The 72089-nt window shown below is 45.4% G+C and overlaps 2 protein-coding genes across 2 annotated transcripts; both read left to right on the top strand.

Annotated features, from left to right (window-relative positions):
• Positions 1–37770: 37770 nt before the first annotated feature.
• Positions 37771–40032, top strand: LOC125510463 (28 kDa ribonucleoprotein, chloroplastic-like). Its single transcript, XM_048675646.1, has 4 exons — positions 37771–38293; positions 38958–39059; positions 39308–39589; positions 39719–40032. Exons 1-4 carry the CDS (start codon positions 37847–37849, stop codon positions 39779–39781), a joined length of 894 nt encoding a protein of 297 aa, XP_048531603.1. The 5' UTR covers positions 37771–37846; the 3' UTR covers positions 39782–40032.
• A 5393-nt stretch (positions 40033–45425) lies between these two features.
• LOC125556625 (trans-cinnamate:CoA ligase, peroxisomal-like) lies at positions 45426–47339 on the top strand. The gene has a single exon (XM_048719311.1). The coding sequence runs from the start codon at positions 45500–45502 to the stop codon at positions 47153–47155; it is 1656 nt and encodes a 551-aa protein (XP_048575268.1). The 5' UTR covers positions 45426–45499; the 3' UTR covers positions 47156–47339.
• Positions 47340–72089: the final 24750 nt, after the last annotated feature.

Genomic DNA, 72089 nt, shown 5'->3' with positions numbered 1-72089 from the left:
GATGGAGTAGCTTCATTGGTGAACATCACTATGTTGATAATATCTACTATATGATTCACGCTCGACCTTTCGGTCTCCGTGTTCCGAGGCCATATCTGTATATGCTTGGCTCGTCAAGTATAACCTGAGTATTCCGCGTGTGCAACTGTTTTGCACCCGTTGTATTTGAACGTAGAGCCTATCACACCCGATCATCACGTGGTGTCTCAGCACGAAGAACTTTCGCAATGGTGCATACTCAGGGAGAACACTTCTTGATAATTAGTGAGAGATCATCTTATAATCCTACCGTCAATCAAAGCAAGATAAGATGCATAAAAGATAAACATCACATGCAATCAATATAAGTGATATGATATGGCCATCATCATCTTGTGCTTGTGATCTCCATCTTCGAAGCACCGTCATGATCACCATCGTCACCGGCGCGACACCTTGATCTCCATCGTAGCATCATTGTCGTCTCGCCAATCTTATGCTTCCACGACTATCGCTACCGCTTAGTGATAAAGAAAAGCATTACAGCGCGATTGCATTGCATACAATAAAGCGACAACCATATGGCTCCTGCCAGTTGCCAATAACTCGGTTACAAAACATGATCATCTCATAAAATAAAATTTAGCATCATGTCTTGACCATATCACATCACAACATGCCCTGCAAAAACAAGTTAGACGTCCTCTACTTTGTTGTTGCAAGTTTTACGTGGTGCTACGGGCTTAAGCAAGAACCAATCTTACCTACGCATCAAAACCACAACGACAGTTTGTCAAGTTGGTGTTGTTTTAACCTTCGCAAGGACCGGGCGTAGCCACACTCGGTTCAACTAAAGTTGGAGAAACTGTCACCCGCTAGCCACCTTTGTGCAAAGCACGTCGGGAGAACCGTTCTCGCATAAGCGTATGCGTAATGTCGGTCCGGGCCGCTTCGTCCAACAATACCGCCAAACCAAAGTATGACATGCTGGTAAGCAGTCTGACTTATATCACCCACAACTCACTTGTGTTCTACTCGTGCAAATAACGTCAACACATAAAACCTAGGCTCTGATACCACTGTTGGGTAACGTAGTAATTTCAAAAAAAATCCTACGCACACGCAAGATCATGGTGATGCATAGCAACGAGAGGGGAGAGTGTAATCTACGTACCGTTGTAGATCGACAACGGAAGCGTTAGCACAACGTGGTTGATGTAGTCGTACGTCTTCACGGCCCGACCGATCAAGCACCGAAACTACGGCACCTCCGACTTCTAGCACATGTTCAGCTCGATGACGTTCTCCGGACTCCGATCCAGCAAAGTGTCGGGGAAGAGTTCCGTCAGCACGACGGTGTGGTGATGATCTTGATGTACTACCATCGCAGGGCTTCGCCTAAGCACCGCTGCAATATTATCGAGGACTATGGTGGAAGGGGGCACCGCACACGGCTAAGAATATGATCACGTGGATCAACTTGTGTGTCTAGGGGTGCCCCTTGCCTCCGTATATAAAGGATCAAAGGGGGGGTGCGGCCGGCCAGGAGAGGGTGCGCCAGGAGGAGTCCTACTCCCTCCGGGAGTAGGATTCCCCTCCCCCCTTTCCTAGTTGGAATAGGATTCGGGAAGGGGGAAAGAGGAGAGAGAGAAGGAAGGGGGGGCGGTGCCCCCCTCTCCTTGTCCTATTCGGACTAGGGGGGAGGGGCGCGTGGCCCAGCCCTGGCCACCACTCCTCTCTTCCACTAAGGCCCACTAAGGCCCATATACCTTCCGGGGGGTTCCGGTAACCTCCCGGTACTCCGGTAAAATTCTGATTTCACCCGGAACACTTCCGATATCCAAATATAGGCTTCCAATATATCAATCTTTATGTCTCGACCATTTCGAGACTCCTCGTCATGTCCCCGATCCCATCCGGGACTCCGAACTCCTTCGGTACATCAAAACTCATAAGCTCATAATATAACTGACATCGAAACCTTAAGCGTGCGGACCCTACGGGTTCGAGAACAATGTAGACATGACCGAGACATGTGTCCGGTCAATAACCAATAGCGGAACCTGGATGCTCATACTGGCTCCTACATATTCTACGAAGATCTTTTATCGGTCAGAACGCATAACAACATACGTTGTTCCCTTTGTCATCGGTATGTTACTTGCCCGAGATTCGATCGTCGGTATCTCAATACCTAGTTCAATCTCGTTACCGGCAAGTCTCTTTACTCGTTCCGTAATACATCATCTCACAACTAACTCATTAGTTGCAATGCTTGCATGGCTTATGTGATGTGTATTACCGAGAGGGCCCAGAGATACCTCTCCGACAATCGGAGTGACAAATCCTAATCTCGAAATACGCCAACCCAACATGTACCTTTGGAGACACCTGTAGAGCACCTTTATAATCACCCAGTTACGTTGTGACGTTTGGTAGCACACAAAGTGTTCCTCCGGTAAACGGGAGTTGCATAATCTCATAGTCATAGGAACATGTATAAGTCATGAAGAAAGCAATAGCAACATACTAAACGATCGGGTGCTAAGCTAATGGAATGGGTCATGTCAATCAGATCATTCACCTAATGATGTGATCCCGTTAATCAAATAACAACTCTTTGTCCATGGTTAGGAAACATAACCATCTTTGATTAACGAGCTAGTCTAGTAGAGGCATAGTAGTGACACTCTGTTTGTCTATGTATTCACACATGTATTATGTTTCCGGTTAATACAATTCTAGCATGAATAATAAACATTTATCATAATATAAGGAAATAAATAATAACTTTATTATTGCCTCTAGGGCATATTTCCTTCACTATCTTGCTTAGATGTAGGCACATGTCTAGGGGGAGCTAGCTCAACTCATGAGCTATCTTATCCTAGAAGTGCATAAAACAAACACAATCTTTCACATAAGCCACTTTAGGTGGTACTTGTGCTTCAAAGATGAGTATTGGTCTTGGGTTCATATCTTCGCGGTGCCATACCAAGTAAACTCAAACATGGTGGCCTCGGCCACCGCCCTCGCTTGAGGGTTTTGTCCGTGTTTGTTTCGTGTGTGTGGTGTGGTGTTTCTTTTCTTTTGTTGGTTCTCCTCGCTTCTTTTTGGTACAAGTGCTCCACATATACCCTTTCCATAGTGATAGGACTTTCCTCGCAGCGTATTCAGAAACGTAGACCGAGTGCCTTGTGAAGTAGGGGTAAGAGTATACACTCAGCCCTGTATTTAAAGATCCACTCATGTCATGTTCCTGAATACCCCGTGCGCACGGGCCTGTACCGTGCCCACGGGGGCCCCGTGCCCACGGGCTCTGTACCGTGCGCACGGGACCCCCGTGCGCATGGGGCTCACTTAGCCCGTGCGCACGGGGTCTGCGGTTTCTGGTCCTGTAGAGGTGGGGCGTGGGGGGGGGCTCGGGTTCATTCCCACCCATTCGCCCCCTCCACTCCCCAGGAAGCCTCCAGCGCCGCCGCCATCGCCTCCACTCGCCGGAGCTCCTCCGGGCCTTGTCGGAGTTATTCCTCCATGGATCTGGATCCTGATGGGGTCCTCCTCCGGTTGGTCCTCTCCTCTTGTTCCATCTCCTCGAGTTCCCCTCTTTTGTTCTAGCTTTAGGGTTTCTTTGCTCCCTAGATTCGTTTGGCCTCAACTAGTTTGTAGATAGAAGTCTAGTGCGTAGATCCGTTGGTCCCTCTGCTGCACCCACTCCCGGAGCTCTTTCTGGTAGTGGCTGCCGCTGGGAGACCCCCATGTCCACGAGGTGTTTGACCCCCGTGCGCATGGGGCCCCTTGTGTAACACCCCGGATGTAACTTTCCCAATTTGTACTCCAACTCTTGCCGTTTTCGGCGTTAAGTTATTTTATTTCCTCGGGTTCGGGTTTTGTCTCCGTGTGTTGTTGTCATTGTCATGCATCTCATATCATGTCATCATGTGCATTGCATTTGCATACATGTTCATCTCATGCATTCGAGCATTTTCCCCGTTGTCCGTTTTGCATTCCAGCGCTTCATTCTTCTCCGGTGGTCATTTCTAGCTTTCTTTCGTGTGTGGGGATTAAACATTTCCGGATTGGACTGAGACTTGCCAAACGGCCTTGGTTTACTACCGGTAGACCGCCTGTCAAGTTTCGTATCATTTGGACTTCGTTTGATACTCCAACGGTTAACCGAGGGACCGAAAAGGCCTCGTGTGTGTTGCAGCCCAACACCCCTCCAATTTGGCCCAAAACCCACCTAACTCTGCTCCATCATCTAGAGTGTTCGATCACGATCGCGTGGCCGAAAACCGCACCTCATTTGGACTCTCCTAGCTCCCTCTATGCCTATTTAAAGCCCCCCCCCCCGGATTTTCGGATCTCCTCCTACCTCCGAAACCCTAAATATCATCTCCGCGCGGCCGGACGTGTCCGCTTGCTGCCGGACGAAAAATCCCGCCGCCACCGCCGCCACGTGGCAGCCTTCCATTTGCCCGTGCCCGGTCCCCAGATCCCCACGCCGCCCGGGCCCGGGAAGCCCGCAGCCGGCCCCCGAGCCCATCCATCCGCCGCCCGCGCCTCCCTGCTCCCCGCCGAGCTCCGCCGCCGCCCGGCCGGACCGCGCCGCGCCGCCGCACCATCGCCGCCGCATCGCCGCGCCATCCCCGCCGCCTCGCCCGCCCGGCCGCCCCGCCTCGCCTACCGCCTCCGTCGCCGCGCCCTTCGGGCCCCGCGCTCCGGCCGCCACTCCGGTGAGCCCCGGGCCGGCCTCCTCCTCCATCCGGCGAGCTCCGGCGTACAGGAAACTCCGGCGAGCCCGGATCCATCCTCGGTTCGCGTGCCTCGGGTCAAACCCTAGATCTGGGAGGTTGAATTTTCGTCTAAGTCCCTAAAATTTCCGTTTCAAGTGCCTCTGTTCTTAGTCCCGTAACTTTGCATTCGTAGCTCCGATTCATGCATATAGCATATCAAAATGTTCATCTCAGAGAGTACATCATTTAATTCCATTGCATCATTTTCATTTGAGTTCATCTTGATGCCCGAAATGCTGTTAGAAGAGGGCTACTTGAGATTATTGTCAGATCTGCTACTCCGTTTAGCTTTTTGTCATTTTTGCCATGATTAATGTGTGCATGATATGCCCCTGAGTTCTACATATGTTTTGTTAAGGGTTTTGTCATATTTCCAGAGGTGCAACCCATGTATTTTTGTGATGTGTGTGGTGACTTGTGCAAGCTTGCAAAGTGGTGCACTTGCTAATTCTGTTTTCAGGGACTTAGTAATTTCACTAAGTCCTGGAGCTGTTTATCTCATGATGCCATATGTTCTTGTTGTTTCCTAGTGATCCGTGCCTCTTTTGAGGATGATCAGTAAGGGAGTTTTGTTAATATTGTAGTGCTCTATCCATCCATGTCTTTTTTTGCAATTATGGAGCACCCTAGCTTGAGTCAATCGAGCTCTACTTTTGTTACTTTGTGAATCTAGGCAGATTGTCAACTTGTTTGCAATTTTGCCGGTGATGTTGTAGTTGATCTGTGCATGCTATGCTATTGTTCTTGCCATATCTAGCTTTCATTTTGTGCTTTCTTGATGGGTGTATGCTTGTCTTGCCATGACTTGCTCTGTACTGAGTGCATCGAGCTCGTAAACATGCCTACTTGAGTTATGTTTCAGCATGTGCCAGTTTTCACTAAGTCTGAAAACTGATTATGTTTTTGCTATGTTCACATGCTTGCAATTGTATTTTCTGATCCCTTTTGGCTCAAGGTCACCAAGGGACTTTTGGTTAAGCTCTTTGAGTAGCTCCATGCCATGCTTTACTTTGCCATGATCAGGTCCTGTAGCATGTAGTTTTGTTGCTCCGAAGTGGGCTATCTGATCTGAAATTCCAGACAAGTGTTAATTTCACTAAGTCTGAAATCTGTTTGCCATATGCATTTTTTGCCATGCTTGTTTGGACCTGTTAATGGATGAATTGGCCGTAGCTCAGTGCTAGACTTTTGTTAAGCATCTTGTATGCATCCCTGCCATGTATTTTGTTGTCATGTTTGGGTGCTGTAGCATGTTCATTTCATTGCATTTAGATACCTACTTGCTGTAAATCGCAGACCGGTGTCATTTTTAAATCGCTTGCCATTTCCAAACCGTAACTCCGATTCCGGCGTTCTTTATATCGTTTTCAAGCGATTTCATCTCATATTTCCAGTGGCACACTTGGTTTTCCAAGTTGAGGCCAGGTTCATGCATTTCCTGTCATATCTTGCATTTTGCATCCCGCATCGCATCTCGCATAGCATATCATCATTGCATCATATCGCTTGATCCTTGCACGTGGTTGATTGTGTCCTTGTTACTTGTTTGTCTTGTTTGGGTAGATCCGGGAGACGAGTTCGCTAACGAGGAGCCCGTTGAGTTTGCTTTCGAGGATCCAGTCAACTCTGACAACTGTGCAGGCAAGATGATCATACCCTCGAAATCACTACTATCTTTGCTATGCTAGTTTGCTCGCTCTTTTGCTATGACAATGCTACGATGCCTACCACTTGCTTTCAAGCCTCCCAAATTGCCATGTAAAACCTCTAACCCACCATGTCCTAGCAAACCGTTGATTGGCTATGTTACCGCTTTGCTCAGCCCCTCTTATAGCGTTGCTAGTTGCAGGTGAAGATTGGAGGCCGTTCCTTGTTGGAACATTTATTTACTTGTTGGGATATCATTATATTATCTTGCTATCTTAATGCATCTATATACTTGGTAAAGGGTGGAAGGCTCGGCCTCTCGCCTAGTGTTTTGTTCCACTCTTGCCGCCCTAGTTTCCGTCATATCGGTGTTATGTTCCCGGATTTTGCGTTCCTTACGCGGTTGGGTTATAATGGGAACCCCTTGATAGTTCGCCTTGATTAAAGCTTTTCCAGCAATGCCCAACATTGGTTTTACCATTCGCCACCTAGCCTTTTCTTTCCCTTGGGTTCTACAGACTCAAGGGTCATCTTATTTTAGCCCCCCCCCCCCGGCCAGTGCTCCTCTGAGTGTTGGTCCAAACTAGAGTCCTGTGCAGTGCCCCCTCGGGGAAACTCAAGGTTTGGTTTTAGTTGTATGGAGCGCTCATCTGAGTGTGCCCTGAGAAAGAGATATGTGCAGCTCCTATCGGGATTTGTCGGCACATTCGGGCGGTGTTGCTGGTCTTGTTTTAACCTGTCGAAGTGTCTTGAGTAACCGAGATACTGAGTCTGATCGGAACTTCTTGGGAGGAGGTATATTCCTTCGTTGACCGTGAGAGCTTGTGATGGGCTAAGTTGGGACTCCCCTGCAGGGTTTGAACTTTCGAAAGCCGTGCCCGCGGTTATGGGCAAATGGGAATTTGTTAATGTCCGGTTGTAGATAACTTGAACCTTAAGTTAATTAAAATGAATCAACTGAGTGTGTTACCGTGACGGCCTCTTCTCGGCGGAGTCCGGGAAGTGGACACGGTGTTGGAGTAATGTTTGCGCAGGTTGCTCTCTAGTTTCTCGCACGCGCTTTGCCTCCTCTTCTCGCTCTCTTTTGCGAATAAGTTAGCCACCATATATGCTAGTCGCTTGCTGCAGCTCCACTTATATTTACCTTGCCATACCTTTAAGCTTAAATAGTCTTGATCGCGAGGGTGCGAGATTGCTGAGTCCCTGTGGCTCACAGATTACTATTACACCAGATGCAAGCCTGATGATTCCGCTCCAGGAGACGCACTTGAGCTCAAGTGGGAGTTCGATGAAGACTCTCAACGTTACTATGTTTCCTTTCCCGATGATCAGTAGTGGTTCCCAGTTGGGGGTGAACGGGACCGTGTCGCATGTTGGGTTCTCTTTTATTTTGGCGCCGTAGTCGGGCCATGAGTGTTTGGATGATGTAATGTTATTTATGTACTTGATTGACGTGGCGAGTGTAAGCCAACTATGTTATCTCCCCTTTCATTATTATATTACATGGGGTGTTGTGAAGATTGCCTAACTTGCGACATATGCCTTCAATGTGATTATGTCTCTAAGTCGTGCCTCGACACGTGGGAGCTATAGTCGCGAGGGTGTTACACCGTGCCCACGGTCCTGTACCGTGCGCACGGGACCCCCGTGCCCACGGGGTCTAAACCCCCGTGCGCACGGGCTATCCAGGAACTATTGCCTAGATTTTTGTCTATCTCCTTGCCATTTATCTTACACTTGTACTCATTTGTGCCTCGTGCTTTGTGTTGTTTGGTTTTTGTGTGTGTTTCAGACTCCGCTGACAAGAGGTCTGAGCTTCGTCGCAAGCGTGCAAAAGGAGGATCAAAGGACTTCACCATTGCTCGTCGTCAGCCGTCTGAAGGCATGGGTCAGGGGTCTGGGACAGGTTAGGGCCGTGCTGCCTCAAAGCGGTCCATTGTTGAGGCTTCCGATGAATCTAAGGAAGAATATGACTCACAAGATGATGAGATAGAAGAAGAAGAGGATCATGGTGAGGAAGATGAAGAAGATGATCGTGATGAGGAAGATGAAGAAGAGGAAGAGGAGTCTAGTCCGGAGGAAGCCACTCCGGTAGGCGTCACCTTCGGAATATGCCTCTTGTCAAGTGGACCAAGCTAGAGATCTGGGCTGAGAGACAGAACCATCCGTATGTTAAGGCCACGGGTATGGGAATGGATCCCCGTTTCAAGAATTGGTTTCAGCAAAGAATCTATCATGAGCTTCTTATGACCAAGTCAAAGAAGTTTGCTCCTCACAAGCAAGTCAACACTGAGAGTTTGCGCGACAATGATCATCTGTATCCCGGTGTGTACTCCGCTCTTGAACGACTGGGTCTGATTCTGTTTGTCACCTTTAACCACCCCTACAATGAAGATCTAGTGATGCAGTTCTTTGCCACTCTGTACTTCTCCAATGATTCTGCTCGCACCCTCATATGGATGTCCGGAACGTATCAGTGCTCAGCTCCTATGGCAAAGTTCTCCGAGATCATTCCCTACCCTTTCATGGATGAAGAGACTGTTTCGGATGAGTTTGGCATTGTTCGGGAAAGTGGGCAGCGCACTAAGGATGAGATTGCCTTTGCTTACAGACAAGAGAAGTCGTTTGTCACTAGGTCAATCAAAGACCTCTTGCCCCTCTATGACACCATGCGCCATATCCTGCGGTATACCCTCACTCCAAAGGCCGGGGATTCCCATAACATTCGGAGCTCCATGCTTGATATCTTTGTATATCTTCATCAGAAGAAGAAAGTGGATGTTCTGGATTTCATGTACTACAGGCTGCGTCAGTGTGTTCAAGAGAACAAGTCTTTGATCTATGCTCCTTTCATACAGGCGTTGATTGAGACCGTCTGTCCAGCAAAGTACATTGCTAGCTTCAAGACTGTTGTTCCCAAGCGCAACTCCAACTGGACCCCAGCTGCTCCTGCTCCCTATGTGCCCATCAAGAAGGGGCGCAACCCTAGGCCTGAGGATCGTGCTACCTACACTCCAGGCATGTCGTCTACTGCACGGATCCCTCGTGGTAAGGCCAAGTCTATTGGCTCTGAGGCCATCTTTGCCAAGGGAGAAAAGAAGTCGCTGTTCAAGACCTTGAGCAACATGTTCAAGATGTGTCAGTCGATTCAGTGTCGTCAGATCAAGGAAATCAACAAGGAGAAGCTTGTTCAGCGTGAGCAGAAGGCAGCAAGGGCTGCTGCTGGTGAGGAGGTCGGTCCAGGTCCTGAGGATGTCGACAGTGAGGCCACTGCTCGGTCTTTCCCAATGGCTGGGTGGCGTTTTGATGATGATGATGATGCCTCGAGTGCTCCTCCTCTTGTCTAGTGGGTCTCATGTCGCCATTTGTCTCCTTTTTGTTGTCTTGATGACAAAGGGGGAGAAGTGATGTGTGTGTTTGTGTGTGTGTTGAGATCTCAAGCCTCGTGTTTCTCGCTGTTGGTTGGTTTTAGTTGACTTGAGATACTCTTATTTCCTTTCCGTCTGTGTGGTTGTGAGCCTCTAGCGTTATTGTGAGACTCTAGCTTTATTATTGAACCTTGCTATTATCCTCTTATGTTTATTGGGTCTCACATTATTTGCTCACCACACTGTGTCATGAGATCTAGGCACCGTTATAGGTTTATTTTGATGAATCTCGTGACTTATCAATAATGATCTTGGTCGAACCTCCTATGGGTGTACTAGATGCATTCTTGTTTTCGGGCACACATATAGGGGGCGCTATCATGATCATTATTTGTTCCATGGCTTTCTATCTATTTATCCTCTTTGCCATGCTCTAACCACGTTGTCATCAATGCACCAAAAAGGGGGAGATTAAAAGTGCTAATGGCACTTAAGCTATATTTTGGTGTGATGACAATGTGGTTAGTTGAACTAATACCGGTTGCTAAAGTTTATCTCAGGTTATTGGTTCTAAGTGCCCGCGATGGAGATGTGCGACTCCCCCCCCCCCATTTCAAAAAGGACAAAGGCGTGGTCTTTCGACGCTTCGAAGGTTTAGTTTTGGTTTGCTTCGAGTCGTAGGAAAGACCGCACTATTAAGAGGGGTCTATGTGGATAAATGATGTGTGGGAATGCCTTTGCCGAGCCTTACTCTCTTACCCTTCCCACTCCAACCACCTCATATGAACCTAGTGTGTATGCTGTGGTACTCAGAAAGTTGCAACAGTAAGTTACTGGGTACCCCGTGCGCACGGGGTCCTTTGACCCCCGTGCGCACGGGGTACTGGGTAACTCTCTGGGTACCCCGTGCGCACGGGGTCTTTTGACCCCCGTGCGCACGGGGTACTGCGTAACTCTCTGGATACCCCGTGCGCACGGGGTCTTTTGACCCCCGTGCGCACGGGGTGGTGCGATTGTCTCTGGATACCCCGTGCGCACGTGGCTGACTTAGCCCGTGCGCACGGGGTCCAACGGGCAGAAATCCCCACCCTCACATGAACACTATAAAAAGGCCCTTCTTCCTCCTCCAACCTTTAACCCTAATGTCTTGTTGAGCTCCACCATTGCTACACCCCATTTTGCTCAATACTCTCAATCCCTCAACCCAAGCTTAAATAGTCTTGATCGCGAGGGTGCGAGATTGCTGAGTCCCTGTGGCTCACAGATTACTATTACACCAGATGCAGGCCTGATGATTCCGCTCCAGGAGACGCACTTGAGCTCAAGTGGGAGTTCGACAAAGACTCTCAACGTTACTATGTTTCCTTTCCCGATGATCAGTAGTGGTGCCCAGTTGGGGGTGAACGGGACCGTGTCGCATGTTGGGTTCTCTTTTATTTTGGCGTCGTAGTCGGGCCATGAGTGTTTGTATGATGTAATGTTATTTATGTACTTGATTGACATGGCGAGTGTAAGCCAACTATGTTATCTCCCCTTTCATTATTATATTACATGGGATGTTGTTAAGATTGCCTAACTTGCGACATATGCCTTCAATGCGATTATGTCTCTAAGTCGCGCCTCGACACGTGGGAGCTATAGTCGCATCGAGGGTGTTACAAGTTGGTAATCAGAACCTTCCCCGACCTTAGGAGCCCCATTGCTTGATCGTTTTTAGCGGCCGAGTTGTGTCTAGAAAAATGTTTTGAGTCATTTAGGAATTATATATCGGATAGTTTAGGAATTCTTTTTACTTCCCAGTCTCCTCATCGCTCTGGTAAGGCATCCTGACGTAGAGTTTTGACTCTTCTCTCCTCAAATTTCACTAAAAAAAATTTAGGGTCACGCGGGTATCTTGGAATCGTTCCGATGGTTTTATGATGAGAACATTGTCTTGGTGCCTCCTGTCAGGGGTTTAGTGGAAGTGTCCCGGGGAGTTGAGCTCTGAGGTGTTGTCATCATAATTTTATCGTTGCAGTTCTGAAATACCTGAGTCTAGTACACCGACATCGAAAATCTCTTTTATGCAGTTCGTTGGTGAGATAACCTCGACGCCACCTAGTACTGGGGCGGGAGTTCGGGAGTATCGCCATAACTTTTATAACGGATGCTTTTCGAAGGTTGAGGTAGATGGTTTCCGAAGGTTTCTTGGTTATGTGTTGAAGGATGGATACAGCTGGATGTAGGATTTGCTAGTTTGGGTGAGATATTATGCTTCCCCTGTATCCCCAACACCTGATTGCATAACCGGAAAGGTTCGGGAGTTTTATAGGTGAGAATTCTAGTAGCTCTAGTTCTTCTTCCACGGATATTGGTTTGAGATTGGGATTTCTTACCGATTATTCATTCTTGATCCGTACATTGTTGATTATTTCTCTACCTTAATTCTACGTGGCTTCTCAATTTATGGATATGTGACCATTTCAAGAGGAATGCATTCGTTCATTTTGTTCGGATGTGAAGACTATATGTTGCAATTTTCATTCCGTTGGATTCAGCTTCAATATTTGTCTATCATTGTGCTAATGGATGTCAACCTCTTCAGGATGGCTCCTCCAACGCGCACGACTCCGAATCCTAATCCGCCGCCACCTCCACCTCCTCCAGAGGCATGGCAAGCTGTGATGGCCGCAACCAATGCAAACACACAGTTGATCATGCAAATTCTTCAAGAGCGCAATCAAGGCAACCAAGGGAATCAAGGCAGCAATCAGAATCACTTTGCTACACTCAACCAGTTCCTTGCTAACGGGCCAAAGACTTTCAGCAATTGTGTTGAGGCAACCGATGCTGAGGATTGGCTAGTGGATATGTGCAAGCATTTTGAGTGCAGTAACGTCAGGCCTGAGGACTTTGTTAAGTTCGCTTCCTTCCAACTCAAAGATCAAGCTGCAGAATGGTTCCAGCAGTACAAGGACTCCAGAGGTGGACGTGTTATCACTTGGGATGATTTCCGTCAAGATTTCCAAGCTCATCATATTCCTCAAAGCGTGGTTGAAAGCAAGCGTGAGGAATTCCGCAATCTGAAGCAAGGCTCTTTGTCTGTCTATGACTACAACAAGTTGTTCCAGAAGCTCGCCCGCTTTGCTAAGCAGGATGTCCCTGATGAGAAGAGCATGATATATCAGTTCAGGGGTGGTCTCAGAGAAGAAATCCAGCTCGCTCTTGTTCTCTTTGAGCCCTTGAGATACGATGAGTTCTACAACATGGCACTGAAGCAAGAGGCTGCTCAGTTGAAGTGTGATGCTTCCAAGAAGCGAGTCAGAGATGTTACTCCTTCTTCCTCTACTCAAGTGGCCAAGCAGCAGAAGTTTTGGCTTCCTCCTCCTCCGTTCCGTCAGCTGTATCAGCAGAAGAGCAAAGGTGGCAGTGGTTATTCCCACCCACCCAACCCTGGCTTTCAGAACAAGACTTCGTCTCAAGCTCCAAGATCGAGTGCTCCGTACCACCGTCCACTTTCAGAGGTCACGTGCAACAAGTGCCAACAGAAGGGTCACTATGCCAACAAGTGTTTCAACCAGAGGCATCTTCCTCCTCCTCCTCCTGTGAGATCGGCAAGTCCAGCTGTGGTCAAGCATAACCCCAAGTCCGCCAAGGTCAACTTGATGAATGCAGCTCAGGCAGAGGACTCGTCAGATGTCATCATGGGTAACCTTCCTGTTAACGATGTTCCTGCAAAAGTTCTTTTTGACACGGGTGCATCGCATTGTTTCATCTCGAGGCCATTTGTTTCTAAGCATGAGTTGCCTTTACAAGATTTGCCTAGACAGTTATCTATTGTTTCTCCGGGTAAATTCATGAATGCAAGCGCTATTGCCCCAGATGTTTCTATCACATTGGGCGATTACAAGTTTCTCTCTTCTTCGGTGGTTCTTGGAAACTCGGATATTGATCTTATTCTCGGGATGGATTGGCTTTCTAAGCACAAGGCTCAGCTTGATTGTGCAGCCAGGCAGATTCAATTGACTCATTCGTCTGAGGATGTAATTGTCTTTGCCGCTCGTGACGATACCATCCATCTGTTTTCTCTCAATGAGAAGGGCGAATTGGATGCCATCTCGCAAATTCCAGCCGTTTGCAAATATCCAGACGTCTTTCCAGAAGAGCTTCCAGGAATGCCTCCGCACCGGCCAGTTGAATTCGTTATTAATCTTGAGCCTGGCACGGAACCTGTGTGCAAACGTCCTTACAAGCTCGGACCTGAAGAGTTGAAGGAGCTGAAAAAGCAACTCGATATTCAAGAGAAAATGGGTCTCATCCGGCCTAGTTCTTCTCCGTGGGGTTGTGGTGTTCTTTTTGTGAAGAAGAAGGATGGAACGGACCGACTTTGTGTTGATTACCATCCAGTGAACAAGAAGACCATCAAGAACAAATACCCGCTTCCCAACATCAATGAGCTGTTCGAACAAATCAAAGGTGCCCAAGTATTCTCCAAGCTTGATCTCCGTATGGGTTATCATCAGATTCGAATCCGTGAGCAAGATATTCCCAAGACGGCTTTCAGGACAAGCTTTGGTTCATATGAATACACTGTCATGTCTTTTGGCCTCGTCAACGCTCCTCCGACGTTCTCTCGCATGATGAACTTCATCTTCAACGCCTACACCAATGACTTCGTTTTGGTCTATCTCGATGACATTCTGGTTTTCTCCAAGAACAAGCAAGATCATGCCAAGCACTTGCGTCTGGTTCTTGATAAGCTCAGGGAACATTAGTTCTACGCCAAGTTCTCCAAGTGTGAATTTTGGCTCGATGAGGTTCTTTATCTTGGTCATATCATCTTTTCCAAGGCCGTGAATCCTAAGAAGGTGTCTGCAATTGTGAATTGGGAACCTCCTCAGAACGTGAAGCAACTCCGCAGCTTCCTCGGTCTCGCAAGCTATTGTTGAAGATTCGTTGAAAACTTTTCTAAGATCGCGAAGCCTCTCTCTAATCTTCTTCAGAAGCACATCAAGTACGTTTGGTCTCCGCAGTGTGACATTGCTTTCATCACTTTGAAAGAGAAATTGATCACTGCTCCAGTTCTGACTCCACCTGATGAATCTAAGCCGTACGAGGTCTTTTGTGATGCCTCTCTCCAGGGTCTTGGCGCATTATTGATGCAAGAGAAGAAAGTTGTTGCTTATACCTCTCGCCAGTTAAAGCCTAATGAGAAGAACTACCCCACTCATGATCTCGAGTTGGCGGCAGTTGTGCATGCTCTTTTGACTTGGAGACATCTTCTATTGGGAAGAAAAGTGGACATTTTCACTGATCACAAGATTCTCAAGTACATCTTCACTCAGCCTAATCTCAACCTCAGGCAAACTCGATGGGTCGAAATGATTCAAGAGTATAATCCGAGTATCGAGTATACTCTAGGCAAGGCTAATGTGATTGCTGACACTTTGAGCAGGAAAGCTTACTGCAACAGTCTGATTCTCAAGCCTTATCAACCCGAGCTTTGTGAAGCTTTCTGCAAACTTAATCTGCAAGTTGTTCCTCAAGGTTTCCTCGCCAACCTTCAAGTCTCTCCTACCTTGGTAGACCAGATTCGCCAAGCTCAGCTTCTTGATGCTATGGTGAAAAAGGTGAAGATTGGGATTGCCAAGAGCCAGTCCAAGTACAAGTGCTACCGCCTTGATGACAAGGACACTCTTTTCTTCGAGGATCGTATTGTTGTACCCAAAGGTGACCTTCGTAAAGTGATCATGAACGAGGCTCACAATTCTCTCCTCTCCATCCACCTTGGGAGCACGAAGATGTATCAGGACCTCAAGCAAGCTTATTGGTGGACTCGAATGAAGCGCGAGATCGCTCAATTCGTGAATGAATGTGATGTCTGCAGAAGAGTGAAGGCAGAACACCAAAGGCCAGCAGGTCTCCTCCAACCTCTTGCCATTTCAGAATGGAAGTTTGACCACATTGAGATGGACTTCGTGACTGGGTTTCCAAAGTCCAAGCGTGGTAATGATGCTATATTCGTTGTCATCGACAAACTCACCAAAGTGGATCACTTTCTGCCTATCAAAGAGTCAATCACTGCAGCTCAATTGGCGGAACTCTATACCTCTCGTATTGTCTCTCTGCACGGTATTCCTCAAGTGATCTCTTCAGACCGTGGCAGCATCTTTACCTCGAAGTTTTGGGATTCTTTTCAGAAGGCCATGGGCACGAACATCCGCTTCAGCATAGCTTTCCATCCTCAAACTAGCGGTCAAGTCGAGCGTGTCAACCAGATTCTTGAAGATATGCTCAGGGCTTGTGTGATCTCCTTCGGCATGAAGTGGGAGGATTGTCTTCCTTATGCTGAATTCTTCTACAACAACAGTTTTCAAGCAAGTTCGGGCAAGGCCCCTTTTGAAATTCTGTATGGTAGGAAGTGCCGTACCCCTCTCAATTGGTCTGAAACCGGTGAACGTCAGCTTTTGGGTAATGACTTAATCACAGAGGCAGAAGAAATGTGCAAAGTCATTCGAGATAACCTCAAAGCAGCCCAATCCCGTCAGAAGAGCTACTATGATAGTAAGCACCGTGATTTGGCTTTCGAGATCGGAGATCATGTTTACCTCCGCGTCTCTCCTATGAAAGGTACTCGTCGCTTCGGTATCAAAGGGAAGCTTGCCCCTAGATATGTGGGACCTTTCAAGATTGTCAGCAAGAGAGGCGACCTCGCCTATCAACTCGAGCTTCCTTCAAACTTTGCAAATGTTCATGACGTGTTCCATGTCTCTCAACTTTGAAAGTGCTTCAAGACTCCTGACCGCACCGTCAACTTCAAGGACATTGAGCTCCAAGAAGATCTCTCTTATCGTGAGCACCCAGTTGCTATTCTTGAAGAGACTGAACGCAAGACTCGCAACAAGTCAATCAAATTTCTCAAAGTCAAGTGGTCACACCATTCCGACCGTGAAGCTACCTGGGAACGCGAGGATCACCTCCGTTCTGAGTACCCGGCGTTCTTTCAGTCCTAGATCTCGGGACGAGATCCTTTCGTAGTGGTGGAGTGTTGTAACACCCCGGATGTAACTTTCCCAATTTGTACTCCAACTCTTGCCGTTTTCGGCGTTAAGTTATTTTATTTCCTTGGGTTCGGGTTTTGTCTCCGTGTGTTGTTGTCGTTGTCATGCATCTCATATCATGTCATCATGTGCATTGCATTTGCATACGTGTTCGTCTCATGCATTCGAGCATTTTCCCCGTTGTCTGTTTTGCATTCCGGCGCTTCGTTCTCCTCCGGTGGTCATTTTTAGCTTTCTTTCGTGTGTGGGATTAAACATTTCCGGATTGGACCGAGACTTGTCAAGCGGCCTTGGTTTACTACTGGTAAACCGCCTGTCAAGTTTCGTATCATTTGGACTTCGTTTGATACTCCAACGGTTAACCAAGGGACCGAAAAGGCCTCGTGTGTGTTGCAGCCCAACACCCCTCCAATTTGGCCCAAAACCCACCTAACTCTGCTCCATCATCTAGAGCGTTCGATCACGATCGCGTGGCCAAAAACCGCACCTCATTTGGACTCTCCTAGCTCCCTCTATGCCTATTTAAAGGCCCCCCCGATTTTCGAATCTCCTCCTACCTCCGAAACCCTAAATATCATCTCCGCGCGGCCAGACGTGTCCGCTTGCTGCCGGACGAAAAATCCCGCCGCCACCGCCGCCACGTGGCAGCCTTCCATTCGCCCGCGCCCGGTCCCCAGATCCCCGCGCCGCCCGGGCCCGGGAAGCCCGCGGCCGGCCCCGAGCCCATCCATCCGCCGCCCGCGCCTCCCTGCTCCCCGCCGAGCTCCGCCGCCGCCCGGGCGGACCGCGCCGCGCCGCCGCACCATCGCCGCCGCATCGCCGCGCCATCCCCGCCGCCTCGCCCGCCCGGCCGCCCCGCCTCGCCCACCGCCTCTGCCGCCGCGCCCCTCGGGCCCCGCGCTCCGGCCGCCACTCCCGCGAGCCCCGGGCCGGCCTCCTCCTCCCTCCGGCGAGCTCTGGCGTACAGGAAACTCCGGCGAGCCCGAATCCATCCTCGGTTCGCGTGCCTCGGGTCAAACCCTAGATCTGGGAGGTTGAATTTTCGTCTAAGTCCCTAAAATTTTCGTTTCAAGTGCCTCTGTTCTTAGTCCCGTAACTTTGCATCCGTAGCTCCGATTCATGCATATAGCATATCAAAATGTTCATCTCAGAGAGTATATCATTTAATTCCATTGCATCATTTTCATTTGAGTTCATCTTGATGCCCGAAATGCTGTTAGAAGAGGGCTACTTGAGATTATTGTCAGATCTGCTACTCCGTTTAGCTTGTTGTCATTTTTGCCATGATTAATGTGTGCATGATATGCCCCTGAGTTCTACATATGTTTTGTTAAGGGTTTTGTCATCTTTCCAGAGGTGCAACCCATGTATTTTTGTGATGTTTGTGGTGACTTGTGCAAGCTTGGAAAGTGGTGCACTTGCTAATTCTGTTTTCAGGGACTTAGTAATTTCACTAAGTCCTGGAGCTGTTTATCTCATGATGCCATATGTTCTTGTTGTTTCCTAGTGATCCGTGCCTCTTTTGAGGATGATCAGTAAGGGAGTTTTGTTAATATTGTAGTGCTCTATCCATCCATGTCTTTGTTTGCAATTATGGAGCACCCTAGCTTGAGTCAATCGAGCTCTACTTTTGTTACTTTGTGAATCTAGGCAGATTGTCAACTTGTTTGCAATTTTGCCGGTGATGTTGTAGTTGATCCATGCATGCTATGCTATTGTTCTTGCCATATCTAGCTTTCATTTTGTGCTTTCTTGATGGGTGTATGCTTGTCTTGCCATGACTTGCTCTGTACTGAGTGCATCGAGCTCGTAAACATGCCTACTTGAGTTATGTTTCAGCATGTGCCAGTTTTTACTAAGTCTGAAAACTGATTATGTTTTTGCTATGTTCACATGCTTGCAATTGTATTTTCTGATCCCTTTTGGCTCAAGGTCACCAAGGGACTTTTGGTTAATCTCTTTGAGTAGCTCCATGACATGCTTTACTTTGCCATGATCAGGTCCTGTAGCATGTAGTTTTGTTGCTCCGAAGTGGGCTATCTGATCTGAAATTCCAGACAAGTGTTAATTTCACTAAGTCTGAAATCTGTTTGCCATATGCATTTTTTGCCATGCTTGTTTGGACCTGTTAATGGATGAATTGGCCGTAGCTCAGTGCTAGACTTTTGTTAAGCATCTTGTATGCATCCCTGCCATTTATTTTGTTGTCATGTTTGGGTGCTGTAGCATGTTCATTTCATTGCATTTAGATGCCTACTTGCTGTAAATCGCAGACCGGTGTCATTTTTAAATCGCTTGCCATTTCCAAACCGTAACTCCGATTCCGGCGTTCTTTATATCGTTTTCAAGAGATTTCATCTCATCTTTCCAGTGGCACACTTGGTTTTCCAAGTTGAGGCCATGTTCATGCATTTCCTGTCATATCTTGCATTTTGCATCCCGCATCGCATCCCGCATAGCATATCATCATTGCATCATATCGCTTGATCCTTGCACGTGGTTGATTGTGTCCTTGTTACTTGTTTGTCTTGTTTGGGTAGAGCCGGGAGATGAGTTCGCTAACGAGGATCCCGTTGAGTTTGCTTTCGAGGATCCAGTCAACTCTGACAACTGTGCAGGCAAGATGATCATACCCTCGAAATCACTACTATCTTTGCTATGCTAGTTTGCTCGCTCTTTTGCTATGCCAATGCTACGATGCCTACCACTTGCTTTCAAGCCTTCCAAATTGCCATGTAAAACCGCTAACCCACCATGTCCTAGCAAACCGTTGATTGGCTATGTTACCGCTTTGCTCAGCCCCTCTTATAGCGTTGCTAGTTGCAGGTGAAGATTGGAGGCCGTTCCTTGTTGGAACATTTATTTACTTGTTGGGATATCTGTTGGGGAACGTAGCAGAAATTCAAAATTTTCCTACGTGTCACCAAGATCTATCTATGGAGAGACCAGCAACGAGGGGAAGGAGAGTGCATCTACATACCCTTGTAGATCGCTAAGCAGAAGCGTTCAAGTGAACGGGGTTGATGGAGTCGTACTCGTCGTGATTCAAATCACCGATGACCAAGTGCCGAACGCACGGCACCTCCGCGTTCAACACACAGTACAACCCGGTGACGTCTCCCACGCCTTGATCCAGCAAGGAGAGAGGGAGAGGTTGAGGAAGACTCCATCCAGCAGCAGCACAACGCGTGGTGGGGATGGAGGAGCGTGGCAATCCTGCAGGGCTTCGCCAAGCACCACAGAAGAGGAGGAGAGAGAGATGCAGGGCTGCACCAACGAGAGATCGAATCACGTGTCTTCTGGGCAGCCAATGCCTCAATATATATAGGGAAGGAGGGGCTGCGCCCCCTCTGGGTTCCCACCCCTAGGGGGGCGGCAGCCCTAGATGGGGAAGCAAGGGGGCGCCAAGAGGGGATGGGAGAGGGAGGCGCACCAATATGGGCTAAGGCCCATATCCCATTAGGGTTTGCCCCCTCTCCATCTCTTAGGCGCATGGGCCTTAGTGGGGCTGGTGCCCTTGGCCCATGTAGGCCAAGGAACACTCCCTACAGCCCATGTGGCCCCCCGGGGCTGGTGGCCCCACTTTGGTGGACCCCCGGGACCCCTCCCGGTGGTCCCGGTACGTTACCGATAAACCCCGAAAACTCTTCCGGTGACCAAAACAGGACTTCCCATATATAAATCTTTACCTCCGGAACCATTCCGGAACTCCTTGTGACGTCTGGGATCTCATCCGGGACTCCGAACAACATTCGGTAACCACGTATATCTATTCCCTATAACCCTAGCGTCATCGAACCTTAAGTGTGTAGACCCTACGGGTTCGGGAGACATGCAGACATGACCGAGATGACTCTCCGGTCAATAACCAACAGCGGGATCTGGATACCCATGTTGGCTCCCACATGTTCCACGATGATCTCATCGGATGAACCACGATGTCAAGGACTTAATCAATCCCGTATACAATTCCCTTTGTCTAGCGGTACGATACTTGCCCGAGATTCGATCGTCGGTATCCCGATACCTTGTTCAATCTCGTTACCGGCAAGTCTCTTTACTCGTTCCGTAACACATCATCCCGTGATCAACTCCTTGGTCACATTGTGCACATTATGATGATGTCCTACCGAGTGGGCCCAGAGATACCTCTCGTTACACGGAGTGACAAATCCCAGTCTCGATTCGTGCCAACCCAACAGACACTTTCAGAGATACCTGTAGTGTACCTTTATAGCCACCCAGTTACGTTGTGACGTTTGGCACACCCAAAGACTCCTACGGTATCGGGTTTGCACAATCTCATGGTCTAAGGAAATTGATACTTGACATTAGAAAAGCTTTAGCATACGAACTACATGATCTTGTGCTAGGCTTAGGATTGGGTCTTGTCCATCACATCATTCTCCTAATGATGTGATCCCGTTATCAACGACATCCAATGTCCATGGTCAGGAAACCGTAACCATCTATTGATCAACGAGCTAGTCAACTAGAGGTTTACTAGGGACATGTGTTGTCTATGTATCCACACATGTATCTGAGTTTCCTATCAATACAATTATAGCATGGATAATAAACGATTATCATGAACAAGGAAATATAATAATAACCAATTTATTATTGCCTCTAGGGCATATTTCCAACAGTCTCCCACTTGCACTAGAGTCAATAATCTAGTTCACATCGCCATGTGATTAACACTCACAGGTCACATCGCCATGGGACTAACATCCAAAGAGTTTACTAGAGTCAATAATCTAGTTCACATCACTATGTGATTAGCACTCGATGAGTTCTGGGTTTGATCATGTTGCTGTGAGAGAGGTTTAGTCAACGGGTCTGACCTTTCAGATCCGTAGTGTGCTTTACAAATCTCTATGTCATCTCCTAGATGCAGCTACCACGTTCTATTTGGAGCTATTCCAAATAACTGTTCTACTATACGAATCCAGTTTACTACTCAGAATAATCTGGATTAGTGTCAAAGTTTGCATCGGCGTAACCCTTTACGACGAACTCTTTTACCACCTCCATAATCGAGAAAATTCCTTAGTCCACTAGTTACTAAGGATAACTTTGACCGCTGTCCTGTGATCCATTCTTGATCACTCTTGTACCCCTTGACTGACTCATGGCAAGGCACATTTCAGGTGCGGTACACAGCATAGCATACTGTAGAGCCTATGTCTTAAGCATAGGGGACGACCTTCGTCCTTTCTCTCTTATTCTGCCGTGGTCGAGCTTTAAGTCTTAACTTCATACCTTACAACTCAGGCAAGAACTCCTTCTTTGACTGATCCATCTTGAACACCTTCAAGATCATGTCAAGGTATGTGCTCATTTGAAAGTACCATTAAGCGTTTTGATCTATCCTTATAGATCTTGATGCTCAATGTTCAAGTAGCTTAATCCAGGCTTTCCATTGAAAAACACTTTCCAAATAACCCTATATGCTTTAGAAATTCTACATCATTTCTGATCAACAACATATATTCATCAGAAATTCTATAGTGCTCACTCACTTCTTTGGAAATACAAGTTTCTCATAAACTTTGTATACACAAAATCTTTGATCATCATCAAAGCATACATTCCAACTCCGAGATGCTTACCCAGTCCTAGAAGGATTGCTGGAGCTTTGCATACTTATTAGCATCTTTCAGGATTGACAAAACCTTCCGGTTGTATCACATACAACCTTTCCTCAAAAACGTCGAGGAAACAATGTTTTGACATCCTATCTGCAAGATTTCATAAATAATGCAGTAATCGCTAATATAATTCCAACAGACTCTTAGCATCGCTACGAGTGAGAAAGTCTCATCGTAGTCAACTCCTTGAACTTGTCGGAAAACATCTTAACGACAAGTCGAGCTTTCTTAATGGTGACATTTACCATCATTGTCCGTCTTCCTTTTAAAATCCATCTGTACTCAACAGCCTTACGACCATCGAGTCTTCTGCCAAAGTCTACACTTTGTTTTCATATATGGATCCTCTCTCGGATTTATGGCCTCGAGCCATTTATCGGAATCCAGGCCCACCATCGCTTCTCCATAGCTCGTAGGTTCATTGTTGTCTAGCAACATGACTTCCAAGACAGGATTACGTACCACTCTGAAGTAGTACGCATCCTTGTCATCACGAGGTTTGGTAGTGACTTGATCTGAAGTTTCATGATCACTATCATAAGCTTCCACTTCAATTGGTGTAGGTGCCACAGGAACAACTCTTTGTGCCCTGCTATACACTAGTTGAAGTGACGGTTCAATAACCTCATCAAGTCTCCACCATCCTCCCACTCAATTCTTTCGAGAGAAACTTTTCCTCGAGAAAGGACCCGATTCTAGAAACAATCCCTTATTGCTTTCGGATCTGAGACAGGAGGTATACCCAACTGTTTTGGGTGTCCTATGAAGATGCATTTATCCGCTTTGGGTTCGAGCTTATCAGCCTGAAACTTTTTCACATAAGCGTCGCAGCCCCAAACTTTTAAGAAATGACAGCTTAGGTTTCTCTAAACCATAGTTCATACGGTGTCATCTCATCGGAATTACGTGGTGCCCTATTTAAAGTGAATGTGGTTGTCTCTAATGCCTAACCCATAAACTATCGTGGTAATTCGATAAGAGACATCATGGTATGCATCATATCCAATAGGGTGCAGTTATGATGTTCGGACACACCATCACACTATGGTGTTCCAGGCTGTATTAGTTGTGAAACAATTTCCACAATGTCTTAATTCTGTGCCAAACTCGTAATTCAGATATTCATCTCTATGATCATATCATAGATATTTTATCCTCTTGTCACGACGATCTTTCAACTTCACCTGAAATTACTTGAACCTTTCAATAATTCAGACTCGTGATTCATCAAGTAAATATACTCATACTCAAATCATCTGTGAAGTAAGAACATAACGATATCCACTACATGCCTCAGCACTCATTGGACTGCACACATCAAAATGTATTACTTCCAACAAGTTGCTTTCTAGTTCCATTTTACTGAAACCGAGGCTTTCAGTCATCTTGCCCATGTGGTATGATTTGCATGTCTCAAGTGATTCAAAATCAAGTGAGTCCAAACGGTCCATTTGCATGGAGTTTCTTCATGCATATACACCAATAGACATGGTTCGCATGTCTCAAACTTTTCAAAAACGAGTGAGCCCAAAGATCCATCAACATGGAGCTTCTTCATGCGTTTTATACCAATATGACTTACGTGGCAGTGCCACAAGTAGGTGGTACTATCATTACTATCTTTTGGCATGAACATGTGTATCACTACGATCGAGATTCAATAAACCATTCATTTTAGGTGTAAGACCATTGAAGGTATTATTCAAATAAACAGAGTAACCATTATTCTCCTTAAATGAATAACCGTATTGCGATAGACATAATCCAATCATGTCTATGCTCAACGCAAACACCAATCTCGATGGTAGAGGGAGCGTACGATATTTGATCATATCAACATTGGAAACACTTCCAACACATATCGTTAGCTCACCTTTAGCTAGTCTCCGTTTATTCCGTAGCTTTTATTTCGAGTTACTAACACTTAGCAACCGAACCGGTATCTAATACCCTGGTGCTACTAGGAGTACTAGTAAAGTACACATCAACACAATGTATATCCAATATACTTCTATCAACCTTGCCAGCCTTCTCATCTACCAAGTATCTAGGGTAATTCTGCTCCAGTGGTTGTTCCCCTTATTACAGAAGCACTTAGTCTCGGGTTTGGGTTCAACCTTGGGTTTCTTCACTAGAGCAGCAGCTGAATTGCCGTTTCATGAAGTATCCCTTTGTTCCCTTGCCCTTCTTGAAACTAGTGGTTTCACCAACCATCAACAATTGATGCTCCTTCTTGATTTCTACTTGTGGTGTCAAACATCGCGAACATCTCAAGGATCATCATATATGTCCCTGATATATTATAGTTCATCACGAAGCTCTAGCAGCTTGGTGGTAATGACTTCGGAGAAACATCACTATCTCATCTGGAAGATTAACTCCCACTTGATTCAAGCGATTGTTGTACTCAGACAATCTGAGCACAAGCTCAACAATTGAGCTTTTCTCCCTTAGTTTGCAGGCTAAGAAAATCGTCGGAGGTCTTATACCTCTTGACGTGGGCACGAGCCTGAAATCCCAATTTCAGTCCTTGGAACATCTCATATGTTCTGCGATGTTTCAAAAACGTCTTTGGTGCCTCAATTCTAAACCATTTAGCATTACGCACTGAACTATCATGTAGTCATCAAAACGTGTATGTCAGATGTTCGCAACATCCACAGACAACGTTCGAGGTTCAGCACACTGAATGGTGCATTAAGGACATAAGCCTTCTATGAAGCAATGAGGACAATCCTCAGTTACAGACCTAGTCCGCATAATTGCTACTATCAACTTTCAACTAAATTTTCTCTAGGAACATATCTAAACAGTAGAACTGAAGCGTGAGCTACGACATAATTTGCGAAATCCTTTTGAATATGTTCAGGATAATTAAGTTCATCTTATGAACTCCCACTCAGATAGACATCCCTCTAGTCATCTAAGTGATTACATGATCCGAGTCAACTAGGCCGTGTCCGATCATCACCTGAGACGGACTAGTCAACATCGGTGAACATCTTCATGTTGATCGTATCTACCATACGACTCATGCTCGACCTTTTGGTCTCTTGTGTTCCGAGGCCATGTCTGTACACATGCTAGGCTCGTCAAGTCAACCTAAGTGTTTCGCGTGTGTAAATCTGTCTTACACCCATTGTATGTGAACGTCTGAATCAAACACCCGATCATCACGTGGTGCTTTGAAACAACGAACTCTCGCAACGGTGCACAGTTAGGGGGAACACTTTCTTGAAATTTAATGAGGGATCATCTTATTTACTACCGTCGTTCTAAGAAAATAAGATGTATAAACATGATAAACATCACATGCAATCAAATAGTAGTGACATGATATGGCCAATATCATATAGCTCCTTTGATCTCCATCTTGGGGCTCCATGATCATCTTGTCACCCATCTTCGGGGCTCCATGATCATCATCGTCACCGGCATGACACCATGATCTCCATCATCATGATCTCCATCATCATGTCTTCATGAAGTTGTCTCGCCAACTATTACTTCTACTACTACATCTAACGGTTAGCAATAAAGTAAAGTAATTACATGACGTTTAAGTTGACACGCAGGTCATAAATAAATAAAGACAACTCCTATGGCTCCTGCCGGTTGTCATACTCATCGACATGCAAGTCCTGATTCCTATCTCATACATCACATATATCATTCATCACATCCTTTGGCCATATCACATCACATAGCATACCCTGCAAAAACAAGTTAGACGTCCTCTAATTGTTGTTTGCATGTTTTACGTGGCTGCTATGGGTTTCTAGCAAGAACGTTTCTTACCTACGCAAAAACCACAACGTGATATGCCAATTTATTTACCCTTCATAAGGACCCTGTTCATCGAATCCGATCCGACTAAAGTGGGAGAGACAGACACCCGCCAGCCACCTTATGCAACTAGTGCATGTTTGTCGGTGGAACCGGTCTCACGTAAGAGTACGTGTAAGGTTGGTCCAGGCCGCTTCATCCCACGATGCCGCCGAATCAAGATAGACTAGTAACGCAAGCATATTGAACAAAATCAACGCCCACAACTACTTTGTGTTCTACTCGTGCATAGAATCTACGCAATAGACCTAGCTCATGATGCCACTGTTGGGGAACGTAGCAGAAATTCAAAATTTTCCTACGTGTCACCAAGATCTATCTATGGAGAGACCCTAGCAACGAGGGGAAGGAGAGTGCATCTACATACCCTTGTAGATCGCTATGCGGAAGCGTTCAAGTGAACGGGGTTGATGGAGTCGTACTCGTCGTGATTCAAATCACCGATGACCAAGTGCCGAACGCACGGCACCTCCGTGTTCAACACACGTACAGCCCGGTGACGTCTCCCACGCCTTGATCCAGCAAGGAGAGAGGGAGAGGTTGAGGAAGACTCCATCCAGCAGCAGCACAACGGCGTGGTGGTGGTGGAGGAGCGTGGCTATCCTGTAGGGCTTTGCCAAGCACCACAGAAGAGGAGGAAGAAGAGATGCAGGGATGCACCATCGAGAGATCGAATCGCTTGTGTTTTGGGGCAGCCCTAGGTCTCATATATATAGGGGAAGGGGAGGAGGCTGCGCCCCCTCTAGGGTTCCCACCCCTAGAGGGGCGGCAGCCCGAAACCCATCTAAGGGTGGCGGCCCCAAGGGGGAGGAGAGGGAGGCGCAGGGTATATGGGCCTTAGGGCCCATCTGCCCTTAGGGTTTGCCCCCTCTCCCTTCTAGGCGCATGGGCCTTAGTGGGGCTGGTGCCCTTGGCCCATGTAGGCCAAGGAACACTCCCTACAGCCCATGTGGCCCCCCCGGGGCAGGTGGCCCCACTTGGTGGACCCCCGGGACCCTCCCGGTGGTCCCGGTACGTTACCGATAAACCCCGAAACTCTTCCGGTGACCAAAACAGGACTTCCCATATATAAATCTTTACCTCCGGACCATTCCGGAACTCCTCGTGACGGTCCGGGATCTCATCCGGGACTCCGAACAACAATTCGTAACCACATACAAACTTCCTTTATAACCCTAGCGTCATCGAACCTTAAGTGTGTAGACCCTACGGGTTCGGGAGACATGCAGACATGACCGAGATGACTCTCCGGTCAATAACCAACAGCGGGATCTGGATACCCATGTTGGCTCCCACATGTTCCACGATGATCTCATCGGATGAACCACGATGTCAAGGACTTAATCAATCCCGTATACAATTCCCTTTGTCTAGCGGTACGATACTTGCCCGAGATTCGATCGTCGGTATCCCGATACCTTGTTCAATCTCGTTACCGGCAAGTCTCTTTACTCGTTCCTGTAACACATCATCCCGTGATCAAACTCCTTGATCACATTGTGCACATTATGATGATGTCCTACCGAGTGGGCCCAGAGATACCTCTCCGTTTACACGGAGTGACAAATCCCAGTCTCGATTCGTGCCAACCCAACAGACACTTTCGGAGATACCTGTAGTGTACCTTTATAGCCACCCAGTTACGTTGTGACGTTTGGCACACCCAAAGCACTCCTACGGTATCCGGGAGTTGCACAATCTCATGGTCTAAGGAAATGATACTTGACCATTAGAAAAGCTTTAGCATACGAACTACATGATCTTGTGCTAGGCTTAGGATTGGGTCTTGTCCATCACATCATTCTCCTAATGATGTGATCCCGCTATCAACGACATCCAATGTCCATGGTCAGGAAACTGTAATCATCTATTGATCAACGAGCTAGTCAACTAGAGGCTTACTAGGGACATGGTGTTGTCTATGTATCCACACATGTATCTGAGTTTCCTATCAATACAATTCTAGCATGGATAATAAACGATTATCATGAACAAGGAAATATAATAATAACCAATTTATTATTGCCTCTAGGGCATATTTCCAACAATATCATTATATTATCTTGCTATCTTAATGCATCTATATACTTGGTAAAGGGTGGAAGGCTCGGCCTCTCGCCTAGTGTTCTGTTCCACTCTTGCCGCCCTAGTTTCCGTCATATCGGTGTTATGTTCCCGGATTTTGCGTTCCTTATGCGGTTGGGTTATAATGGGAACCCCTTGATAGTTCGCCTTGATTAAAGCTTTTCCAGCAATGCCCAACATTGGTTTTACCATTCGCCACCTAGCCTTTTCTTTCCCTTGGGTTCTACAGACTCAAGGGTCATCTTATTTTAGCCCCCCCCCCCCGGCCAGTGCTCCTCTGAGTGTTGGTCCAAACTAGAGTCCTGTGCAGTGCCCCCTCGGGGAAACTCAAGGTTTGGTTTTAGTTGTATGGAGCGCTCATCTGAGTGTGCCCTGAGAAAGAGATATGTGCAGCTCCTATCGGGATTTGTCGGCACATTCGGGCGGTGTTGCTGGTCTTGTTTTAACCTGTCGAAGTGTCTTGAGTAACCGAGATACCGAGTCTGATCGGAACTTCTTGGGAGGAGGTATATTCCTTCGTTGACCGTGAGAGCTTGTGATGGGCTAAGTTGGGACTCCCCTGCAGGGTTTGAACTTTTGAAAGCCGTGCCCGCGGTTATGGGCAAATGGGAATTTGTTAATGTCCGGTTGTAGATAACTTGAACCTTAAGTTAATTAAAATGAATCAACTGAGTGTGTTACCGTGACGGCCTCTTCTCGGCGGAGTCCGGGAAGTGGACACGGTGTTGGAGTAATGTTTGCGCAGGTTGCTCTCTAGTTTCTCGCACGCGCTTTGCCTCCTCTTCTCGCTCTCTTTTGCGAATAAGTTAGCCACCATATATGCTAGTCGCTTGCTGCAGCTCCACTTATATTTACCTTGCCATACCTTTAAGCTTAAATAGTCTTGATCGCGAGGGTGCGAGATTGCTGAGTCCCTGTGGCTCACAGATTACTATTACACCAGATGCAGGCCTGATGATTCCGCTCCAGGAGACGCACTTGAGCTCAAGTGGGAGTTCGACGAAGACTCTCAACGTTACTATGTTTCCTTTCCCGATGATCAGTAGTGGTTCCCAGTTGGGGGTGAACGGGACCGTGTCGCATGTTGGGTTCTCTTTTATTTTGGCGCCGTAGTCGGGCCATGAGTGTTTGGATGATGTAATGTTATTTATGTACTTGATTGACGTGGCGAGTGTAAGCCAACTATGTTATCTCCCCTTTCATTATTATATTACATGGGGTGTTGTGAAGATTGCCTAACTTGCGACATATGCCTTCAATGTGATTATGTCTCTAAGTCGTGCCTCGACACGTGGGAGCTATAGTCGCGAGGGTGTTACACCGTGCCCACGGTCCTGTACCGTGCGCACGGGACCCCCGTGCCCACGGGGTCTAAACCCCCGTGCGCACGGGCTATCCAGGAACTATTGCCTAGATTTTTGTCTATCTCCTTGCCATTTATCTTACACTTGTACTCATTTGTGCCTCGTGCTTTGTGTTGTTTGGTTTTTGTGTGTGTTTCAGACTCCGCTGACAAGAGGTCTGAGCTTCGTCGCAAGCGTGCAAAAGGAGGATCAAAGGACTTCACCATTGCTCGTCGTCAGCCGTCTGAAGGCATGGGTCAGGGGTCTGGGACAGGTTAGGGCCGTGCTGCCTCAAAGCGGTCCATTGTTGAGGCTTCCGATGAATCTAAGGAAGAATATGACTCACAAGATGATGAGATAGAAGAAGAAGAGGATCATGGTGAGGAAGATGAAGAAGATGATCGTGATGAGGAAGATGAAGAAGAGGAAGAGGAGTCTAGTCCGGAGGAAGCCACTCCGGTAGGCGTCACCTTCGGAATATGCCTCTTGTCAAGTGGACCAAGCTAGAGATCTGGGCTGAGAGACAGAACCATCCGTATGTTAAGGCCACGGGTATGGGAATGGATCCCCGTTTCAAGAATTGGTTTCAGCAAAGAATCTATCATGAGCTTCTTATGACCAAGTCAAAGAAGTTTGCTCCTCACAAGCAAGTCAACACTGAGAGTTTGCGCGACAATGATCATCTGTATCCCGGTGTGTACTCCGCTCTTGAACGACTGGGTCTGATTCTGTTTGTCACCTTTAACCACCCCTACAATGAAGATCTAGTGATGCAGTTCTTTGCCACTCTGTACTTCTCCAATGATTCTGCTCGCACCCTCATATGGATGTCCGGAACGTATCAGTGCTCAGCTCCTATGGCAAAGTTCTCCGAGATCATTCCCTACCCTTTCATGGATGAAGAGACTGTTTCGGATGAGTTTGGCATTGTTCGGGAAAGTGGGCAGCGCACTAAGGATGAGATTGCCTTTGCTTACAGACAAGAGAAGTCGTTTGTCACTAGGTCAATCAAAGACCTCTTGCCCCTCTATGACACCATGCGCCATATCCTGCGGTATACCCTCACTCCAAAGGCCGGGGATTCCCATAACATTCGGAGCTCCATGCTTGATATCTTTGTATATCTTCATCAGAAGAAGAAAGTGGATGTTCTGGATTTCATGTACTACAGGCTGCGTCAGTGTGTTCAAGAGAACAAGTCTTTGATCTATGCTCCTTTCATACAGGCGTTGATTGAGACCGTCTGTCCAGCAAAGTACATTGCTAGCTTCAAGACTGTTGTTCCCAAGCGCAACTCCAACTGGACCCCAGCTGCTCCTGCTCCCTATGTGCCCATCAAGAAGGGGCGCAACCCTAGGCCTGAGGATCGTGCTACCTACACTCCAGGCATGTCGTCTACTGCACGGATCCCTCGTGGTAAGGCCAAGTCTATTGGCTCTGAGGCCATCTTTGCCAAGGGAGAAAAGAAGTCGCTGTTCAAGACCTTGAGCAACATGTTCAAGATGTGTCAGTCGATTCAGTGTCGTCAGATCAAGGAAATCAACAAGGAGAAGCTTGTTCAGCGTGAGCAGAAGGCAGCAAGGGCTGCTGCTGGTGAGGAGGTCGGTCCAGGTCCTGAGGATGTCGACAGTGAGGCCACTGCTCGGTCTTTCCCAATGGCTGGGTGGCGTTTTGATGATGATGATGATGCCTCGAGTGCTCCTCCTCTTGTCTAGTGGGTCTCATGTCGCCATTTGTCTCCTTTTTGTTGTCTTGATGACAAAGGGGGAGAAGTGATGTGTGTGTTTGTGTGTGTGTTGAGATCTCAAGCCTCGTGTTTCTCGCTGTTGGTTGGTTTTAGTTGACTTGAGATACTCTTATTTCCTTTCCGTCTGTGTGGTTGTGAGCCTCTAGCGTTATTGTGAGACTCTAGCTTTATTATTGAACCTTGCTATTATCCTCTTATGTTTATTGGGTCTCACATTATTTGCTCACCACACTGTGTCATGAGATCTAGGCACCGTTATAGGTTTATTTTGATGAATCTCGTGACTTATCAATAATGATCTTGGTCGAACCTCCTATGGGTGTACTAGATGCATTCTTGTTTTCGGGCACACATATAGGGGGAGCTATCATGATCATTATTTGTTCCATGGCTTTCTATCTATTTATCCTCTTTGCCATGCTCTAACCACGTTGTCATCAATGCACCAAAAAGGGGGAGATTGGAAGTGCTAATGGCACTTAAGCTATATTTTGGTGTGATGACAATGTGGTTAGTTGAACTAATACCGGTTGCTAAAGTTTATCTCAGGTTATTGGTTCTAAGTGCCCGCGATGGAGATGTGCAACCCCCCCCCCCATTTCAAAAAGGACAAAGGCGTGGTCTTTCGACGCTTCGAAGGTTTAGTTTTGGTTTGCTTCGAGTCATAGGAAAGACCACACTATTAAGAGGGGTCTGTGTGGATAAATGTTGTGTGGGAATGCCTTTGCCGAGCCTTACTCTCTTACCCTTCCCACTCCAACCACCTCATATGAACCTAGTGTGTGTGCTGTGGTACTCAGAAAGTTGCAACAGTAAGTTACTGGGTACCCCGTGCGCACGGGGTCCTTTGACCCCCGTGCGCACGGGGTACTGGGTAACTCTCTGGGTACCCCGTGCGCACGGGGTCTTTTGACCCCCGTGCGCATGGGGTACTGCGTAACTCTCTGGATACCCCGTGCGCACGGGGTCTTTTGACCCCCGTGCCCACGGGGTGGTGCGATTGTCTCTGGATACCCCGTGCGCACGTGGCTGACTTAGCCCGTGCGCACGGGGTCCAACGGGCAGAAATCCCCACCCTCACATGAACACTATAAAAAGGCCCTTCTTCCTCCTCCAACCTTTAACCCTAATGTCTTGTTGAGCTCCACCATTGCTACACCCCATTTTGCTCAATACTCTCAATCCCTCAACCCAAACTTGTTGAAACTTTGGGGATTGGGAGAGCAAGACCCGATCTACAACTTGACCAAACCAAATCGCGTTCCCCGCAACATTTCTTCCCCATTGACTTGTTACTCTTGGAGCTTGGGCTCCTAGGCGGTTAGAGGTTCCTCCGGAAGCTCCCTTGCTTGTGGTGTGCTCCGGAGAAGTTTGTAAAGGTGTGGTGGTCGCCTTCAAGACCAACCCCGAGTGGTTCGAGGCTCATCCGTTGGGGGTGACTCAAAGGAGAATACGGTGAGCCTTTGGTGGCATTCCGCAAGCTTTGGCTCCGGCACCGCTCCAAACGGAGATTAGCTCTTCCCCAAGGAAGAGTGAACTTCGGGTTAAAATCCACGTCCTCATCTCACTTGTGGTTAATCCTTTCCCGCACCTTTCTTTGTTGTTGTATGCTTGTTGGCTTGCTAAGTAGCTTGTTGCCTAGCTTTTCTTCTTGGAGCTTGCTTGTCATATAGGTTGCATTCACCTAGTTGCATATCTAGTAAACTCTTTTATCCGCTAAGCCTTAAAATCTACTAGAAAGATTAAAATTTGTAGTCTCCTATTCACCCCCCCTCTAGTCGACCGTATCGATCCTTTCACCTACTTCAACAACATGGTGATGTTTTCTTTCAGCAGAACCATTCTGTTGATTTGCATGTGGACATGAGACATGATGTGAGATGCCAAGTTGCTGAAAAAAGGAATTGAGTTTCTTGTATTCACCTCTCTAGTCAGTTTGCAAGGCAATGATCTTGGTGTTAAGTTTTCCTTCAACAAGATTTTGGAAATTCTTGAAACACTTCAGAACTTTTCTTAAGAAGATAAATCCAAGTATATTTGCTATAGTCATCAATAAATCTTACATAATATGAGTATCTATCAACTGAAACAGGAGCTGCCCCCCAAACATCTGAGAATACAAGTTGTAAGGGTGAAGTAGAGATACTGGTAGAGATAGGTTATGGTAGCTGATGACTTTTATCTTGTTGACATGAATCAAAAACTGACTCGATGCTAGACTCATGAGAGTGAGGAAGCTTATTTTTACTAAGAACTATTTTAACGATAACTACTGAAGGATGACCTAATATACTATGCCACTTTGAAGAAGACGGCTTGACGGCGTCAAAAGCTTGTTTATTCAATGATGATGATGAAGATATGAGTGGGTAAAGGCCTCCCACGCATTTGCCCCTAAGAAGAATTCTCCTCGTGTCCAACTCCTTAAGCAAAAAGAAATAAGGACAAAACTCAATGAGAACACGACTATCAAGTGTGAACCTGTGAACAGAGACAAGATTTTTTGAAGTTTGAGGCACATATAGAACATTATTTAGATGCAAGTTTTTCATGGGGGTTTTGACAATTGAACAACCAACATGAGTGATTTCCATACATGAACCGTTTGCGGTGTGATTTTGATCTAGCCCGTGATACTTGTCTCTGGTCATCAACTTGTCCAGCTCACCCGTGATGTGGTTTGTGGCTCCGCTATCCGCATACCAGTTGGTGTCGATGCCATAGCCATTGGTTACAGCATTGGCCTCCTTCTCTTCATAGTCATCTTCTTCATAGCGATCCCAACATGCACGGGTACCTCCTGCATGAAACTTGTAACATATCTGGCACTCGGGGTAATCCCGGGGTGGTTGTGGACGCAGCAGCAGCTGCTGTTGTGGACGACCTCGATAGCCTCTAACACCATTGCCGGCGGAAGGAGAGGGAGGAGCCTTCCTCGGCCACGCCCTCTGTGGACGCGCCCACGGCCTCGGCTTTTGCACTGGTCGCGCCCCCTATACACCGTATTTGTAGAAGAGTTGAAGCTGCTCTCTGTACAATCGCCAAGCATCTCCACCCATTGATCGAAGGCAGAAATCTGGGCGAGCAACTCATCCACGCTGATGGCAGATTTGACAGCGACAATGGCCGACACAACGGAGTCATACTCGCGATCAAGACCTGCAAGAACGTAGTCCACCATCTCGGGATCAAAAATAGGATGGTATGCTGCTGCGAACTCCTCTCCAAGGTTCTTCATCTTGGCGATGTAGGTGGAGCTGGACATGGACCCCTTATTTGTGGTGGTAATGGCGATCCACAGGTTCGTGATTCTGGATTGGGACTGTAATGCAAAAAATATAGTGATTGCAGTCCATAGATCGAAGCTGCTTTCCTTACCAATAACTTCCACAAGGATCTCCTTGGGGAGTGAGTTCAACATGTAACTAAGGACCTGTTGATCCTTCGATAGCCACGTCGCGTACAATAGATTTGGCAACGCGATCGTGGTCTTGTCCGACTGCTGCTGCTCCACCGTGGTTGGGGGCACGACATCGATTCCATTGAGAAGCTCCGTGACCTGCGCTCCTCGTAGGCCATACATCACTTGAGCTTTCCACATGAGGTAATTCCCCTTTGCCAACTTCTCGGATGGAGGAGGATCGAGGTTGAGGACGACCGTGGTCAAGGTGGAAGACATGGCGATGGAAGGAAGTTTTTCTGGTAGCAAGATGATTGGAAAGAGGATGGCTCTGTATACCATGTAAGTTTTGGAAGCGTTCCTACACCTCGAGGGAGCCATGTGGTGTGTATATATTGGGACGAGAAGAAGCCCTCGTTGTGGCGTACACGCAAGGATTTGATCGATCTATTGATTTGTTCGTTACAGGAGATAGAAGAGATTAAACAGAGTTACAGGAGGAGGTTGAGATTAAATGGACTCCATAACTTAATATATCTAACACTTTGCACCCCATGACAATCAAATACAGTAGAAAAATAAGACGTTGGGTTTTACCTCTTCGAGAGGGCCCGAACCTGGGTAAAACATCATGCCCTTTTTATCCTATTACAATCCACACAAGATCACCAGCTCAGGACTCCGTATCCGAGATCCGCTTGATTCACCCTCGATACTAGGAGAGGACATCTTTGTCGGTTCCGTCCTGGGCCACTTTGGGCGGCCCACGGCAAATACCAAGAAGACTTGGGAAGGATTGTTCAAGACAAGGACTTCGTATCCATGGAGGACTCCTCTCCACCGATGTAGCCGACTAGGACTCTAGTAACTCTAGAACCCTGGTATCTTATATAAACTAGGGATGGGCTAGTAGATAAATCTTACAAGTTAGACAGATCAGACAATCTCATGCTAGTCTTACACATAATCTGTACATAGTCCAACACAATTAAGCACAAGCAAAACACATAGTCTTATCTCCTCAGAGAGGCTGAGCCTAGGTAAAATCATGTGTCCTTGTCACCATCGTTCCAAGAGATATAGCTTAAGGCCCCCTACCCTGAGATCTATCGATTTAGGTTTCGTCATCAACCCCACAGGAGTTTGAGTGGTGTATTCCATGTTCTACCATCATATTCAGTGGGTGCATGTGCATGATTACGTCTTTATAAATTACAACCCTAGAATATAAACGATAAACACCTATTAATACTTTTCTTTACATTTTTACAAATTATTACCCCCTCCGTCCGGAATTACTTGTCGCATAAATGGATAAAAATGTATGTATCTATAACAAAAATATGTCTAGATACATCCATTTCCTCGACAAGTATTTCTAGACGGAGGGAGTATAATATAAAATGTTGACCATGATTTTTTGTGACATAATTACTGACATACATTTTTATCTGACATTTTAACCAAAAGAATTTATAAAAACCTAGTGTATCATTTTAAAGTTCAAACTTTAATGGTTACAAATACAATTTGTATACAATCCCTTTTTCCATGGGAATTAAGTTACTCTTTTCTTAAAGAATAGCCACACTCAATATCAGCCAAGAAGATGAAGAACACTCCTAGTTTGTGCCACTTAGATGTACTGCATAATGTCTGTTTCTATTTAGTATATTCAAATTTCTTGACAGAGATTGTGAAATGCACGAATATACAAAATACTATAATACAGTTTTTTAGAGTAGGATGGGAGGGGCATTTGGGCTCCCGGAGCACATGCTCCCGGGTGAACAGTAAAGCAAAAATATATGTTAAATTTTTTAAAAAAAATCTGAATTTTTTTGTCGATGTTCGTGTTAGTGTCGCAAGCATGCATAACAATTTTAATGTGAAACGGAGCAACAATTTTTCATCGGTGAAGAAAAACAAATTTGGGGTGACATTTTGTGTTCAATTTGTGTTTTTCACACAGGCCAAAATGCTTAACCTTTTCCCTCAAAATTTGCAGGTAGCATTTGGATGTGACTAAGAAAACATAAAAATTTGTCTTGATTTGTTGACATTTAAAAAAATATTTTTGGGCCCAGGAGAATGTGCTCCCAGGAGCCAAATTGAATTTCCGGATCGTCTAGTTCAGTTGCAACTAATAGAAGATTCGAGAGTGTAGGTGTCAATGAGTTTGTTCTTGATTTCTTTCCTTTCCCTAGGGAGTTGGCACTGCTTATAGTTTGTTCATTCTTCAGTTGTTATTTTCATCATTCTTGTCCTTTTTAAAGTTTTTAATTGGTCAAAGTGATGGGTGCTCCATGTAACATGCCATCACTTCTATTGTCTTGGCGATCATCTTTTCATGCAATGCAAATGACCATCGCTAGAATACACATGAATATCAACATATTTTTCATCTATTCCATTTCATTCTGTATATGACTGGAAACGTGGAATGAAAATGTTTAACTTTATCTTTCGTCCCTTAACTATTTGATTCATGCGGGTCTCATCCATCAACTTCAAACAAGACAACTTGAAACTTCAAATACACAGGCGTCACATAAAATTCGAATGAACGGGGCATAAAAACGTTGAACTATGTTATGCGTTGTTGCTTTATAGCGATGATGGTGAAGCCCGGCCGCAAGGTCTTATAGAGAAGAAAAGGAAACTTACTATCAACTTTGAACTTGTTTTTAGTTTTTTTTTAGACAATTGAACTTGTTTTTAGTGTCGCTATCAACTTTGAACTTGTATTCTTATAAACCAAAACGGTGGAAAGCAGCCTGGCCCGGCCCGGTCCAGCCCAGCCCAGAGGCAGGATAAGGGGTACGAGGGAAGAAGGAAAATATAAAAGAAAATCCCGCAAAATCCTCACTCTCTTTCCTTCCTTCTCCTCCCCAAACCCAGAAAATCCCTTATCCCCTCTCCCCCTGCTCCTCGACCGTCCATGGCGATGGCCTCCTCCACCACCGCCTCCGTCGCCGCGGCGTCCCTCCGAGCGCTCGCCGGCGCCTCCCCGGCCCCGCTCCCGAAGCCGTTCCTCGTGCTGCTCTCCCCGGCGCCCCCGCGCCGCCTCGGCCTCGGCCTCCGCGCCGCCCGCCCGCGCGGCCCGCTCGCCCCGCTCGCCTCCTCTGACTCCTTTTTCGAAACCTCCGCGGCCGTCGACGTCGCCGAGCCGGAGGACGAGGCCCTGGAGGCCGTCGCGGAGGAGGAGCCCGCCGTGGCCGAGGAGGAGGAGGATGTGGCGGCCGAGGAGGAGGAGGTGGAGGAGGTCGGGGAGTACGTGGAGCCACCGGAGGAGGCCAAGGTGTACGTCGGCAACCTGCCCTACGACGTCGACAGCGAGCGCCTCGCGCAGCTCTTCGAGCAGGCCGGCGTTGTCGAGGTCTCCGAGGTGAGCAGCTCTTCCTCTTACCTAGCTACCTCTTCGCTGCTGCTGCGGTCCTTCCTTTGTCCGCTCGTCCGTCGGTATGCATACATACGCACGCTTGTTTGCTGACAGAATGCCTGAAATACCGGCTTGTTAATAAGTACTCATAACCAACTCCATTGGTGAATAAAATGCCACAAACTCTGAAATTATGCAGTTACACAGAACTGAAAATTGGCCCATTCAGTTCTATACAATGTCTAGTTGAATGCGGTGGCTACCCTGTTGGAGCTCACTAGGAGGGGCTGCTAGATTCTTCTTGGCAGCTATTCAAGCTGCGAGGAATGCTGTGTGCAGGTGCTAGTAAATAAAGTTTTTGCTCGTAATTTTGTCTTGGATTGTCTGTTACATTGTTAGGTACACTTGTACACCTTTTCCAGAAACTGGAATTAAAAAAAAGTCCATCCTACTGTGATGTGGCTTCTAATAAGAAGTTCCGCTGCTGAGGATTTAAATGCATTTCTAAAGAAATATTTACTGTTTCTTGACCTTATTACAGTTGATTCATGCCTAGCGTCGTCTTGGCTTTATCACTATTTTTGGAGGGGCAGTCGGACAGTAGATGCTTGGAGGCTGTATGCTTTTCCTCTTTGTCCTAAAATTTGGTTTCTGTTTTGTGGATGTGCAGGTCATCTACAACAGAGAAACCGACCAGAGCCGTGGATTTGGGTTTGTCACCATGAGTACAATTGAGGAGGCTGAGAAGGCTGTGGAGATGTTCCATCGCTACGTGAGTGAACTTGATGATGGGACTGTTGTGCTTAAATATTCTGATTTCAGTTATTGGAACCTGTATATAATGGGTCCTCCTGGTTTGCATTTGCATATGTTTCCTGTTATAGGTCCCATTTTAATTGATCTGTGTGTTAGTTATTATTACTCTCCAAGTTCAAAGTCGTGTGTAATTCATATGCTGCTTAAGCATGTGCTAAAGAATGTACAAACATTTGCTTTGCTGACTGACCTTACTGTGCGCAGGATGTGAATGGGAGGCTGTTGACTGTAAACAAGGCAGCTCCTAGAGGCGCCCGGGTGGAAAGGCCTCCCCGTGATTCCGGCTCTTCATTCAGGATCTATGTGGGCAACCTGCCATGGCAAGTGGACGACTCTAGGTTGGTGGAGCTGTTCAGCGAGCATGGCAAAGTGGTCGATGCTAGGGTCGTCTACGACAGAGACACTGGGCGCTCACGGGGATTTGGTTTCGTGACAATGGCGTCGCAGGAGGAGCTGGATGATGCCATCGCTGCCCTCGATGGACAGGTTAGTTTAGCAATCATTTGATTCCCCTATCACTTTTACATACCATGATAGCTGCATGAAACAAACCTTGTTTTACCAAGATAACCAATGCCGCATTGGTCTCACATTACTATCTGATGAATTCTACAGAGCTTGGAGGGGCGTGCCCTAAGGGTGAACGTCGCAGAGGAGCGGCCACCTAGGAGGTTCTAATGAAGGTGTATTTGGCGGTGGACTACGACAAGATTGCTGCGTAAGAGACACGATAGCACGCCTGATACCGGCTTAGACCCCCCATCCATCCTTGTGTCATGTCTTGTCTACTCTCTCCAGTGTTTTTCTCTTTTGCTATCTGCCTCTTGCTTCCATGTTCTCAATCTGTCGATGCAATTCAAAAGTTTTGTCTGACATACTACGTATATTTAAGCCCCATGGGTGTGGTGTTACACCGAGATTCATGCTCACCTGATATTGGAAAAGGATCCAAAACTCCCTTATGCGAAATGGATCTGAAATCTCCTTGTGACCCTGGTTGAATACCTATGACTACATGGTCGCATGCTTCACATCAAGCAGTGCAATACCGATTCCCAGTCCTGATACTACAGGGAAACCTAGTGTACCTATATATGTGCGAGGGTTCGACATTTTTGCTCCATCGCCATGGGCCGATGCCCCTGGCGAATCACCCCGGGTTCTGACGATGGCTCGTCGTGCATTGCCATAGCTACATGTTCAAGCTCCGTTGTGTCTACTCAAAGTCTAGCTAGTGTCAACCGCCGGCTGGCAGACAGGTTTGTCCGCCGCAACTGGGTTACCAGAGCTGACGGCCAGTTCGCCTGGTTTTTATTTGTCAGTCGCCCGAGCCTAGGCTTGTCGACTCTCACCGGCACCGCCACTGTTGCCTGTGTTGTCGGCCAAGATTGCTGGGTCGATGCAAAAAGGCTGAATTATTACGACTTACAAACCACCTGCATCTTGAAATTTGAGTGAAAACTTTTAAATGTATTTCGCTTAGAAACTGAAGGGTCTACGGGAAGAATCAGAGTTTTGAAGGGAAAATATTGAGTTTGTAGGGAAGCTCATTTTTTTCATCATTTCACGTTGAAACTTTTTATATTGAATTTACACCATTGCAAGTACCATGTACAAATTTGGGACTTTCCTGAGTTCATTTGATATACTTAAGAGTATATAGTGCATTTTAAATATTTAGTGAACATAAATCAAATTTCTACATGCACATTAAGGAATGCTCAAAACTTGATGTGAAAAACTCATTTAAGTTATTGATCATTTATTTAGGTCATGTATGCAAGAAAAAAAATACAGGTTTATTAATTTGATATGCGACACACGTGGCTCAAGGCCGTCTTCGGTTTCTAAGCATGCAACATCTAAGTTCCTTTTTAAATCTTTTTCAATATTTAACCACATACTCTACAAGTCGTGTAACGTCACCATGCAAAGTTTCTAAGTGTTTGGAGAACAATTAAATTTCTGTAAATTTAGTAAACCATTTACCTGAAATTAAGTTTGTGTTTGAAATTTCACATCTATATGTTCGAAAGTACCAACATTTGTTTCATAAATTCTAAATATATACTAACTCCCTTCCACCTGGTCTTCCTTCCATTTTTTGGAAAATTTTAAATTTAATTGCAATTCAAATGTTCATTATAATAAAATACAAATTTATTCACAAAATTCCTAAAGTATAGCAAATGAATCCTACAAAATTTAAATAACTTTTCATACAATACCATAAAACAAAAATATACTAAAACAAATGCTAAACCACTAAAAAATAGAAAAAAATACCTAAATAGCATACTAGTTTTTTAGGTGAAATAACGTACTAGTGGCAGACGCCTAAGTGCACCCACTACAGGTAAGGCTTGGTCCATGGGCTGGCCTGCTCAGTCGGAGGCGTGTGCGCCAGTTAGTGAATTACACTATGGCCGGCGTTTAAGGCGTGGAATAGGAAATTCACTCTTTGGCAACAACAAAACAAAATTCCACCACATACTTGGGCTTGGTCTGAAACACAACAGAAATTTACTCAATACCTTGTAAGACACAAGACAAAAAACGAATATAAATGAACAAAAATAAAGAGAAACAAAGATGAAGTTTTCTAATAAATAATGAATTTAGAATTTTGCTCGATCACTTTTTTTGTCTTTGACAAGAGGGCACACGTACGTACCTGCTGGCAGCGACCAGCCTGAGTGGTGCATGCTTTGGACATACGTCTTCCTCGCCCCCCAACACAAGGCAGTATTATATTTTGTTGAACATATTCCGGAAACTACACATAAGTGTTTGAGATCATAGATATGTTCCTCTGTGTAAGTTTTGATCGATCAATCTAATGGAACTTAATTATGTTTTGAGGTATGTGTATTTATAGTTATATACAAAGTTAGAGTTCAATTAATGTTCACATGAAGAGAATGATCAAAGGCGTAGGCAGTCCTATAAATATGTGTAGTTTTCTAATCAAACAAACTGAAATGAGAACTAAAAAAATCAAAATAATGAAGTTTTGCAAGGAAGAATCAAATTAGTGGCATTGCATTACCCTTTAAGAAGGAAAATGAAACAAATAATGATGAGATTTGCACAAAATTTACATAGAAATTTCATTTTTTTTTCATAATATGCAAGAATAAACATATAATAGTGGAATTAAAAAAAGAAGTTTCCTAACAAGGAATGAATTTGTGGCATTTGTATTTCACCATTAAATAAGAAATAAAATGAAATAAAAATAAAGTAAAATCAAAATAATTACATTTTCTAATAAAAATCTATTAGTGGAATTAGTATTTTCTTTAAAGAACAAATAAATATTGATTTAAAAAATTGCAAAAAACTTCAAATATTTTTTAATCATATGCAAGAACAAACATATAATAGCGGAAGTCCCGCAAATTGAAGTTTTGTAAGAGAAAAATGAATTAGCGGCATTGGTATTACCCTAAAAAGGAAAAAAAACTCAACAAACATCAAGATAATGAAGTTTGCTAAGCAAGAATTAATTAGTGGCAGTAGTATCACCCTTTAGGAAGAAAAATAATTTTAAAAAATTATAAATAATGAATGATCAAATCTGCACATAATTTACACAGAAATTGCTCTTTTTATATACAAGTATAAACATATAATAATAGAACTTTATGAAAAAAAGTTCTTAAGAAGAAATGAATTAATGGCATGAGCACTACTCTTAAAGATGAACGAAAAATTAAAAAAATCATAATAATGAAGTTTTCTAAGAAAAAAATAAATTAGTGATATTGGTATTGCCCTTCTAAAATAAAAAAATAATTTTCCAATGGGATTGGTAAAACTCAGCTAGATGAGATATAGTTTGGTCTCATTCACCAGCACAACCATTGGATCGAAACTGGCCCCACGATTAGTATTGTTGGCTCCTTTCTTTTTGGGTGGGAGTATTGTTGGCTCAGGAGCGTTGTATGCGGCCCGTGGTGCGTTTTTGTTTTCCGACGCGACCCATGTATCAAGAAAGCTTTTTTTAGGGAACCCAAAAATGTTGTTGTGTGTTCATCAGCAGCATCCAGTAACTAGAGCAGTCTATCTATTATGTTGTGATCCAAATTCAAGTATAAGGAGAAATGCATATTTCTGACGAGCGAGCGGAGTGAGGCCCGTCGTTGTAGGCTTTAGTATTGACCTAGGTCACCTGTGTAATATATATCCTTTGTAAGCCGCCACACGGGAGGAGTTGATTGGTTGTAAATCCCCGACATTTGTAGTCTTCCTCGATATATTGAAGATTTGCTGGCTGGTGTCCTGGTGCGCGTGGTTTTTCCCCTTCATGTTGGAGGGGTTTTTCACGTTAAATCTCATGTCTCCAGCTTGTTTTCGTTCTTTGTCTCGTTGTTTTGCTTGTCGTATCTCTAACACTATCCACATTGCTGAGCTTTTTTATTTGCCTCACAGGGAGAACCGCGAGTAAAAGTACGTGCTTTGTTTTCAACATGTTTTTTCTTTTGATTTGGACGAGAAAAAAAGTACTGGGAGCGTAGGCTTTTTTGAGCATATCAGTTCTTTTTTTTCGCGGTTGTGAGCATATCAAGTCGATTGACTACTAACATCCAATGTTTTTTATTTTCACATTTTCAGCTATTTGTATCCAAAGTCGCTATTCCATGTTCATTTCAGAGTCAATTTTTTCTGCTTTCACTAAACTTATTTTTGATTCCTTTCTAATTTTTTGCAAGTTTTCATATCTACTCGTTTTTTTGTTATATTCTTTTTGGTTTTTCATCGTTTTGTCGTATTTTAATTAACTAATTAAAAAAAGTTCATTGATTTTGAAAATAAATTCGATATTGATTTTTTTCACAAATTTGAAAAAAAGTTCATCGGTTTTGAAAAAACCACAAATTTGAAAAGAAGTTCATGGAATTTGGAAAATGTTGATCAATTTTTTTAAAAAAGTACATGAATTTGAAAGAAGTTCATCAATTAGAAAAAATATTCACGATTTTGAAAAAATGATCATGAATTTGGTAAAAATTTCCTTTATTTGAATAAAAAGTTTGTGAATTTGAAAAAAGAAATAAACCAATCACAGAGAAAAAAGAAAAATAAAATAAAAGTAAAGAGAAAATAAAATAAAATATTTTTAAGAAAGGAGAAATGATGGAAAAACATGTATGTAATCACACCCGTGTGAGGTGTTCGGGTGGTTATCACGTCGAATCCTATCTTGTGCGCATTTTTTGCAGTTTAGAAAGTAGAAAAAAGTGAAATGGGCCGCCTCAACGTGTTGAGGCGCTATGCGCCGTTTGGAAATTAACGAAGGAACTAGCGCCACGAGCGTCGTTTCGGAAACTCTTGCCAAAAAACTGATGATAAGAACTGAAAAACACAACGAGCCCATAAAAACTCCATTGTGCCAAGCCAATAGGCAAACAAAAAAAAATACAAGAGACAAACATCGCTTTGGCCATGAGGAACAAGAAACAAGTGTTGGTGTGGCCTGCAATGAAATTGAATTTAGACGAGTTCTATGCCGAAATCACTAATGAAGGGGTACCCCTTGCAATCTGGGAGTTTCTCCATATGTCCATCTATTCAAAATGTTTTACCTCTTAAACCGTGCATCCAAATTGTAAACCGTTTTCATCATTGGATTTCTCGCATCAAGATCTTAGAAACTAAATCCCGTGTTAATAGGTTTTGACGAACTTTGTTTTTTAAACCCTGGAAAAACCGGAATCCCTCCCCCCCCCCCCCCCCCCCACACACACACACACACACACATTTTTTCTATTTCCAAGTTGTGCCTCTCGCGGAAGTAAAACTGTGCTTCCATAAGAAGTAAATCAGCGCCTCCAGGAGAAGCAAATCTATGCCTTTTGTGGAAGAAAAACATGTTTTTTTTTCATTTCCTGTGCCTCTTATGGAAGCAAATTTGTCCCTGCACAAGAAGCACCGTGCATCTCACGAAAGAAAAAAAACATATATTTTTCAAAACTTAGGGATAATAGGGCAAAAAACATAAACCCTCCAAAAAAACACACCTATAACCCAGAAACACTTTTAAAAATCACAAGGGAGCGTCCAACACGCGACACAGGGCAACAGCTGAGAGTGCGTGGCGTGCTCTTAGGGGACCAAAAGTGAACTTTGAGGGACTCCCGCAAGTGGTACCCTCAATTAGTTGCTCTAGTTCTATGCACTCCCTATTTTACAAAAATGATTTTTTTTTGAGTGGCTGTGAGAAATGAACTGATCCAGGCGACTAGTCCCTACTCGATCGGGCCCATAAATACGTACGCCTGCTAGCCTTGGAGCCTCTCAACTATAGTAGTCCTATATACTTAAACTGAGGACGAAAAGCAACTGATCGGTATTGAGCTGAAGGTATACACAGTACGGTTGTTGCTGGAGGAAATGGAGAACCTTCCCAAGCGTCCGGCTAACTACGTGCCACTTAGCCCGGTTGGGTTCCTGCCGCGCGCCGGTGCAGTATACGGTGACCGCACGTCCGTCGTCTACCGGCGTCTCCGCTTCACGTGGAGCCAGACGTACGTGCGCTGCCGCCGCCTTGCCGCCGCCCTCCTCTCCCTCGGCGTCCGCAAGAACGACGTCGTCTCCGTCCTCGCCCCCAACGTGCCGGCGATGTATGAGATGCACTTCGCCGTGCCCATGGCTGCTGCCGTGCTCAACACCGTCAACACGCGCCTGGACGCCAAGGCGGTGGCGGCCATCCTGAGGCACTCCCAGGCCAAGGTCTTGTTCGTCGACTATGACTACGTGCGCCTCGCCAACGACGCGCTACAGGTCGTCGCGGATGCCGGCGCGCCCGTCCCGCTGGTCGCCGTCATCGACGATATTGACAGGCCCACTGGCGTCCGACTCGGCGTCGGTGAGCTCGAGTATGAGGCGCTGGTCAGCGGCGGCGACCCGGCCGCGGAGCTGCCCTCGTTCGCGGACGAGTGGGACGCGGTCACGCTCAACTACACCTCCGGCACCACGTCGGCGCCCAAGGGCGTGGTGTACAGCCACCGTGGTGCGTACCTCAACACCACGAGCCAGCTGCTGTCGTGGGGGGTGGGCACCGAGCCGGTGTACCTCTGGACGCTCCCCATGTTCCACTGCAACGGGTGGACGCTCACCTGGGGAATGGCAGCGCGCGGCGGCGTCAACGTCTGCATCCGCGAGAACCGCGCCGCCGACGTCTACCGTGCCATCTCCGACCACGGCGTAACCCACATGTGCTGCGCGCCGGTGGTGCTCAACATTCTCATAGACGGCATCGGCGAGGCCCAGCGGCTGGCGGCTCCCGTCCACGTCCTCACTGGCGGGGCCCCGCTGACGGCCGCCCTGCTGGACCGCGTCGAGCGGGTCGGTTTCAAGGTGACGCACTCGTACGGACTCACGGAGGCCACCGGCCCCGCTCTGGCCTGCGAGTGGCGCCACGAGTGGGACCTCCTGCCGCTCCCGGAGCGCTCACGCCTCAAGGCCAGGCAGGGGGCCAGTGTCCTGTCTCTCGCCGACGCCAGCGTCGTCGACAGCAACACCATGGCTAGTGTGCCGCGCGACGGCAAGTCCATGGGTGAGATCGCGCTCCGCGGCAGCAGCATCATGAAGGGGTACCTCGACAACCCGGAGGCGAACGATAAGGCCTTCAAGGGCGGGTGGTTCATGACGGGCGACGTCGGTGTCGTGCACCCGGACGGGTACATCGAGGTAAAGGACAGGTCAAAGGACGTGATCATCAGCGGCGGCGAGAACATCTGCAGCAAGGAGGTGGAGGAGGTGCTGCTCCAGCACCAGGCTGTGGCGGACGCGGCGGTCGTTGCCATGCCTCATCCACACTGGGGCGAGACACCGTGCGCGTTTCTCGTGACCAGCAACAAGGCTACCGGGGTCTGCGAGGACGAAGTGATCGCCTTCTGCCGCGAGCGCATGGCGCGCTTCATGGCACCCAGCAAGGTGGTGGTCGTCGACGCCCTCCCGAGGAACGCGCTAGGTAAGGTTGACAAGGTGAAACTACGCGCTGCGGTCCGGAGTTTTGTGCTCCCCAGGGCCACGTCTAGGCTATAGGTTCGGCGCCCATCATGCACGGTGATAAGGGCAATACGGTGGTAAATATACAGCAGTGTCAATGTTGTACCACTAAGTATGGCGTGGTTTGAACTTTGAATGGATGTTGTTTTGATTGTTATATTGTAATTTGTACTATATTCTACTTTCTCTGTCTCATAATATAAGAGCGTCTTTGATGCTACACTAGTGTAAAAATGATTCTTATATCAGGTTTGCTATTTCACATCTAGATATAAAATAGTTATCTCACGTCTAAGTCTAAAACCATTAGATCTTGTTTGTCTTTAAATTTCGTGCTAACTTGATCTGGTGTTGCTTGTTCGCATGCACCCTTCGCCAGCCCCTTGTCTTGGCTGCGTCAGCCCATTATATCTTGTTGTTTATTTTGGGCTGCGTTGTCATGTGGCTAGGACGGGCCACTTTGTCTTTTTTTTTTCTTGTCCGCATCAGTCCGTTCTGATTTTTATTGTTTCTTACTTATTAGGCTGCGCTATCACGCACCAGGGCCGTGCCATTTTATTTTCTTTCTTCCTTTTCTTCTTTGTTTTTGTTTCTTTTCATTTTCTTGTTTTTAAAATCATGAACTTTTCCTAAATAGCTTGAGATATAGTTATCTCACATCTAGGTTCCTCACCACATGATTTAAAGCTGTATTTTTCGTGCAAATTTGTGATCGTCCGCTGCACGTGACTTCCTTCTAATGTTTGCGTGTGCGTGCAGCATGTTGGTTGTGTTACGTGTGCGTGTGGTAGGTCTTTTTTGCCTGTGTTTGTGTGGAGAGTGGGCCTCTTTTGTTTTTGTTTTCAGTGGGCTTCGGGGAAGAATTGGAAGAGTCAGGTGTGAGCTTTTTTTTTCCAAGTATTTCCTGTTCCTACTCTCTATACTAACTTTCTTTTGTTTTTTCCTTGTTTCTTATTTCCAAAAATTTCTATTGGTTTTTAAACTTTTGTTTTTTGTCGTAAAACCCATTACTTTAAAAAAATTCATAATATATTTTTAAATTCACAACTATTTTAAGCGATGTCTCATCTAAGTTGGTCATTGTTTTGATTTAGTTTCATAATTTTTGTGCAAGCGCTCTATCTTCCATCTAGCTTGTCGTTGTCCGTTTGTTATGTATCATGTTGTTGGCATAGGCCTGTTTGGCTATGCTTTTTTTGACCCAGTGTCGCAGCCCACTGGTAATCCATTTCCTATGTTGTTTCTAAACTGTGACGTTGAATTGGAAGAGATAAGAAAAAATAAGCTAGAACGTGGTCGTCATTTTTTCCGGTTCATGACACTATCTCTCATTCCTTCTAAACTCCATCAAGATGAGATTTAGCAATGTCTCATCTATGTTGTTGTTTGTTGGGGTCTTGTTGGTGTAATTTTCACGTAAATTCTTGATCTCGTGTCGTCGGCTAACGTATTCATGTGTCGTCTATTATGTTTTGTCCACTTTGTCGACCCATTCGTGGTGCATGTATGTTTTTGTCGGACTTTTTTGCTTGCGTTCTTGTGGCCTACATTTTATCTGGTATGTGTTGTAGAAGTGGAAGAGACAGGTTATGCTCTTGCCATTGCATTTTTCTATTTTCATTTCAAGTTTTGATGTTGAAGATACATGCTTTGTAGAAAGACATGCTCTTTCTTTCGTTCGATATGCAACTCGGCCCAATCAACTTTTATTTCAATTGCAAGTCCATCCGTAACCAGAACTAGGTCACTCTCTTTTCCTAGTTACAACTCCATTCCTAACATGCAATTCTTTGTCCCATTTGTAAGTCTGCCTTTTTTACCAGTTGCAAGTCCACCCTCGACTCGTAAGTGAGCCCAACCTTCTTTTGTCCGAGTTGCAAGTTCACCTTCGACTCGCAACTAGGGCCCTATCTTCTTTAGTCCCAGTTGCAAGTCTAGCCTCGACTCGCAACTTGGGGGTGATCTTTTTTTGTCCCAGTTGCAAGTTCACCCTTGACTCGCAACTAAGGCCCGATCTTTTTTTCCGGGTTACAACTCCACACTCCACTCGCAACTATAGCCCTACCTTTTTGCCCTAGTTGCAATCCACCCTCAACTCGTATTTGGGGCCCGACCCCAACCTTTTTTGTCCCAGTTGCAAGTCCACCCTTCACACGCAACTGGGGGCTGACCTTTTTTTATCCCAATTGCAAGTCCATCATTGACTCGCAACTAGGGCCCGGCCTTTTTCTCTCCATTGCAAGTCCACCCTCAACTCGCAACTGGGGGAAGGTATTTTTTTTGTCCCAGTTGCAATCCCACCCTCGACTTGCAACTAGGCCCCGACATTTTCTTCTGTCCTAGTTGCAAGTCCACCCTCCACTCGCAACAGGGGCCAGATTTTTTTTGTTTGAGTTGCAATCCCACCCTCGACTCGCAACTAGGCCCCGACATTTTCTTTTGTCCTAGTTGCAAGTCCATCCTCGACTCGCAAGTGGGGCCCGATCTTTTTTTTGTCCCAGTTGCAATCCCACCCTCGACTGCAACTAGGCCCTGACATTTTATTTTATCCTAGTTGCAAGTCCATTCCCGACTTGCAACTAGGGCCAGAACTTCTTTTGTCCCAGTTGTAATCCACCCTAGATTCACAACTAAGGCCCACCTTTTTGTCCGAGTTGCAAGTTCACCATCGACTCGCAACTCGGGTCTGATATTTTTTGTCCCAACTATAAGTCCACCATCGACTCGCAACTGATGCCTGACCTTTTTTGTCCTAGTTGCAAGTCTACCATCGACTCGCAACTCGGGCCGACTTTTTTTATCCTAGTTGATAGTCCAACCTCGATTCACAACGAGGGGGTCAACCTTTTTTGTTTTAGTTACAAGTATACCGTCGACTCGCAACTATGCCCAACCTTTTTTGTCCAGTTTTTGCAAGTCCTTCCTTGACTCGCAACTTGGACCCAACCTTTTTGTTCCAAGCTACAAGTCCACCCTTGACTCGCAACTGGGGCCTGAACTTGTTTTGTCCCAGTTGCAAGTCCATCTTCGATTCGCAAATTGGGCATGGCCTTTTTTGTTCAAGTTGCAAGTCCACCCTTGACTAGGAAAGTGGGCCCAATCTTTTTTTTGTCCCAGTTTTGAGTCCACCATCTACTCGCAACTGGGGTCCGACCTTTTTTCGGCTGCAAATCCACACTCAACTCACAAGTAGAGCCCGACCTTTTTTGTGCCAGTTGCAATCCCATCCTCAACTTGCAACTGGGGCCCAACCTTTTTCTGGTCCCATTGCAAGTCCACCCTCCACTCGCAACTGGGGGCTGACCTTTTTTTATCCGAGTTGCAAGTCCACCCTCAACTCACAACCGGGGTGTGCCTTTTTTGTCACAATTGCAAGTCCACCATTGACTCGCAAATGGGGCCTGACCTTTTTTTGTCCTAGTTGCAAGTCCACTCTCGACTCACAATTGGTCCCAACCTTTTTATGTCCTAGTTGCAAGTTCACTGTCGACTCACAACTCGGGCAAACCTTTTTGTACCAGTTGCAAGTCCACCCTCTACCCGTAACTGCGGACCGATCTTTTTTTAGTCCCATTGCAAGTCCACGCTTGACTTGCAACTTCAGTCTAACAAAATTTATGATTATTTGTCAATTTGATGAATGTGTGAAAATGAGATACACCATTTTGAGTCATATCCTTTTGCATATAAGGCTAGTTTGTTCACCAATTGAAAAATGTTCGCGTTTTGAAAAAATTGTGTTCACTAATTCAGAAAATATTCACATCAATTTTGTTTCATAATTTCAATAGATTTTCTCATTTTCTAGTTTTGTTTACAAATTCAAAAAATGTTCTGGAATGTTAAATTTTATTCACTTTTTTGAAAAATGTCAAGAAATTTGAAATACTGCTGCTGCTGGGCCTGATGTTTTTTCTGTCTCAATTGCCCCAGTTGCAAGTCTACCTCAACTTGCAATTCGGCCCAACCTTTTTTTTAAATGCGTAAAAATTTAAAATGTGGCAAACATATTTTTTGAAACGCTTGAACAACTTTTTAAAAAGAATTAGTTATAGCTTTAAGATTTGTGTTTTTAGATTTTTTAGGCTGGTCCTATATGACTTCCTCGATCTACGTGTGGCATGGCCATTTTGCATGGGCATTTTGCATGTGAGCTCTGTCCATGTGCTTTGGGTCATTCTCTTGTACTCTTTCCGTTCCTAAATATTTGTCTTTCTAAAGATTTCAACAAGTGACTACATACGGAGCAAAATGAGTGAATCTACACTCTAAAATATGTCTATATACATCCGTATATGATAGTCCATTTGAAATCTTTAAAAAGACAAATATTTAGGAAAGGATGGAGTATCACTTTAGCAAGTTTTCACGTGTGTAAGAAGAGGAGGGACGCGAGCTGGGAAGCGAGCTCACGTGTAGTAGTTTTTTCTGGACAAAGCTGTTATGTACTCCCTTTATTTCTAAATATTTGTTTTTTTAGAGGTTTTAAATGGTGACTACATACGGAGCAAAATGAATGAATCTACACTCTAAAATATGTCTATATACATCCATATATGGTGACCATTTGAAATCTCTAAAAAGACAAATATTTAGGAACGGAGGGAGTAGTAGTACTCCTAGCAGCAACAAAAGAGTGCTCTTGGCAGGTCACATCAAACCACCTTTTATTGATGCTGTTTAGCATTGCACAAAAGCCCGCAACTAAGCAGCCCAAGACGAGGACGGCCGAGGACGTGCGGTGAACCCCAGCTGCACCGGCGCGAAACGCGTTGTGATGGGCTGGACTAATAAACAAACAATCCCGTGACAAACAAACATGCCCTGAGGAGCGAAGTTGAAAACCGGAGGCTGGGAGCAAACGTAGTTGTCAGTAGTAGGGGCCACAATATAGGACAATATCATGTTAGATGTGAGATATATCTCACATCTAGATGAGATATAGACATACCCTTCTTATATTATGAGATGGATGGAGTAGCTTTTGGGTCAGTCGATTTTTTAGCCGTTGATTGCTGCTTCAAGATGCGTGCTAATTGTTTTTTTTCCTGTTGTGTATGTTGTCCTGTAATGGGCTGGACCTTTTTGATTGACCCCTATTTTGGGTCAGTCGATTTTTTGTTGGGCTCAAGCATGTTATGTGTTTTATTATTAGGCTGTCTGTGTGCGTTTTTGCTTCTGTTTTTTTGCCGGTTTTTATGAGTATATTATGAATGTTGGGTGAATACAAAATGTACACACTATTATGTATAAATTTGTAATTCTGTGAAAAATGCACTATTACGTGCTTATTTCTTACATACTATTAAAATAGCATGGTTTCACTATAATTGCATTTTCTTTGAAAATTACACTACCATATGCATATTCTTGCGTATTATTGAAAGCACAATTTTTTGTATATATTGTGTGTAAATTTTATTATTGGTCGATTATTTTATAATTTCTTTCTTCTTAAAGGGTAATGTTAAAACTAATTCATTCTTACTTAAAAAACTTCATTATTTTGTTTTTAGTAGTTATTTCATATTTTTCTGAAGGGTAATATCAAAACCACTAATCCATTTTTTCTTACAAAACTTCATTATTTTGTTTTTGATTTAGTGTTTGTTTCATTTTCTTTCTTTCTTTAATGGTAATACCAACGTATCTAATTCATTCCTTCTTACGAAACTTTCTTTTTTTTCAAGAGTTCTACTATTATATACTTATTCTTGCATATTATTACAAAGTGCAATTTCTGTGTAAATCGTACGCAAAATTACCATTTTTCCCTTTCTTCTTAAAGGATAATATCAATGTCTCCTTCTTAGGCTTTCTTTCTAGTGAGAATTGTACTATTATATACTTTTATTGCATATTATTAAAAATGGAATTTCTGTGTAAATTGTGTGCAAATTTTTCATTTTTTTCCTTTTCTTTCTTCTTAAATGGTAATACCAATGCCACAAATTCACTTATTTCTTAGGAAACTTCATTATTTTGGTTTTGATTTGTATTTTATTTTATTTCTTCTTAAATGATAATACCAAGGTCTCTAATTCATTCTTTCATAGAAAAACTTCATTATTTTATTTTTCACTTATTTTTTGTTTAATTTATTTCTTATATATTTGTAACTTAGGTGCCACTATTTCATTCTTTCTTAGGAAATTTCTTTTATTGCGAACATTTCACTATTATATGTTATTCTTGCATATTACAACAAAGAGCAATTCATGTGTAAATTGTGCGCAACTCCTGGGTAATACCAATACCACCAATTTTGTCTTCCATACAAAACTGAATTATTTTAATATATTTATTTTTTGTTTTCTTTTGGAAGGGTAGTACCAATGCCACTAATTTATTGTTTCTTAGAAAACTTTATTCTTTTGCTTTTATAGTCTTTTTTTCATTTTCTTTCTCTTGAAAGGGTTATACCAATCCCACTTATTCATTCTTTCTTAGAAAACTCTATTATTTTGATTTTGTTTTAGTTTTTATTTCATTTCATTTCTTCTGAAAGGATAATACAAGTTCCAACGATTCATTCATTCATTCATTTATTCTTTAAGGTGGCACCATAATGTTGGGGAACGTTGCAGAAAAAAAAATTTCCTACGGTTTCACCAAGATCCATCTATGAGTTCATCTAGCAACGAGTGATCGGATGCATCTACATACCTTTGTAGATCGCGAGCGGAAGCATTCAAAGAACGGGGATGAGGTAGTCGAACACGACGTGATCCAAATCACCGGAGATCCTAGCACCGAACGGACGGCACCTCCGCGTTCAACACATGTACGGTCAGCGTAACGTCTCCTTCTTCTTGATCCAGCAAGAGGGAAGGAGAGGTTGAGGAAGATAGCTCCAGCAGCAGCACGACGGCGTGATGGTGATGGAGCTGCAGTACTCCGTCAGGGCTTCGCCAAGCGCTATGGAGGAGGAGGAGGTGTTGGAGAGGGAGAAGGAGGCAACCAAAGGCATGGATGAAAAAGCCCTCCTTCCCCCACTATATATAGGAGGGCCTAGGGGGGGGGGGGGCCGCCGGCCCTAGAAGATCCAATCTCCTAGGGGGGCGGCGGCCAAGGGAGGTTTCCCTCCCCCCAAGGCACCTAGGGGTGCCTTCCACTTGTGGGACTCTTCCCCTTGGAAACCCTAGGCGCATGGGCCCCTTGGGGCTGGTGCCCTTGGCCCATGTAGGCCAAGGCGCACCCCCTTACAGCCCATGTGGCCCCCGGGGCAGGTGGACCCACCCGGTGGACCCCCGGGACCCTTCCGGTGGTCCCGGTACAATACCGGTGACCCCGAAACTTGTCCCGATGGCCGAAACAAGCACTTCCTATATATAATTCTTTACCTCCGACCATTACGGAACTCCTCGTGACGTCCGGGATCTCATCCGGGACCTCGAACAACATTCGGGTTACTGCATATACATATCCCTACAACCCTAGCGTCACCGAACCTTAAGTGTGTAGACCCTACGGGTTCGGGAGATATGTAGACATGATGACCGAGACGACTCTCTGGTCAATAACCAACAGCGGGATCTGGATACCCATGTTGGCTCCCACATACTCCACGATGATCTCATCGGATGAACCACGATGTCGAGGATTCAAGCAACCCCGTATACAATTCCCTTTGTCAATCGATATGTTACTTGCCCGAGATTCGATCGTCGGTATCCCAATACCTCGTTCAATCTCGTTATCGGCAAGTCACTTTACTCGTACCGTAGTGCATGATCCCGTGACTAGACACTTGGTCACTTTGAGCTCATTATGATGATGCATTACCGAGTGGGCCCAGTGATACCTCTCCGTCATACGGAGTGACAAATCCCAGTCTTGATCCGTGTCAACCCAACAGACACTTTCGGAGATACCCGTAGTCTACCTTTATAGTCACCCAGTTACGTTGTGACGTTTGGTATACCCAAAGCACTCCTACGGTATCCGGGAGTTACACGATCTCATGGTCTAAGGAAAAGATACTTTGACATTGGAAAAACTCTAGCAAACGAACTATACGATCTTTAAGCTATGTTTAGGATTGGGTCTTGTCCATCACATCATTCTCCTAATGATGTGATCTCGTTATCAATGACATCCAATGTCCATAGTCAGGAAACCATGACTATCTGTTGATCAACGAGCTAGTCAACTAGAGGCTTACTAGGGACATGTTGGTGTCTGTTATTCACACATGTATTACGATTTCCGGATAACACAATTATAGCATGAATAAAGAAAATTATCATGAACAAGGAAATATAATAATAATGCTTTTATTATTGCCTCTAGGGCATATTTCCAACAGTCTCCCACTTGCACTAGAGTCAATAATCTAGTTACATTGTGATGAATCGAACACCCATGGAATTCTGGTGTTGATCATGTTTTGCCCTAGGGAGAGGTTTAGTCAACGGATCTGCTACATTCAGGTCCGTATGCACTTTACAAATATCTATGTCTCCATCTTGAACATTTTCACGAATGGAGTTGAAGCGACGCTTGATGTGCCTTGTCTTCTTGTGAAACCTGGGCTCCTTGGCAAGTGCAATAGCTCCAGTGTTGTCACAGAAGAGTTTGATTGGCCCCGACGCATTGGGTATGACTCCTAGGTCGGTGATGAACTCCTTCACCCATATTGCTTCATGTGCTGCCTCCGAGGCTGCCATGTACTCCGCTTCACATGTAGATCCCACCACGACGCTCTGCTTGCAACTACACCAGCTTACTGCCCCACCATTCAAAATATACACGTATCAGGTCTGTGACTTAGAGTCATCCAGATCTGTGTCGAAGCTAGCGTCGATGTAACCCTTTATGACGAGCTCTTCGTCACCTCCATAAACGAGAAACATTTCCTTAGTCCTTTTCAGGTACTTCAGGATATTCTTGACCGCTGTCCAGTGTTCCTTGCCGGGATTACTTTGGTACCTTCCTACCAAACTTACGGCAAGGTTTACATTAGGTCTGGTACACAGCATGGCATACATAATAGAACCTATGGCTGAGGCATAGGGGATGACACTCATCTCTTCTATATCTTCTGCCATGGTCGGACATTGAGCTGAGCTCAATTTCATACCTTGTAACACAGGCAAGAACCCCTTCTTAGATTGATCCATATTGAACTTCTTCAATATCTTATCAAGGTATGTGCTTTGTGAAAGACCTATGAGGCATCTTGATCTATCTCTATAGATCTTGATGCCTAATATATAAGCAGCTTCACCAAGGTCCTTCATTGAAAAACTCTTATTCAAGTAGGCCTTGATGCTGTCCAAGAGTTCTATATCATTTCCCATCAAAAGTATGTCATCTACATATAATATGAGAAATGCTACAGAGCTCCCACTCACTTTCTTGTAAACGCAGGCTTCTCCATAAGTCCGCGTAAACCAAATGCTTTGATCATCTCATCAAAGCGAATGTTCCAACTCCGAGATGCTTGCACCAGCCCATAAATCGAGCGTTGGAGCTTGCACACCTTGTCAGCATTCTTAGGATCGACAAAACCTTCCGGCTGCATCATATACAATTCTTCCTTAAGGAAACCATTAAGGGATGCCGTTTTGACGTCCATTTGCCATATCTCATAATCGTAGAATGCGGCAATTGCTAACATGATTCGGACGGACTTTAGCTTCGCTACCGGTGAGAAAGTCTCATCGTAGTCAACCCCTTGAACTTGTCGATAACCCTTAGCGACAAGCCGAGCTTTATAGATGGTCACATTACCATCCGCGTCTGTCTTCTTCTTAAAGATCCATTTATTTTCTATGGCTCACCGTTCAACGGGCAAGTCAGTCAAAGTCCATACTTCGTTTTCATACATGGATCCTATCTCGGATTTCATGGCTTCTAGCCATTTGTCGGAATCCGGGCCCGCCATCGCTTCTTCATAGTTCGAAGGTTCACCATTGTCTAACAACATGATTTCCAAGACAGGGTTGCCGTACCACTCTGGTGCGGAACGTGTCCTTGTGGACCTTCGATTTCAGTAGGAGCTTGATCAGAAGTATCTTGATCATTATCATTAACTTCCTCTCTAGTCGGTGCAGGCACCTCAGGAACATTTTCTTGAGTTGCGCCATTTTCCGGTTCAAGAGGTAATACTTCATCAAGTTCTACTTTCCTCCCACTTACTTCTTTCGAGAGAAACTCCTTCTCTAGAAAGGATCCATTCTTGGCAACAAAGATCTTGCCTTCGGATCTGAGGTAGAAGGTATACCCAACAGTTTCTTTAGGGTATCCTATGAAGACGCATTTTTCCGACTTGGGTTTGAGCTTTTCAGGTTGAAGTTTCTTGACATAAGCATCGCATCCCCAAACTTTTAGAAACGACAACTTAGGTTTCTTACCAAACCATAATTCAAACGGTGTCGTCTCAACGGATTTCGACGGAGCCCTATTTAAAGTGAATGCGGCAGTCTCTAAAGCATAGCCCCAAAAAGATAGCGGTAAATCGGTAAGAGACATCATAGATCGCACCATATCTAATAGAGTGCGATTACGACGTTCGGACACACCATTACGCTGAGGTGTTCCAGGCGGCGTGAGTTGTGAAACTATTCCACATTTTCTTAAGTGTGTGCCAAATTCGTGACTCAAGTATTCTCCTCCACGATCTGATCGTAGAAACTTGATTTTCCTGTCACGTTGATTCTCAACTTCACTATGAAATTCCTTGAACTTTTCAAAGGTTTCAGACTTGTGTTTCATTAAGTAGACATACCCATATCTACTCAAGTCATCAGTGAGGGTGAGAACATAACGATAGCCACCGCGAGCCTCAACACTCATTGGACCGCACACATCAGTATGTATGATTTCCAATAAGTTGGTTGCTCGCTCCATTTTTCCTGAGAACGAAGTCTTGGTCATTTTACCCATGAGGCATGGTTCGCACGTGTCAAATGATTCATAATCAAGAGACTCTAAAAGTCCATCTGCATGGAGCTTCTTCATGCGTTTGACACCTATGTGACCAAGGCGGAAGTGCCACAAGTATGTGGGACTATCATTATCAACCTTACATCTTTTGGTACTCACACTATGAATATGTGTAGCATTACGCTCGAGATTCATTAAGAATAAACCATTCACCATAGGAGCATGACCATAAAACATATATCTCAACCATTATTCTCGGATTTAAATGAGTAGCCATCTCGAATTAAATGAGATCCCGATACAATGTTCATGCTCAAAGCTGGCACTAAATAACAATTATTGAGGTTTAAAACTAATCCCGTAGGTAAATGTAGAGGTAGCGTGCCGACGGTGATCACATCGACCTTGGAACCATTCCCGACGCGCATCGTCACCTCATCCTTCGCCAGTCTCTGCTTATTCCGCAGCTCCTTCTTTGAGTTATAAATGTGAGCAACTGCACCGGTATCAAATACCCAAGAGCTACTACGAGTACTAGTAAGGTACACATCAATTACATGTATATCACATATACCTTTTGTTTTGCCGGCCTTCTTGTCCGCTAAGTATTTGGGGCAGTTCCGCTTCCAGTGACCACTTCCCTTGCAATAAAAGCACCCAGTCTCGGGCTTGGGTCCATTCTTTGGCTTCTTCCCGGCAGCTTTCTTGCCAGGCGCGGCAACTTCCTTGCCGTCCTTCTTGGAGTTCTTTTTACCCTTGCCCTTCTTGAACTTAGTGGTTTTATTTACCATCAACACTTGATGTTCCTTCTTGACTTCTACCTCTGCTGATTTCAGCATTGCAAATACCTCAGGAATGGTCTTTTGCATCCCCTGCATATTGAAGTTCATCACAAAGCTCTTGTAGCTTGGTGGAAGTGACTGGAGGATTCTGTCAATGACCGCGTCATCCGGGAGATTAACTCCCAGCTGAGTCAAGCGGTTATGTAACCCAGACATAGTGAGTATGTGCTCACTGACAGAAATATTTTCCTCCATCTTATAGCTGAAGAACTTGTCGGAGACCTCATATCTCTCGATTCGGGCATGAGCTTGAAAAACCATTTTCAGCTCTTCGAACATCTCATATGCTCCATGTCTCTCAAAACGCTTTTGGAGCCCCGGCTCTAAGCTGTAAAGCATGCCGCACTGAACGAGGGAGTAGTCATCAGCACGTGTCTGCCAAGCGTTCATAACGTCTTGGTTCTATGGGACGGGTGGATCACCTAGCGGTGCTTGTAGGACATAATCTTTCTTGGCAGCTATGAGGATGATCCTCAGGTTCCGGACCCAGTCCGTGTAGTTGCTGCCATCGTCTTTCAGCTTGGTTTTCTCTAGGAACGCGTTGAAGTTGAGGACAACGTTGGCCATTTGATCTATAAGACATATTGTAAAGATTTTAGACTAAGTTCATGATAATTAAGTTCATCTAATCAAATTATTCAATGAACTCCCACTTAGATAGACATCCCTCTTCTAGTCATCTAAGTATAACATGATCCGAGTCAACTAGGCCGTGTCCGATCATCACGTGAGACGGACTAGTCAACGTCGGTGAACATCTTCATGTTGATCGTATCTTCTATACGACTCATGCTCGACCTTTCGGTCTTCTGTGTTCCGAGGCCATGTCTATACACATGCTAGGCTCGTCAAGTCAACCTAAGTGTTTGCATGTGTAAATCTGTCTTACACCCGTTGTATGTGAACGTTAGAATCTATCACACCCGATCATCACGTGGTGCTTCGAAACAACGAACTGTCGCAACGGTGCACAGTTAGGGGGAACACTTTCTTGAAATTATTATGAGGGATCATCTTATTTACTACCGTCGTTCTAAGTAAACAAGATGCTAAACATGATAAACATCACATGCAATCAAATAATAATAGTGACATGATATGGCCAATATCACATAGCTCCTTTGATCTCCATCTTGGGGCTCCATGATCATCTTGTCACCGGCTTGACACCATGATCTTCATCATCATGATCTCCATCATCGTGTCTCCATGAAGTTGCTCGCCAACTATTACTTCTACTACTATGGCTAACGCGTTTAGCAATAAAGTAAAGTAATTTATATGGCGTTTCTCAATGACACACAGGTCATACAAAAATAAAGACAACTCCTATGGCTCCTGCCGGTTGTCATACTCATCGACATGCAAGTCGTGATTCCTATTACAATAGCATGAACATCTCATACATCACATATATGTCATTCATCATTCATCACAACTTTGGCCATATCATATCACAAAGCACTTGCTGCAAAAACAAGTTAGACGTCCTCTAATTGTTGTTGCAAGTTTTACGTGGCTGCAATAGGGTTCTAGAAAGAACGTTTTCTTACCTACGTGAAAGCCACAACGTGATTTGTCAACTTCTATTTACCCTTCATAAGGACCCTTTTCATCGAATCCGCTCCAACTAAAGTAGGAGAGACAGACACCCGCCAGCCACCTTATGCAGCTAGTGCATGTTAGTCGGTGGAACCGGTCTCACGTAAGCGTACGTGTAAGGTTGGTCCGGGCCGCTTCATCCCACAATACCGTTGAAGAAAGATAAGACTAGTAGCGGCAAGAAAGTTGACAACATCAACGCCCACAACAAATTGTGTTCTACTCGTGCAAGAGAACTACGCATAGACCTAGCTCATGATGCCACTGTTGGGGAACGTTGCAGAAAACAAAAATTTTCCTACGGTTTCACCAAGATCCATCTATGAGTTCATCTAGCAATGAGTGATCGGATGCATCTACATACCTTTGTAGATCGTGAGCGGAAGCGTTCAAAGAACGGGGATGAGGTAGTCGAACACGACGTGATCCAAATCACCGGAGATCCTAGCATCGAACGGACGGCACCTCCGCGTTCAACACACGTACGGTCAGCGTAACGTCTCCTTCTTCTTGATCCAGCAAGAGGGAAGGAGAGGTTGAGGAAGATAGCTCCAGCAGCAGCACGACGGCGTGGTGGTGATGGAGCTGCAGTACTCCGTCAGGGCTTCGCCAAGCGCTATGGAGGAGGAGGAGGTGTTGGAGAGGGAGAAGGAGGCAACCAAAGGCATGGATGAAAAAGCCCTCCTTCCCCCACTATATATAGGAGGGCCTAGGGGGGGGGGGGGCGCCTGTTGGAAATATGCCCTAGAGGCAATAATAAATTGGTTATTATTATATTTCCTTGTTCATGATAATCGTTTATTATCCATGCTATAATTGTATTGATAGGAAACTCAGATACATGTGTGGATACATAGAAAACACCATGTCCCTAGTAAGCCTCTAGTTGACTAGCTCGTTGATCAATAGATGGTTACGGTTTCCTGACCATGGACATTGGATGTCGTTGGTAGCGGGATCACATCATTAGGAGAATGATGTGATGGACAAGACCCAATCCTAAGCCTAGCACAAGATCATGTAGTTCGTATGCTAAAGCTTTTCTAATGTCAAGTATCATTTCCTTAGACCATGAGATTGTGCAACTCCCGGATACCGTAGGAGTTCTTTGGGTGTACCAAACGTCACACCGTAACTGGGTGGCTATAAAGGTACATTACAGGTATCTCCGAAAGTGTCTGTTGGGTTGGCACGAATCGAGACTGGGATTTGTCACTCCGTGTAAACGGAGAGGTATCTCTGGGCCCACTCGGTAGGACATCATCATAATGTGCACAATGTGATCAAGGAGTTGATCACGGGATGATGTGTTACAGAACGAGTAAAGAGACTTGCTGGTAACGAGATTGAACAAGGTATCGGGATACCGACGATCGAATCTCGGGCAAGTATCGTACCGATAGACAAAGGGAATTCTATACGGGATTGATTAAGTCCTTGACATCGTGGTTCATCCGATGAGATCATTGTGGAACATGTGGGAGCCAACATGGGTATCCAGATCCCGCTGTTGGTTATTGACCGGAGAACGTCTCGGTCATGTCTGCCTGTCTCCCGAACCCGTAGGGTCTACACACTTAAGGTTCGATGACGCTAGGGTTATAAAGGAATTTTGTATGTGGTTACCGAATGTTGTTCGGAGTCCCGGATGAGATCCCGGACGTCACGAGGAGTTCCGGAATGGTCCGGAGGTAAAGATTTATATATGGGAAGTCCTGTTTTGGTCATCGGAAGAGTTTCGGGGTTTATTGGTAACGTACCGGGACCACCGGGAGGGTCCCGGGGGTCCACCAAGTGGGGCCACCAGCCCCGGGGGGCCACATGGGTTGTAGGGAATGTTCCTTGGCCTACATGGGCCAAGGGCACCAGCCCCACTAAGGCCCATGCGCCTAAGAGATGGAGAGGGGGCAAACCCTAATGGGATATGGGCCTTAGGGCCCATATTGGTGCGCCTCCCTCTCCCATCCCCTCTTGGCCGCCCCTTGCTCCCCATCTAGGGCTGCCGCCCCCCTAGGGGTGGGAACCCTAGAGGGGGCGCAGCCCCTCCCCTTCCCTATATATATTGAGGCATTGGGCTGCCCAGAACACACGCGATTTGATCTCTCGTTGGTGCAGCCCTGCATCTCTTCTTCCTCCTCTTCTGTGGTGCTTGGCGAAGCCCTGCAGGATAGCCACGCTCCTCCACCACCACCACGCCGTTGTGCTGCTGCTGGATGGAGTCTTCCTCAACCTCTCCCTCTCTCCTTGCTGGATCAAGGCGTGGGAGACGTCACCGGGCTGTATGTGTGTTGAACGCGGAGGTGCCGTGCGTTCGGCACTTGGTCATCGGTGATTTGAATCACGACGAGTACGACTCCATCAACCCCGTTCACTTGAACGCTTCTGCTTAGCGATCTACAAGGGTATGTAGATGCACTCTCCTTCCCCTCGTTGCTGGTCTCTCCATAGATAGATCTTGGTGACACGTAGGAAAATTTTGAATTTCTGCTACGTTCCCCAACAGTGGCATCATGAGCTAGGTCTATTGCGTAGATTCTATGCACGAGTAGAACACAAAGTAGTTGTGGGCGTTGATTTTGTTCAATATGCTTGCCGTTACTAGTCTTATCTTGATTCGGCGGCATCGTGGGATGAAGCGGCCTGGACCAACCTTACACGTACTCTTACGTGAGACCGGTTCCACCGACATACATGCACTAGTTGCATAAGGTGGCTGGCGGGTGTCTGTCTCTCCCACTTTAGTCGGATCGGATTCGATGAACAGGGTCCTTATGAAGGGTAAATAGAAATTGGCATATCACGTTGTGGTCTTTGTGTAGGTAAGAAAAGTTCTTGCTAGAAACCCATAGCAGCCACGTAAAACATGCAAACAACAATTAGAGGACGTCTAACTTGTTTTTGCAGGGTATGCTATGTGATGTGATATGGCCAAAGGATGTGATGAATGATATATGTGATGTATGAGATTGATCATGTTCTTGTAATAGGAATCACGACTTGCATGTCTATGAGTATGACAACCGGCAGGAGCCATAGGAGTTGTCTTAATTTATTTATGACCTGCGTGTCAACATAAACGTCATGTAATTACTTTACTTTGTTGCTAACCGTTAGCTGTAGTAGTAGAAGTAATAGATGACGTGACAACTTCATGGAGACACGATGATGGAGATCATGATGATGGAGATCATGGTGTCATGCCGGTGACGATGATGATCATGGAGCCCCGAAGATGGAGATCAAAAGGAGCAATATGATATTGGCCATATCATGTCACTATTTGATTGCATGTGATGTTTATCATGTTTATACATCTTATTTGCTTAGAACGACGGTAGTAAATAAGATGATCCCTCATAAAAATTTCAAGAAGTGTTCTCCCCTAACTGTGCACCGTTGCTACAGTTCGTCGTTTCTAAGCACGCCGTGATGATCGGGTGTGATGGATCCTTACGTTCACATACAACGGGTGTTGACGAGCCTAGCATGTACAGACATGGCCTCGGAACACATGCAAACACTTAGGTTGACTTGACGAGCCTAGCATGTACAGACATGGCCTCAGAACACAGAAGACCGAAAGGTCGAGCATGAGTCGTATGGTAGATACGATCAACATGAAGATGTTCACCGATGTTGACTAGTCCGTCTCACGTGATGATCGGACACGGCCTAGCTAACTCGGATCATGTAATCACTTAGATGACTAGAGGGATGTCTATCTGAGTGGGAGTTCATAAGATGAACTTAATTATCCTGAACATAGTCAAAAGGTTTTTGCAAATTATGTCGTAGCTCGCGTTTCAGTTCTACTATTTAGATATGTTCCTAGAGAAAAATTAGTTGAAAGTTGATAGTAGCAATTATGCGGACTAGGTCCGTAAACTGAGGATTGTCCTCATTGCTTCTTAGAAGGCTTATGTCCTTAATGCACCGCTCAGTGTGCTAAACCTCGAACGTTGTCTGTGGATGTTGCGAACATCTGACATACACGTTTTGATGACTACATGATAGTTCAGTGCGTAATGCTAAATGGTTTAGAATTGAGGCACCAAAGATGTTTTGAAACGTCGCGAAACATATGAGATGTTTTAAGGGCTGAAATTGGGATTTCAGGCTCGTACCCACGTCAAGAGGTATAAAGACCTCCGACGATTTTCTTAACCTGCAGACTAAGGGAGAAAAGCTCAATTGTTGAGCTTGTGCTCAGATTGTCTGAGTACAACAATCATTTTAATCAAGTGGGAGTTGATCTTCCAGATAAGATAGTGATGTTTCTCCAAAGTCATTACCACCAAGCTGCTAGAGCTTCGTGATGAACTATAATATATCAGGGACATATATGATGATCCTTGAGATATTCGCGATGTTTGACACCGCGAAAGTAGAAATCAAGAAGGAGCATCAATTGTTGATGGTTGGTGAAACCACTAGTTTCAAGAAGGGCAAGGGAAAGAAGGGATACTTCATGAAATGGCAATTCAGCTGCTGCTCTAGTGAAGAAACCCAAGGTTGAACCCAAACCCGAGACTAAGTGTTCTGTAATAAGAGGAACAGCCACTGGAGCAGAATTACCCTAGATACTTGGTTGATGAGAAGGCTGGCAAAGTCGATAGAAGTATATTGGATATACATTGTGTTAATGTGTACTTTACTAGTACTCCTAGTAGCACCAGGGTATTAGATACCGGTTCGGTTGCTAAGTGTTAGTAACTCGAAACAAAAGGCTACGGAATAAACAGAGACTAGCTAAAGGTGAGCTGACGATATGTGTTGGAAGTGTTTCCAATGTTGATATGATCAAGCATCGCACGCTCCCTCTACCATCGAGATTGGTGTTTGCGTTGAGCATAGACATGATTGGATTATGTCTATCGCAATACGGTTATTCATTTAAGGAGAATAATGGTTACTCTGTTTATTTGAATAATACCTTCAATGGTCTTACACCTAAAATGAATGGTTTATTGAATCTCGATCGTAGTGATACACATGTTCATGCCAAAAGATAGTAATGATAGTACCACCTACTTGTGGCACTGCCACGTAAGTCATATCGGTATAAAACGCATGAAGAAGCTCCATGTTGATGGATCTTTGGGCTCACTCGTTTTTGAAAAGTTTGAGACATGCGAACCATGTCTATTGGTGATATATGCATGAAGAAACTCCATGCAAATGGACCGTTTGGACTCACTTGATTTTGAATCACTTGAGACATGCAAATCATACCACATGGGCAAGATGACTGAAAGCCTCGGTTTCAGTAAAATGGAACTGGAAAGCAACTTGTTGGAAGTAATACATTTTGATGTGTGCAGTCCAATGAGTGCTGAGGCATGTAGTGGATATCGTTATGTTCTTACTTCACAGATGATTTGAGTAGATGTTGAGTATATTTACTTGATGAATCACGAGTCTGAATTATTGAAAGGTTCAAGTAATTTCAGGGTGAAGTTGAAAGATCGTCGTGACAAGAGGATAAAATAATCTATGATATGATCATAGAGATGAATATCTGAATTACGAGTTTGGCGCAGAATTAAGACATTGTGGAAATTGTTTCACAACTAATACAGCCTGGAACACCATAGTGTGATGGTGTGTCCGAACATCATAACTGCACCCTATTGGATATGATGCATACCATGATGTCTCTTATCGAATTACCACGATAGTTTATGGGTTAGGCATTAGAGACAACCACATTCACTTTAAATAGGGCACCACGTAATTCCGATGAGATGACACCGTATGAACTATGGTTTAGAGAAACCTAAGCTGTCATTTCTTAAAAGTTTGGGGCTGCACGCTTATGTGAAAAAGTTTCAGGCTGATAAGCTCGAACCCAAAGCGGATAAATGCATCTTCATAGGACAACCCAAAAACAGTTGGGTATACCTCCTGTCTCAGATCCGAAAGCAATAAAGGATTGTTTCTAGAATCGGGTCATTTCTCGAGGAAAAGTTTCTCTCGAAAGAATTGAGTGGGAGGATGGAGGAGGCTTGATGAGGTTATTGAACCGTCACTTAAACTAGTGTATAGCAGGGCACAAAGAGTTGTTCCTGTGGCACCTACACCAATTGAAGTGGAAGCTTATGATATTGATCATGAGACTTCAGATCAAGTCACTCCCAAACCTCGTGGGATGACAAGGATGCGTACTACTTCAGAGTGGTACGTAACCCTGTCTTGGAAGTCATGTTGCTAGACAACAATGAACCTACAAGCTATGGAGAAGCGATGGTGGGCCTGGATTCCAAAAATGGCTCGAGGCCATATAATCCGAGAGAGGATCCATGTATGAAAACAAAGTGTAGACTTTGGAAGAACTACTTGATGGTCGTAAGGCTGTTGAGTGTAGATGGATTTTAAAAAGGAAGACGGACAATGATGGTAAGTATCACCGTTAAGAAAGCTCGACTTGTCGTTAAGATGTTTTCCGACAAGTTCAAGGAGTTGACTACGGTGAGACTTTCTCACTTGTAGCGATGCTAAGAGTCTGTTGGAATTATATTAGCGATTACTGCATTATTTATGAAATCTTGCAGATAGGATGTCAAAACATTGTTTCCTCGACGTTTTTCTTGAGGAAAGGTTGTATGTGATACAACCGGATGATTTTGTCAATCCTGAAAAATGCTAATAAGTATGCAAAGCTCCAGCAATCCTTCTAAGAACTGGAGTGAGCATCTCGGAGTTGGAATGTATGCTTTGATGAGATGATCAAAGATTTTGGGTGTATACAAAGTTTATGAGAAACTTGTATTTCCAAAGAAGTGAGTGGGAGCACTATAGAATTTCTGATGAGTATATGTTGTTGACACATTGTTGATCAGAAATGATGTAGAATTTCTGGAAAGCATATAGGGTTATTGGGAAAGTGTTTTTCAATGGAAAGCCTGGATCAAGCTACTTGAACATTGAGCATCAAGATCTATAAGGATAGATCAAAACGCATAATGGTACTTTCAAATGAGCACATACTTTGACATGATCTTGAAGGTGTTCAAGATGGATCAGTCAAAGAAGGAGTTCTTGCCTGAGTTATAAGGTATGAAGTTAAGACTTAAAGCTCGACCACGGCAGAATAGAGAGAAAAGACGAAGGTCGTCCCCTATGCTTAAGACGTAGGCTCTACAGTATGCTATGCTATGTACCGCACCTGAAGTGTGCCTTGCCATGAGTCAGTCAAGGGGTACAAGAGTGATCCATGAATGGATCACAGGACAGTGGTCAAAGTTATTCTTAGTAACTAGTGGACTAAGGAAGTTTCTCGGTTATGGAGGTGGTAAAAAGAGTTCGTCGTAAAGGGTTATGTCGATGCAAGCTTAACACCTATCTGGATAGCTCTGAGTAGAGATACCGGATGCATATAATAGAGCAACAATTTAGAATAGCTCCAAGTAGAACAGTTATTTGGAATAAGCTCCAAATAGAACGTGGTAGCTACATCTAGGAGATGACATAGAGATTTGTAAAGCACACACGGATCTGAAAGATTCAGACCCGTTGACTAAAACCTCTCTCACAAGCAACATGATCAAACCTAGAACTCATTGAGTGTTAATCACATAGTGATGTGAACTAGACTACTGACTCTAGTAAACTCTTGGGTGTTAGTCACATGGCGATGTGACCCGTGAATGTTAATCACATGGCGATGTGAACTAGATTATTGACTCTAGTGCAAGTGGGAGACTGTTGGAAATATGCCCTAGAGGCAATAATAAATTGGTTATTATTATATTTCCTTGTTCATGATAATCGTTTATTATCCATGCTATAATTGTATTGATAGGAAACTCAGATACATGTGTGGATACATAGACAACACCATGTCCCTAGTAAGCCTCTAGTTGACTAGCTCGTTGATCAATAGATGGTTACGGTTTCCTGACCATGGACATTGAATGTCATTGATAACGAGATCACATCATTAGGAGAATGATGTGATGGACAAGACCCAATCCTAAGCATAGCACTAGATCGTGTAGTTCATATGCTATAGCTTTTCTAATGTCAAGTATCATTTCCTTAGACCATGAGATTGTGCAACTACCAGATACCGTAGGAATGCTTTGGGTGTATCAAATGTCACAACGTAACTGGGTGACTATAAAGGTGCATTACAGGTATCTCCGAAAGTGTCTGTTGGGTTGGCACGAATCGAGACTGGGATTTGTCACTCCGTGTAAGCGGAGAGGTATCTCTGGGCCCACTCGGTAGGACATCATCATATGCGCAATGTGACCAAAGAGTTGATCACGGGATGATGTGTTACGGAACGAGTAAAGAGACTTGCCGGTAACGAGATTGAACTAGGTATTGGATTCTGACGATCGAATCTCGGGCAAGTAACATACCGATAGACAAAGGGAATTGTATAAGGGATTGATTGAGTCCTTGAGTATCCGATGAGATCATCGTGGAACATGTGGGAGCCATCATGGGTATCCAGATCCTACTGTTGGTTATTGACCGGAGAACGTCTCGGTCATGTCTGCATGTCTCCCGAACCCGTAGGATCTACACACTTAAGGTTCGGTGACGCTAGTGTTGTAGAGATATTAGTATGCGGTAACCCGAATGTTGTTCGGAGTCCCGGATGAGATCCCGGACGTCACGAGGAGTTCCGGAATGGTCCGGAGGTAAAGAATTATATATAGGAAGTGCTATTTCGGCCATCGGGACAAGTTTCGGTGTCACCGGTATTGTACCGGGACCACCGGAAGGGTCCCGGGGGTCCACCGGGTGGGGCCACCTGCCCCGGGGGGCCACATGGGCTGTAGGGGTTGTGCCTTGGCCTATATGGGCCAAGGGCACCAGCCCCAAGAGGCCCATGCGCCAAGAGAAGAGAAAAAGGGGAGAGTCCTAAAAGGGGAAGGCACCTCCGAGGTGCCTTGGGGAGGATGGACTCCTCCCCCCCTTGGCCGCACCCTTCCTTGGAGGAAGGGGCAAGGGCTGCGCCTCCCCCTCTCCCTTGGCCCTATATATAGTGGGGAAAAGGAGGAGCAAACCAATCTAAGGCCTGGCGCCTCCCTCTCCCTCCCGTGACACATCTTCCTCCTCCCGCAGCGCTTCGCGAAGCCCTGTTGGAATCCCGCTACTTCCACCACGCCGTCGTGCTGCTGGATCTCCATCAACCTCTCCCTCCTCCTTGCTGGATCAAGGCATGGGAGACGTCTCCGTTCCGTATGTGTGTTGAACGCGGAGGTGCCGTCCGTTCGGCGCTAGGATCATCGGTGATTTGAATCACGACGAGTACGACTCCATCAACCCCGTTCTCTTGAACGCTTCCGCGCGCGATCTACAAGGGTATGTAGATCCAATCCTCCCTCGTTGCTAGATGACTCCATAGATTGATCTTGGTGATACGTAGGAAAATTTTGAATTTATGCTACGTTCCCCAACACGGCCTAGGAGATCCAATCTCCTAGGGGGGCGGCGGCCAGGGAGGTCTCCCCCCAAGGCACCTAGGGGTGCCTTCCCCCTTTGGGACTCTTCCCTCCTTGAAACCCTAGGCGCATGGGCCTCTTGGGGCTGGTGCCCTTGGCCCATGTAGGCCAAGGCGCACCCCCTACAGCCCATGTGCCCCCCCGGGACAGGTGGCCCCACCCGGTGGACCCCCGGGACCCTTCCGGTGGTCCGGTACAATACCGGTGACCCCGAAACTTGTCCCGATGGCCGAAACTGCACTTCCTGTATATAATTCTTCACCTCCGGACCATTTCGGAACTCCTCGTGATGTCTAGGATCTCATCTGGGACTCCGAACAACTTTCGGGTTACTGCATACTTATATCTCTACAACCCTAGCGTCACCGAACCTTAAGTGTGTAGACCCTACGGGTTCGGGAGACATGTAGACATGACCGAGATTGCTCTCCGGTCAATAACCAACAGCAGGATCTAGATACCCATGTAGGCTCCCACATGCTCCTCGATGATCTCATCGGATGAACCACGATGTTGAGGATTCAAGCAACCCCGTATACAATTCCCTTTGTCACTCGGTACGTTACTTGCCCGAGATTCGATCGTCGGTATCCCAATACCTCGTTCAATCTCGTTACCGGCAAGTCACTTTACTCGTACCGTAATGCATGATCCCATGACCAGACACTTGGTCACTTTGAGCTCATTGTGATGATGCATTACCGAATGGGCCCAGAGATACCTCTCCGTCATACGGAGTGACAAATCCCAGTCTCGATCCGTGTCAACCCAACAGACACTTTTGGAGATACCCGTAGTCTAACCTTTATAGTCACCCAGTTACGTTGTGACGTTTGGTATACCCAAAGCACTCCTATGGTATCCGGGAGTTACACGATCTCATGGTCTAAGGAAAAGATACTTTGACATTGGAAAAACTCTAGCAAACGAACTATACGATCTTTAAGCTATGTTTAGGATTGGGTCTTGTCCATCACATCATTCTCCTAATGATGTGATCTCGTTATCAATGACATCCAATGTCCATAGTCAGGAAACCATGACTATCTGTTGATCAACGAGCTAGTCAACTAGAGGCTTACTAGGGACATGTTGGTGTCTGTTATTCACACATGTATTACGATTTCCGGATAACACAATTATAGCATGAATAAAGACAATTATCATGAACAAGGAAATATAATAATAATGCTTTTATTATTGCCTCTAGGGCATATTTCCAACACATAACAACTATCCGACATTTACCCGACCAGGTCTTTTTCTTCTTTTGATTATCCGGTTAACAACTCACAATAATTAAATTGATGGTAATTAAAAAAATTGTGATATTCTCATAATATTTTTCTTGTGTTTTATGTCGCATTGCTTATTTTGCATTTTATTAACATGTGCAATTTTTTTTGTAAATTGTGTGCAAAATTTTCCATTACTTTTTTTAGTTTTTCTTAGAAAACTTCATATTTGTTTTTGTTGATCTTTATTCATTTATTCTTTAAGGTGGCACCATGACAACCATCCAAAATTTAGGCTGTTGGGGAACGCAGTATTTCAAAAAATTTACATACGATCACACAAGATATATCTAGGAGATGCATAGAAACAAGATGGGAGAGTGTGTCTACATACTCTCATAGAACGAAAGCAGAAGCGTTTAGTAACGAGGTTGATGTAGTCGAACGTCTTTGCGATCCAACCGATCCAAGTACCGAACGCACGTCACCTTCGCGATCAGCACACATTCAGCTCAATGACGCCCCTCAAACTCTTGATCCAATTGAGGCCGAGGGAGAGTTCCGTCAGCATGACGACGTGGTGACGGTGATGATGAAGTTACTGACACAGAGCTTCGCCTAAGCACTACAAGGATATGACCGAGGTGTGTAACTGTGGAGGGGGGCACCGCACACGGCTAAAAGATCAACCTGTGTGTCTTTGGGGTGCCCCTCCCCACGTATATAAAGGGGGGAGGGGGAGGAGGCCGGCCAAGGTGTGGTGCACCAAGGGGGGGAGTCCTACTTGGACTCCCGGTCCAAGTAGGATTCGGCCCCCCTTTCCTATTCCTACAAGGAGAAGGGGGGAAAGAGGAGAAGGAGAGAAGGAAAGGGGGGGTCGCCCTCCGCAACCCTAACCCAATTTGGATTGGGCTTGGGGGGCACGTGCCTCCACCTGGCCGCC

The sequence above is a fragment of the Triticum urartu genome, chromosome 5, assembly GCF_003073215.2.
Source record: "Triticum urartu cultivar G1812 chromosome 5, Tu2.1, whole genome shotgun sequence".
NCBI lineage: Eukaryota > Viridiplantae > Streptophyta > Magnoliopsida > Poales > Poaceae > Triticum > Triticum urartu.
This window is presented reverse-complemented; position numbering and strand designations above follow the sequence as displayed.

What these genes read in the sequence shown, in the direction of transcription:
- LOC125510463 (XM_048675646.1), top strand. Translation starts at nt 37,847, where the DNA reads ATGGCGATGGCCTCCTCCACCACCGCCTCCGTCGCCGCGGCGTCCCTC. An exon ending in GCGTTGTCGAGGTCTCCGAG is followed by an intron (nt 38,294 to 38,957) that starts GTGAGCAGCTCT and finishes GTGGATGTGCAG; the next exon opens with GTCATCTACAACAGAGAAAC. An exon ending in TGGAGATGTTCCATCGCTAC is followed by an intron (nt 39,060 to 39,307) that starts GTGAGTGAACTT and finishes TACTGTGCGCAG; the next exon opens with GATGTGAATGGGAGGCTGTT.
- LOC125556625 (XM_048719311.1), top strand. Translation starts at nt 45,500, where the DNA reads ATGGAGAACCTTCCCAAGCGTCCGGCTAACTACGTGCCACTTAGCCCG.